Source organism: Podarcis pityusensis (genome assembly GCF_964106645.2).
Source record: "Podarcis pityusensis genome assembly, chromosome: W".
NCBI classification, from domain to species: Eukaryota; Metazoa; Chordata; class Lepidosauria; order Squamata; family Lacertidae; genus Podarcis; species Podarcis pityusensis.
The window spans coordinates 9465660-9537748 of NC_138045.1; the positions used below are offsets into that span (position 1 = coordinate 9465660).

Here is a 72089-nt window from a genome sequence, read left to right on the forward strand (position 1 = left end):
GGGCAAGCACACCATGTAACTAGGACTTTCTCCACAGAGATGTGGAGGTGAGCTTTTCTCCTGCCCCCTCATCAGCATTGTGATCTTGTCACCTAAATGACTTGCAAACAGGAACAGGTATTGGATCTTAAACTGCCCAGAGTACCCTAATCACTAGTCAGTGTAAACTGCAATCCTAACCATGTCTACTCAGAAGTCCTCTTGAATTCAGTGGGGTTTGTTCCTAGCTAAGTGGAATTAAACTGCTTTGAAGCTTTTTTTACAATCAAGTGGTGTATAAATTTTATGAAATAAATAATAAATGAAGATGGCAGCTTTAGGCCACATTCATACAATACATTTAAAGCACTATGATGCCATGCTAAACAGTTATGGATTCCACCAAATAATTAGGGGAGCTGTAGTTTTCAAATGGTGCAGAGATTACAGGGTTACAATTAATTCCCAGAGTTCCCTGTGAAGAGGGATTGATTGTTAAGCCACTCTGGGAATTGTAGGTCTGTGAAGGGAACAAGGGCCTCCTAATAGTACTTAGCACCCTTAACTACAGCTCCCAGAATTCTTCAGGAGAAGCCATAATTGTTTAAAGTGGTATCGGATGCATGGGAGAAGCATGTGGTAGTCAAACAACAACATCTGAAGGGCTGCAGTTGAGAAGATATGGAACTTTGGGGTTTAGGATGCAATCATATGCACCCTTAGCTGAAAGGGATCACAACTGAATAGAGTGGGGCTTGGGTCACGGTCCGGTTCACGGGCGATCAAAGACCCGGCTGGGGACGTCGGGACCGGGGGCAAGATAGCGGGGTGGGAGCAGGAATAGGAGTCCAGAAGCCAGGGGTCAGAAAGCCAAGAGTCCAAGGGTCAGAGAGCCGGGAGTCAAGAAGCCAAGGGTCCGAGGGTCAGGAAGCAAGAAGTCAGGGGTCCAAGGATCAAGAAGCAAGGAGTCAAACGCAGCAAGGCAAGGAACGTGTTGCTGTGGCAAAGAGCCGAAGGGAAAATGCTGACCTTATATCCCTTCCCGGCTCTTGCCACCAGGTGCTGTGAGTTACCAATTGGCCTCACCTGTCTGGCCATGCCTTGCCTCTTCAGAACAAACTTAGGAAGGCCCCAGTCCTGCAGAGACCTATTGGTCACAGGGCCTGGCTCCTGCACGCACACCTGACAGCTTGCTTCTGAGTAAAGATACATAGGATTGGACATAATAAGCATTTTTTCTTCTGTCTGTAATGACTGGACCATGAGTTTCCAGTTTCGGAACGTTAAGATGCATCAAAACAAAGCAATATTTTAAGGAGTCTTTTGTTATGCCATTATATTATATTATAGTATTATATTATTATTATTATTATTTTATTATTATTATTATACACACACATATATCCCATTAAAAATATTTGCTGCAAGCTTTATTGTAAATAAAACAGCAGTGTGTATGGGGAAATATAATTGTCATTTCAGCTGATAACTACATTTTTTTTAAGCAAACCCACAGCTTGTTTTTGAAAACCTTCCCACCGCTTATCTTATGCAAAGCTTGTTCCTCTCCTTCCAAAAGTCTTCCACTGCTTTATTTTCTTTTGCACCTCTTGTTTGCTTCAGAGCAGGATTTCCACAAGCAAGAAGGACCAAGATAAATGGTTACACACTTGCAGCATCTTTTTTTTTTTTAAAGGGGGGGGGGAGTATGGCTCAGTGGCGGAGCATCTTCTTTGCATGCAGAAGGCCCCAGGTTCAGTCCCCGACATCTCTAGGCAGGGCTATCAGAGACTCCCTATCTAAAATGCTGGAAGTAAGAGTACACAATACTGGGATCAATGAACCAGTGTTGTGACTTGGGATGAGGTAGCTTCCTATGTTGCCTTTCAGTATCATGAGGACTGAAGTGTTGCTTTACTTTTAGGTGAAGAACAATAGCTCAGTGGCAGAGCACATCCTTTGTATGAGGATGGTTCTGGGTTCAATCCTTGGTATTTCCAGTGTGGGCTGGGAAAGACTCCCTTTCCCCAAAACCTTGGAGGGGATGCGGTATAACCTGATTACTAGCTGTTGTTACCAGTAAGGTGAGTGCTGTCTCCCCAGCTTTGTTGCATTTTGACAGTTGAACATTCCGGTGGTTGCACCAAGACAACATTTTCCTGCCCCCCCCCCCCCGGCCCTCTTTGTAGTGATCCGGTGGGATTGATATGAGGAATTATAACAAATATAGAGTAAACCATCTGTATCAGCAATGAAAGCATTGCGTTGACTGGGTTTAAACTATTTTGATATGATTCTTGATCAATCCACACCTCTGCATCCCTGTTTCATTTCTCTTTCTTGACCAGTCACGTACACTGCCAGTTGCTTCGACAGGCAGGCGTCCTGGGCCATAAAGATAGTGGGCAAGCTTCTTTGAAGTAGCCTTTCCAATATGTTAATCTCAGGATGTTGATCTTAGGGCCAGGAAATAGTTTCACAGGAAGGTGATAAAGATGCCTATCTCCTTGCCATCCTTCCATCCTCTCTTGTTTACTCCTGTTTGTGATCTCCGGAGTTTCTCTAGTCCTCTTTTATTTACTCTCAGATTATGTATGCATGCTCAGAGTAGTAGTCTTTGTAGTTAAAAGAATTTCTTTTGATTTAACTTTGTTCTCACATGGGTTTGTTGAAATGCTCAGAAGAAATCTGATTGGTTCTTTTGAACACTCTGTAAAAGTTCTTTTGTGAATAAAACGACCTGGGCCAAGGGGTGGAGGCACACAGAGAGAGATTATTATACGCACCCTTCCCAGAGTCTTGCTGGTTCAAGCCTCTGTGTGTATTCTTATTAATCAGAGTTCAATCCTTCCTTTACTTTGGGAACGCCTCACCTCTTCTCTTGCAGCAGGCCTCAGCTGTATTTGCAAGAAGCCACATTTCTCTAGGCACCACCTCACAGGGTAGCCAACCCAGTGCCCAGTGCAGTCAAGATGGGAAGTTTGCTTCTCTTGTGGCTGTGTCTTTGGCGTGCAGGCATTCTTTTAGTGTTCCCTACCTACGAGTGAAATGTAGATCCCTTGGGAACTGTGCTCTCTTAGATGGAATTTCTTGTGGGGAAAAGTTAGGCTGTTGCTTATAGTCTGACATTTTAGTATCTGAATAGGAATTTTAGAGCAGGAGCTGCCTTCAAGGCAGCCCAAGATGGCAGAAATTTAAGCCATTGAAATTATTGCCACTGGATACAAAATTATAAGAAGAGTGTCTTTGTCCACATGGTCGGTTTCTCTTGAAGGTGCAGAAGCTGTAAACAAAATGAAAAAAACTTGGTGGCCCTAGTACTAAATTAAGAACAACTATTAAAAAGTAATAATATTACGTTTTCAGTACTGTATTTTCTCCGTATCAGTTGTGTAAGCTAAGACTCACATCCCTATCCTGCAAATACCTACTCTATTGAGTAGCTTCAGGGAGCAGTGTTCAAAGGTTGTTTTCGACTAAAGGAACAGGCCTTAGTCCTTTTCCCATACTCCAGTTGCTAGAGTATTTGGCTTTTTCCCTTCCGATCAGCTGTATAAGGAATTAAAGCCCTATCATGTAACTACTTACTGTATAAGCTGATGCCTCTTTCTACCACACCCTTCTCTGCAAACCATCTGCTCACACTTTGGTAAAAGTCTGGATGTGGACCTTAGCGTACATGTACAGTCATACCTCAGGTTGAAGTTGCTTCAGGTTGAGCGTTTTCGGGTTGCGCTCTGCCGCGACCCGGAAGTAACAGAACGGGTTACTTCCGGGCTTCATCACATGCGCAGATGCTCAAAATGACGTCATGCGCATGTTCAGACGCGGCAAATCGCAACCTGCAGAACAGATCCCATTCACATCCAGAGGTACCACTGTATTTGAAAACAGGACTGGGCCATCTAAAACATTGCAAAACTACTGACAAAACTACTGCCAACATTTCTTTTCTTTCTTAAAATTTATTTAATCATTTTTTCAATACAAACAACAACCGCAAAAGACACTGACAGGGAACTGCCATCAGCTCAGAGACGAGAGGTGGAAAGGCAGTTGTCTTACAGGGAGCCTCCGAAGATCGTGCAAAGCAGCTCTTCCTCCAGTGGGGAAGGGATGCAGGGCTCGGAAGATGCAAGAGAGAGCCGCAACACCGAGCCTGAGCAAAGCGGGGGAGAGGCAGGTCCCCCTTTGCCCACGCCCTCTCTGCGCAGTCAGTTTACGCGCAGATAGGGGAGGCGTAGGATGGGGGTCAAAAGACTGCTATGCTGGGGAAAGTTTAAGGACCGCCCACTCCCAGATTCTGCTAGCGACTGAGCAGACATGGACTTGAGACGCTCTGCACTGTAAATGAGTTTGTACAGATAATAAAGCCTGGAAAAGACCGGTGGGAGTCTTGCCTGTTCGCTCTCGAGCAACCATGCCAGCACATAACAGACACATACAACGAAAACCATAGTAACACTAATAACACAATTTGACAAGTCAGATTTGAATACTGATATGACTACACCTTTTTAACAATATTTCCCCACCTCTCTCTCCTCCCCCTACTTCCCACCACTGTCCGCCTTATCACTTAAATACTCCTTCCAGATTTCTTCATATTTATCCATTCTTAATTTGCGTCGACATGCAATTTGTTCATATGTAGCTAGTCTGTCCATATTATCAATCCATGTGCTCAATGGAATCTTTTTGCGGCTCTTCCAATTCATCAAAACAAGTTTTTTTGTTTCTAATATGGCACGGTACATCCATTTTTTTTGACCCCTTGTAATCTCCCACGTTTCCGGAATATAATTTAGAATTAAATTCAATTCCCCTAAATAACAATTTCTTTTTATTACTCTTGCTATAGATATCCTCACCTCACACCAAAATGATCTTATCATCGGGCAGTTAATCATCATATGTACTAAGTTCGCATTTTTACTCCCACATCTCCAGCAGTTGTCTGCACTTGTCATTTTCTTCTGGTATAGTTTTGCTGGAGACCAGTGGACTCTGAATATCTTTTTCTGTTGAATAAAACTTAGTCTTAGATCCATAGAGGCTATTTCTGTTGATTTTATACTTGACTCCCATATATCATTTGTACCCCTAACTCTTCACTCCATTTTTGTCTATCATATTCTAAATCATATTTCTTCCTGTTGAGTAGGGTTTTATATAGTGCAAGTGTAGAGTTTTTTGTTTTTGTTGCAGAAATTAAATCTTATAGCAGCATGGGTGTTTCCGATGCTGCTATAGCATCAGAGCCAAACTGCCTTTCCAACATATGTTTCAATTGGATGTATTGCCATTGTGTTTCACTGGTTAATCCATACTTTACTTGCAAAGTCTTATATTCCACAAATTTGTAATTTTCATTAATTAATTGATTCAATGTCAAAATACCATTTTTCATCCAATTTTGCCAAATTATTACTTGATTTTCAATTTTTAATTTTGGGTTGGCCCATATTGTTAATTTCTCATGCTGATAGGGGTCATCCTTATTATTTTTATTTATATTCATCCAAATTTTTATAGGTGCTTTAATAGTCTCCAGGATAATAGGATATTTCATAAAATTGGAGCCAGGTTTAGTCCACCCTACAAGAGGTTCAAATAAACTATATTCGAGAGTAGCCCAATTGGGATTACTGCTAGCTCTCCAATCATTAGTCTTACTCAGTTTACACACTTTTGTCTACTTGAAGAAGCCATGGTCCGATCTGCAAAATACAAATATTTAGGTTACAAAACTGTAAAAATAAAGAAAAATTAAGTTTGCAAAATAATAATTACCATGTGGTTAGGGTAGATCAACATGTCAGTGTCCACTTATCCCCAGTGTAAATATGACATATCGGCAAAAGTCGGAAATTGAAAGATAACTATAGCATGTACACGGAAATCGATTTCAGATTTGAAATCAGCATTGAAAGAACATATAAAAACAGTTGAAAAATCTCATGCAAAAGAAAATGAAAACATTTTTGATCCCCAGTATACTGTGTATCCCAAGGGAATACATTTTTTTGCATACCTCCAACTGTACATAGATATACATGTCATTTTCAATGCTATACATGTCACGTTCAATGCTATATAAGTCACTTACATTTATACTCATATTGTAGTACTTTGGCTATGTGTTTAATAAAATATTGAATTTTTGCATTGTGAAAAACAAAGATTATGGTGAAAAGTGAAAAACATGAATTGCAAAAAAACTAGAGCTTACAGAACAAAACTAACTTCAGATATGAAATCAGCATGTCAGAATTAGGTTAGAACAACTGCAGGTGTCAATGCAACAAAAATTTTGTTCCGCAGTGTTATCAGTTAAATGATAATTGCTGAAAATATGAGTGTGCCTTTCCCATTTTGTAGACAATAAAAATGAAACGGTTGTTGATGGGATGCAACACAGATACTAGAGGCATGTGAAAGAGCAGAGGAGTGATTCAATTTCTGATATACAAGCAGGAACCATATTAGGTGTGTGATTCAATTGACGTGTGATGCATGGGCCCTTTTGAACCGGAAGAAGGCAGAACGGGCAGGTGCATATATAGAATAAATATTCATAACTGTTCATAAATGCACAAGGTAAACACACATACATAAGCATATAAACCACATGTCTAAAATAGTACAAGAGAGTAATCCTGTAGCCATTTTGACTCCCCCCAAAGGACCTCAAATATTTCTCGGCAGCATGAGGCTGGGAGAAACTTTCCAATTGTCTTTTCATTTGCAAATCCTCCCTGCAAATCCAGTCTGGCAAGTTTCTGCTAAGCTGAGCAGACTATCAATAAAGTGTAAATTTGTAAAAAGGAGATTCAGGAACTTAAGTATTTACCATTTCAAAGGAATGGCCAGGCTACCCAGAAAATGCAATCAGTAAGGCATTATCAGGTATTCTAGCAGACAGAAGAGAAGCAACACACTCAAATTTCTGCTGAAGACCACCTTCTGTGATGTATGTATGATGTTTCTGGGGTGGTCTTAGGCTACAGGGTGGGCAGTTTTCAAAGTCTTGTGCACCATTGTTCTAAGTCTCTCTTGCCTCCTTGCAAGGAGGGGAGGGAACTCTGTTGCAACAGAAAAATAAAGATCTGCCTTGCTTTCAGTGCATCCTACCGCCATTCCTTTCTGACCAATCATGGACTTAGTGGACTCCGTCCCTTGGGGAGTTGGGCAGCAAAAGCCAACCTCCTTATTTTCTATAACATTTAGTTCCTCTAACTCAGTACAGACCCTCCAAGTGTCCCTATTTTCCAGGGTTGTCCTTGATTTAGAAAAGCCTTCCCAGTTTTTGATTTGATCCCAGAATGTCCCACTTTTCATTAAAGGTAAAGGGACCCCTGACCATTAGGTCCAGTCGTGACCGACTCTGGGGTTGTGACGCTCATCTCGCTTTATTGACCGAGGGAGCCGGTGTACAGCTTCCGGGTCATGTGGCCAGCATGACTAAGCCGCTTCTGGCGAACCAGAGCAGCACATGGAAACGCCGTTTACCTTCCCACTGGAGCGGCACCTATTTATCTACTTGCACTTTGACGTGCTTTCGAACTGCTAGGTTGGCAGGAGCAGGGACCGAGCAACGGGAGCTCAAGTCCTAGGCTCTGTGGTTTAACTCACAGCGCCACCCGCGTCCCTCCACTTTCATTAGGTTGTCCCTATTTTCATTGGAGAAAAGTTGGAGGGTGTGGAGTTATCCCACCCCGAGTCATCTGAAGGCAGTTTTTCAATGTTTACTGTTTTATTATGTTTTTATAAATGTTGGAAGCTGCCCATAGTGGCTGGGGCAACCCAGTAAGATGTATCGGGTATAAATAATAAAATTATAATTATGGAATGGGATGTCCCTATTTTCATCAGAGAAATGTTGGAGGGTATGCTGTCAGTATTGTATATACTGTCTGACATCAGCTCTCCATGAATGGAGACAGGGAATCTCCCAGCCCTACTTGGAAATGTCAGGGATTTAATCTGGGACCTTAAAGCCCTCCCTTAGAAAGAGCGTTCCATAAATGTGGGAAGTGAACCCTACGCTGACTGGGGAATTCCTCATGCCTGCTTTCGTGCGCAGGTGTGGTTTGCAGCCGCATGCTCGCTTTGATACTGTCATCGGCCATAAACCGATTACGCTCTAGTCACGGACCAGGATTCTCTATGGATGAGGAGCGGCCTTCTGTAGCTTTGCATCTCTACGGTGAAAAGCCACAACGACCATAGACGTATAACTATAGAGTTTACTTCCGCTCCGCGGATTTCTAAAGCCCGCTCAGCGGCTCTTAAATATATTACCCCGAGCTTCCTGCCCTTTCCTTTTCGAAGCTGAAGCCAAAATGGTGAGTTGTTGTGGCTGTTGTTGTAGCGGCGGACTCTCAATCCGCCGCCATCGGTCCTCTAAACGGGCTAATGGTTGGGCTTCTTCTGGCAGGGGAGGCACGGGACACCCGGGAGAATCCTTGGCTCCTTGTATTGGGGAGAGCGGATGAAATGGGGAACCGGCTTGGGGGCCCGGGCCTGGTGCAGGCCTCCGATGTGTGTGCGGCTCGCCCGCTTTTGGTAGGGAATTCACTGAATCGTTCTTTGAACTTACGCAGCCCAAGGGGAAGAAGGCCAAGGGGAAGAAGGTGGCTCCGGCCCCTGCTGTGGTCAAGAAACAGGAGGCCAAGAAGGTTGCCAATCCTCTCTTTGAGAAAAGGCCCAAGAATTTCGGCATCGGTGAGTTGGAAAAAGGAATTGGGGATTGGAATGATGGGTCTCTGCAGCCCTGTTGATCCATCAAGGAGCCTATACTGAATAGGCGTTTCACAGGAAGTGGGAAATACACGCCTGTCTCTAAAATACATGTGCATGGGGAATACTGCTGGTTTTGTTGCATTTTGACCAGTGACTATTTATTTGTCTATTTATGACAAGTATTTATATGCTTCTGTATCCTAGAAATATATCGCTGAGGTTTTGCAACATTATTAAACCATACAGTAAAATCATTTTTGAAAAGCAAGTTAAAAACAAAATAATTTAAAGCAAGCATCAGTTGATCATTGAGGAGGGATCTACTCTTAAATGCCTGCATAGGCCTTAGGGAGTAGCAATTTTTAATTGATATTTCATTGGAAGAATTTCATTTTTAAAAAAAGTGATTAGAAAAGGAAAATATGAACAAGAATTAAAATAAAAAATACTCAATTAGGTTTCCGTACATATTAAGACTAATGTATAGCCTTAATATTCTGTTACAAATATGTTTATCAATAACCTAGTATTTTCTGTATAAACTCGTCCCAAATATCCAAAGAAAGTGCATCTATAAGTGGTTGTTCATATTTTGCTAATATTGCCATGTTATCAAGCTATTGATTATGGAGAATTATAACTATTCTTCTAGTTAATTGGTCCCTTAGCCACCATTAGGGCATGTAGAATCTATTTTTGCTGTCCCATTGTCACTTTCCATACAATAGGTACAGGGGTACTGTATATCGTTCAAAAGAATATGCCCGTCTGAAAATCTTAAATTCCTCAGTGACATATTTATATAATCAATCGCAAAAAAGTGTGAGACATTGTAAAAGTATGTGTATCAAAAAAGCATTATCCATATTACAACTCTAGCAAAAGGCTACATTAGATAGCACTTTCTTATACAAGCGTAAGGGAGTCCAATAGATTGTGAATAATATTTTCTGCTCCTTAAGTCTTAATTTAAGATTCATCGATGCATTTGATATCGAAGCTTAAACATTTCCCCAAGGTCTGCATGATAGTGGACATACCAATTCCTTATTCCAATCATTTTTTAAACTCTGCATATCAAATTTATTTATTGATACTAAATATCTAAAAAGTAATCACTGGCTTCTTAGTTTCAAATGAATTATCCAATTGCCCCAGTATTTTAGGTGTCTCAAGCTGAGAAGACCACTGGACCGAACAGAATTATTAAAAGATGCTGTAACTACAGGTATTGTCATTGGGCTGCAACTGGTAGATGGTATTTCTCTCTTAATGCATTATATGTATAAAATTAATTTTCCTCATCTATCAGTTGGTTTGTCCAAGGTCAATACCCTTATCCCATGCAGCTTTTCTATATTACCACGTTTTTTCCAGAGAGTGTTTTGCATGTGAAAATGGGTCAAATTTATTTTTATTGGCTAATACATTCCATATCTTTCTAGCTGACTTAATTGTTTCAAGAGTCATTTGAACTTCCAAATATTTTGATCCTGATACTGCCCAGCCCATTAAGATCATCAACAGGTTTCCAATAATACTTGTCAGTAAATATGCCTGGTGGTATAATTCAGAATTCCAAATCCACTTTCTTTAATTAGTAATTGCATTTTCTGCAAAGGTATTATTTGTATTTTTGAGCCCCAAAGGCATTTCCTAAACAAAGAGTTTATCTTTTGGAAATATGACCCAGATATAAAAAACTGGAAGTCCTCTCAGAATATAGATAAATCTGGGAATAATATTCATTTTTAGGGCATTCATTCTTCTCTAAAGGGTAAGGCTTAATAACCCTAACTATTGATGTCTAGATGTTATTTATATTAATTGTTACTAGTTATGTTATATCTCTTGGTATTAACATGCCCAAATTAAATAGATTCGGTAGAAATTTGATTTTGCTTAATTAGGTGTGTGATTAAATTTTCACCTACTGGCATCTCAGTTCCTATTTGGAATAATTAATAGTGTGTCTTGATACCTTGCCAAAATATCATCTGCAAATAACACTAATTTGTATTTAACTGAGTTGAGAACTACGTAAATCTCAAAATGTTGCCAGGGGTTCTAAACCTATTAAAAAGCAAACATGAAAGTGGACACCCTTCTCTGGTTCCTTGGGCCAATTGAAACAGAGCAGATATAATGCCATTTACTTTAACTCCAGATGTGGTTGAAACGTACAGTATTTTAATCCATTCCAGCAGAAATCCAAATTTATTAAAGCTGCTTCTGTGTAGTCTATAAATTTTGTTCAAAGCCTTCTCAGTTTCTAATGATATAATTAAAAATGGATTCTTATTTTTATTAAATGTATCAAGTCCACCACTAGTCTAATACTATCTGCGGCTTGTCTTGTTTTTATGAAACCAGTCTGGTCACTCATATTTCCTGAGCTACTATATTATTTAATTCATTTTTTGGTATTTCCTTGTACAATATAGTGGTTGGACTTCCAATCATTTGTGTTCAAAGGTCCTTAAGTTCCTCTTTTAACATTTTCCCCTTGTTATTCTTTAATTTGTTTTTATCAGAGGAATATGCAATAATTCAGCCACACATATACATTTTATATGCTTCCCATTCAAATGGTCTTGCAGAAGCTGTTGCAGAATTAGAATCAAAATATTACATAGTTTCTGTTCACATATGTTGTATAAATCATTCATCGTTAAGAAGGGAAACATTTAAATACCCCATTTTTTTACCTTGGCTGTTTTACTAAATTCACATTTCAAGATTACTGCGCTGTGATCTGATACACATTGTGGATTTGATTATTGAGGATGATGCTAAAAATTGGTCTTATTGAAAGAAATTCTGATGGTCTGGTGATAAGAAAGTGAATTCTCCTTTGGTAGGGTGCATTAGTTTCCACAGATCTTTTAAATTTATATCTATCATATATTTCTTAATTGCTTGTCTCGCTAAATATGTTTTCTTTATCAGTGTATTTCTATCTAAATTAGGATTTATGTAATAGCAAACTTTTTGGCAGGCATTTAGAAGGGCCTGGTGTTTCCACTATGTTTTGGAAGACCAAGCTTCTCTGGGCTGTGAGCAAATGATGCAAAAGAATATTTGCTATCAGAGTGATGCTGCTGACAATCTTCTCCACCAAGATCGCTGATGCTCCTGCCACCTTTGCTCTGGGCTGAAAACCAGGAATACAAAAGGATAACCAGTAATTGCTAAGGAAGCAATTATTTTGAGTTGTCATTTTGCCTTTCAGGGCAGGACATTCAGCCCAAACGGGACCTGACTCGCTTTGTGAAATGGCCTCGTTATATCCGACTTCAGCGCCAAAGAGCCATCCTCTACAAAAGGTTGAAGGTGCCTCCAGCAGTTAACCAGTTCACTCAAGCATTGGACTGTCAGACAGGTGAAGGCCGGCTCCTTTCCTTGGCTCTAAGGTGGAGTTGCAGAAGGAGGTGGGGTAGCTGCTCAGATTCCTTGAATTGAATGTGCACCCCATGTTTTGGGAGTTTGCTGGAAAGAGGCAAGTGTGAGAGAACTAGTTTTACACAGTGCTATAGTAAGAAAGGTAGGGACGCGGGTGGCGCTGTGGGTTAAACCACAGAGCCTTGGGCTTGCCAATCAGAAGGTCGGCGGTTCAAATCCCCACGATGGGGTGAGCTCCCGTTGCTCAGTCCCTGCTCCTGCCAACCTAGCAGTTCGAAAGCACGAAATGCAAGTAGATACTGCTCCAGCGGGAAGGTAAACAGTGTTTCCATGTACTGCTCTGGTTCGCCAGAAGCGGCTTAGTCATGATGGTCACATGACCTGGAAGCTGTACGCCGGCTCCCTCGGCCAATAAAGCGAGATGAGCACCGCAACCCCAGAGTCTTCCACGACTGGACCTAATAGTCAGGGGTCCCTTTACCTTTTTGTAGTAAGGAAGGGTTTTCCTTTGTGTGCAGATGATGCTAGCAAAATATTTGCTATCTGAACTTCCTTGATGACTCCCAACCACCAAGATCACTGATGCACAAAAGTCATGTCCTTTAGGGGAGGGGGATAACTGGAACATGGTGTTTAAGAGAGAGGCTTTCCTCTGAACGGTTCCAATTGTCTTCCACAGCTACTCAGCTTCTGAAATTGGCCCACAAATACAGGCCTGAGACGAAGCAAGAGAAGGAGCAGAGGCTACGGGCCCGTGCAGAGCAAAAGGCTGCAGGCAAAGGCGACATCCCTACCAAGAGGCCTCCTGTGCTCAGAGCAGGTAACCTTCCTACTTTATATTTATACATTTAAACCTGGTTGAATGAAAGCTTGGACAACTAGCCGTATTTATTTATTGTGTTTATATCCAAAAAGTTCAAGATGGCGTAGATGGTTCTCCCCCTCCTCATTTTACCCTCGCAAACAACCCTGTAGGGTAGGCTGGGTTGAAATACAGTGACTGGCCCAAGGTTGCCCAGTGAGCTCCATGGTTGAGTTGCGGTTTGAACCCTGGTTTCGCCCAGGTAACCACTGCATCACACTGGCTACCGCGATGATGTATGAATTTCTTCATCTGAACTGCAGACTGAAGAGCATAACAGAACTTTTTAACCCTGAGCAGTAGCAGGCCCTTCCTCTGCTAGTCCTTGACATGGCTAGGAAAAGCTGGCAGCTTGGTGCTTTGTTAACACCACTTGAGCCACTGTGCTTTTCCACAGACAGGGAGCTTTGGATTTCTTTATTTTTGCCTGGGAAAACAAACTTTTGTAGCACACTCAAGTTAACTGGCTTTTTCTGCAGGTGTCAACACCGTTACAACTCTGGTGGAGAACAAGAAGGCGCAGCTGGTGGTGATCGCACACGATGTAGACCCTGTTGAGGTAAGGAGGTGCAAGAGTCGGGGTCTTGTACCCAAAAGCTCAGATTTATGCTGCTAAGTGGTTTTTTAAATGAATAGCAGCCACTGCATTCTTGTATGGGTGTTTTCTGCTGTTTCTTTCCTTAGCTTGAACAAAATGGTCACCCACTCCTGCTCTAGATAATTCTTAACGTTGCCAGGTCACTATGGTTACTGTTGAAATGTGCTTGGCTGTACAACTTACTTTGGAAAACATCAGAGTCCTGTTAACAAATTTTCAAACTTGGCTCTTTTAAAAAATAAATAAATTATTAACAATTTCAACATAACAAATTATCAAAACATATATTCATTATTTCCCCCCTTCCCCCCCCCCCCCGAGACTTCCCTCAGCTCCTCTCTCTGATGTCTCAGCACATATTATTCTCTGCATGTTATGAAATTATACATATCCTTACATTATCTACCCTGTTATCAACCAATAAATTTGTGTATGTTTATTGAAAACCTGCCAAGGAGTCCAGTTCATTTTGTTGTCTTTAGATAATTTGTAAAAAGCTCCCATTCTTCCTTAAAGTCACAGTTGTCTTTGTCCCGCAATTTGTATGTCAATTTAGCCAGCTCTGCGTAACTCATCAATTTTTCTTGCCACTGTTCTTTCGTTGGGATTTCCTCGTTCTTCCATCCTTGTTCTATCAAGACTCTTGCTGCTGTTGTAGCATACATAAATAGGTTCTTTGTTTTTCTTGGCAGGTCTTGTCCTACAGTCCCCAACAGAAATGCTTCTGGTTTTTTTTACAAATGTCGTTTTAAACATTTTTTTCAATTCATTGTTTATCATTTCCCAAAAAAATTTAACTTCTCTACAATATCTGTACTGGTGTAATATACCATCTATACATCATTTTCATATAATTTTCTTTCAAAAGAGAACAATCTGTAAATTTCAAATTTACTTTCCACAATTTTTCCCAGTCCTCAAATTGTATCTTATGTCCTATATCTTGTGCCCATTTGATCATGACCAAATTGACCTCCTCATCTTTTGTTTCCCATTCTAGCAAAATACTATACGTTTTCTTCAACAGCTTCACTTCTTCTATAACGTTCTTTTGAAATCTAGAAGTTGTATACTAAACCCTTTCTTGCTGTCTTCTTTGTACATCTCATGTAATTGTCTGTAGTGTAACCAACTCTGAAAATGATCTTTTATTTCCTCATAATCTTTTAATTTCCATTTTCCTTCTTGATCCTCAACAAATCTCTGTATGTAGGCCACTTCCCCTTTTTGCCAAGCGGTTTGAGCAACGAAGCTTCTATTGGTGATGACCACCAGGGTGTTTTTTGTTCTAATAGGTCTTTTTTATCTCTCCCACACCCTCATTAATGATCTCCTGATTATATGATTATAAAATCCTTTGTGGACTTTCCGTTTCCCATACCATAAATATGCATGCCATCCAAATCTGTTATCATGGCCTTCCAAATGTAGTACTTCTTCCTTTTCCAGTTTTATCCAGTCCCTAATCCACACCAAACACGCAGCATCATAGTACAGTTTAAAGTCTGGCAGGGCAAACCCAGCTCTTTCTTTTATATCTGTAAGTGTCTTATGTTTAATCCTTGGCCTTTTGCGCCCTGCCCCCCAGACAAACTTGGAAATATCCTTCTGCCATTTGACTCTTTATAGAGCAGGGTATGGCTTTTGCAATGGTGCTTGAATTTCTTCATCTGACTGTTGGCTATTTGCAGATTAGTTGCGCTGCAGAAGGCGTGCTGGGGAGACCACACATTACAAGGAATGCAAAATAACTTTTGCTAGGTTATAATAACAAAATCAAAAACTCCTTTTACATTAATTATAATATATCAGTAAGCATGAACCAGCCAACAACCCACCCACCAGGGTACTGAGAGAGCTAGGTGCTGCTCTTTATATACTATACCCAACAGCTTAATTAACATAACTTAACAGCACCTGCTATACTGCTTCACAGCTGTAAAACTAGGTCACATTATTTGCGCTGGCCCTTAAAGAAATATACATCTTGTGGAACAATAATGAACCTTCAAATTTAAAGAGACCATTCAACACTGTGAAGAGCAAAATCATACGAGCTTTTTAACCCTGAGCAATTGCCAGAGCCCTTGTTGTGAAGTAGGGTTGGGGACAGCCCTGTTGTTAGACTCCTGCTCCCATCATCCCTAACCACTGGGGCTGATGGGAGTTAGGAGTCCAGTAAAGTCTGGAGGGCCACAGTTCCTAATTCCTACTGTATTAAAAACTGAACGACCGCCAGCTTTAAAGCATTTCTTCTCCCCTCTCTGATCCAGCTGGTAGTTTTCTTGCCTGCATTGTGCAGAAAAATGGGAGTGCCCTATTGCATCATCAAAGGCAAGGCAAGGCTGGGCTGCCTTGTCCACCGAAAGACCTGTACCTGTGTTGCCTTCACTCAGGTTAATCCGTAAGTAGCCCTGAAAACATTTTTCACCTATTTTCTAATTCAAATGAAGAAACCGAAGAGGCTGGTATGGTTTGGGGCAGTTACACCTTTAACCGCAAGCTAAACAGCTGTTAAAGCTGCAGCCTTTCCTCCTTCCGCGTCTGGAAATGCTAAGTTCACGTGCCAGCTGAGCAGTTGGTTCCCATATTGGTAACTACTGCATGACCCCAGGCCTGCAGGGCATTGACTGCATGTAAAGCTTAAAAGTTGGCATTATTGTTGCTAGCTTAGTGTGGCATCAAACTGTGTTTTTACTTAAAGGTTCACCCTAAAGTGGACCATAATGGGTGTTACGTTCAAACTATTGGATTGAGTCTTACTCAGAGCCGACCCATTGAAAATAATGGACATGCCTAACTTAGAATCATAGAATCATAGAGTTGGAAGAGACCACAAGGGCCATCGAGTCCAACCCCCTGCCAAGCAGGAAACACCATCAGAGCACTCCTGACATATGGTTGTCAAGCCTCTGCTTAAAGACCTCCAAAGAAGGAGACTCCACCACACTCCTTGGCAGCAAATTCCACTGTTGAACAGCTCTTACTGTCAGGAAGTTCTTCCTAATGTTTAGGTGGAATCTTCTTTCTTGTAGTTTGGATCCATTGCTCCGTGTCCGCTTCTCTGGAGCAGCAGAAAACAACCTTTCTCCCTCCTCTATGTGACATCCTTTTATATATTTGAACATGGCTATCATATCCCCCCTTAACCTCCTCTTCTCCAGGCTAAACATGCCCAGCTCCCTTAGCCGTTCCTCATAAGGCATCGTTTCCAGGCCTTTGACCATTTTGGTTGCCCTCCTCTGGACACGTTCCAGTTTGTCAGTGTCCTTCTTGAACTGTGGTGCCCAGAACTGGACACAGTACTCCAGGTGAGGTCTGACCAGAGCAGAATACAGTGGCACTATTACTTCCCTTGATCTAGATGCTATACTCCTATTGATGCAGCCCAGAATTGCATTGGCTTTTTTAGCTGCCGCGTCACACTGTTGGCTCATGTCAAGTTTGTGGTCAACCAAGACTCCTAGATCCTTTTCACATGTACTGCTCTCAAGCCAGGTGTCCCCCATCTTGTATTTGTGCCTCTCATTTTTTTTGCCCAAGTGCAATACTTTACATTTCTCCCTGTTAAAATTCATCTTGTTTGTTTTGGCCCAGTTCTCTAATCTGTCAAGGTCGTTTTGAAGTGTGATCCTGTCCTCTGGGGTGTTAGCCACCCCTCCCAATTTGGTGTCATCTGCAAATTTGATCAGGATGCCCTTGAGTCCATCATCCAAGTCGTTGATAAAGCCACTAATTTCAGTGTGTCTACTCTGAGTAGGACTAAATTGGATGCAACCCTTAGAAATTAAGGGACTTGTTAGTCATTTGTAGGGGTCTGCTTTGTGTCTAATGTCATTGAATGAACACAACTGCTGAAGCTAAATGAACTTTTAAGAGAACTTTGCCCTGAAAAGTGGCACTTAAAGCAGTATTTCAAATTGTAATCTACTTGGAGAACTCAAACTCAATTGCTGGCTTGTTGAATCTGTCTTCTCCTTTGCAGCGAGGACAAGGGAGCTCTAGCTAAACTCGTGGAAGCTGTCAAGACCAACTACAATGAGAGATACGATGAGGTAAGATTGTGCCTATAGGATCTGTGGGTATATTGACTAATTTGTCAGCTTTTGGAAAGTGCCCCCCCCTCCCTTGCAGTGGCATGACCACTGTCCAGCTTGCTGAAATCAGGAATGGCTTGCTAGCAGCCTCCAATATGAAAATTCATTCCAGCCCTGTGTAGAGAATTCCCTCATGTAGCAGAAATAATGTGAGTGAACAGCAGTATCATGTTGACCCACTGAGCTGGTAGCTTCTAAAAATATTTTGGACAAGATAACAGGATTGAGAATCTAAAAATGCCCACAGGAGAAAAGAAAAGGACTTGAGCCACCATTGAGTTACACAGCCTGTTAGCAATATTCCAGAGTCTGTGTCTATAGTACTACAATGTTTGGAACTGTTACTACTTGTTAGAGCACAGCTGTAATGTATGAAGTGGAGTTGATTTGAGTCTCTGTTCCAGTAGTAGTTTTTGCATCTAATTTGTACTTAAAAGCCGACACTCAGGTTATTGCTGTGAATGTTAAATCCTCAAAAAAATTATACCATTTAATCTAAATTTTAATTGTAAGTTTTGTAAGTCACTTTGACATGTGAGCAATCTTTTTTCCTTCCAGATTCGTCGTCACTGGGGCGGCAATCTTCTGGGGCCGAAGTCAGTTGCTCGCATTGCTAAGCTTGAAAAAGCCAAGGCTAAAGAACTGGCCACTAAACTTGGATAGATGTATCCGATTTGCCTCAAGAAGTTATTCCCATAAAAATAAAATACTGCAAACAAAATGTGTTCCAGTTGTTTTCTGTAAGTTTTTAGTGATTAGAGTGTGGTGTTCTGTCAGTTATGTCTTATGGTAGCCTTGTCTAGTAAAGGGGGATTCCATAGCACCTAAGAAGAAATTATTCAAGCGTTCCTTTCTCCATTTTCCGTCCCAAGGGGAGAGTATTTAAGATTTGCGCCAGTAATGAGCACCCTGGAAGCTTACCTCTGCAGGTGTGAAAGCTCAAACAATACCTCCATGGAGCTTTGGCCAATGTTAGCTGCAAGTATATTGGGTTCTAGAACATTTCATAAGCTGCCTTGACAAGACAACAGAAATCAATCAGCTCACAGGGGAAGAGTGCAATTGAAATACCCCGCAACTATGAACTTCAGAAGTTTACAATACTTCTTTTTGATAGGGACTTGGTGTCATTATTGTTGCCAAGAAGAAACAAAGCTGTATATGCGACATGATTTATTTACTACTTCATTACATGGAACTTTGCATCATATTGTATCAGCAACATGCTGATTTGCACACTAATACTCTTTAATCCTGATTTCCTAACACTAATACTCTTTAATCCTGATTTCCTTCATGTCATAGCATTAAACAACCCAAGATAAGCACTACAATTTGAAAGGCTTTCACCTTCCCTGTTAAGGCCCCCATCATCCCAATTCCTCCCTTAACCATGCCTACCCAGAAGTGAGTCCTACTGAATTCAGTGGGGCTTACTCCCAGGTCAGTCGGGTAACACTGCAGCTCTAATATATTGCAGCCAACTTTCAGCAGAACACAAGAGTCTTCCTTGCTTGGGTCTGCTTGCTCTGGTCACTGAAGTGCTGCAATCAAGTCAGAAGGCCTGTTCCTCTGTATAAAGTAGTGACCTCTGAGACTGGCTGCAGCTCCTGTGAGCATTTTGAGGCCAAGCTTGCACCAAGGAGTTGTAAGTCTTCGAGGTGAACCTTCTGAATGAATTTCTTGTACCACATGTAGGAGGTGGCTGCACACAAACCATACCTGCAAAGAAGGGAGAAAGCTAGTGTTAAGACACAAGGTTAACCTGCGAAGGGCACACAATTTTAGGGTCAGTAATGTATGCAAAGGGTTGCCATATATTGAGTACAAAAAGGACAGCGACCTGGGGAAAGGGGCGTGCGGGGCCACAGCCACAAAGTTCAGGCTGGCGGCAGCCAGGGAATGCAGAGTGCCTGTACGCTTCTCCTGGCTCAGGCTGGCAGCGGCCACTGTGTGCAGAGCAGCCCAAGTCAGGCAAAATACCGTATTTTTCGTTCTATAAGACGCACCTAGTTTTTAGAGGAGGAAAACAAGAAAAAAAATATTCTGAATCAAATGTTGTTGAAGAGGCTTTGCGCGGCTATCCCTGAAGCCAGAAGAGCAAGAGGGATTCCTGTGCAGCAATCCTGCTTGCTGTTCTGGCTTCCGGGATAGCTTCGCAGCCTGCATTCGCTCCATAAGACGCACATACATTTCCTCTTTTTAGGAGGGATAAAGTGCATCTTATAGAGGGAAAAATACAGTAAATACTGTCCCCCCCAACACAGACATTTCCTTTAAAATTTATAAGTACCCCTGGATGGGCCTGTTGGGCCCCAAAAGAACATGTCTGGGACTTATCAGACATGGCAACCCTACCCAAGGGTCATCCAGTGTAACCCCTGCAATGCATCATTGCTTTTATTTGGCACATTGATTTGGCCATTTAATAACCAATCATTTCCCAAAAATTCAAAAGTGAGAACCAGAGTCATGGAAACTGCAAAATATACATCAGTGCATTTAACTTATTTTGATGGTGGCCTTGATGAAAATCAGGTTATTTATTTATTTATTTAGATTTTCCATCATAAATTTAATTTAAAATAGAGAAATAATACATAACAGAAAAGAAACATTAAATCATTACACTGGTCAACAACAAATTTGTTGTCTGCGTTTTTTCAGCTGATTTAGGACGAATCTGATGCGCTGAATCCAAAAATCACATTGGTTTTGCTCAATCAGGTCAAGTTTTTGAGTTATGGCTACATGTCTTTTTTTACATTTTTGTTCACATGTACGCTTGTGTGGAGCATTTTAGAAGAAGTTGGTGCGGGTAAAATGCCATGTCGAATAATTGTTTTGATTGGAAATGATTATTTCAATGACAAGAAGTATTCAGGTCCGATAGTTCTGGGTGATTATGTTGAAAAGGGATCAGTTTGAAGTCATAAAACCTCGAAATCTTCCATAAATTGGTGTGGCAAAGCATAAAGTTGGGGGATCAAAACCCATGGCTCACTCGAGTACACTGAAGGAGAACTATGAAGAGGTGAAGTATGTGCTGGAGAAAATTGGTTATGATCAGCATAAGTGGTTTATTTGTGTTGACCTGAAGATGGTGAACTTTTTGTTGGGACAACAGTCTGGCTTCACCAAGTACCCATGTTTTCTGTGCATGTGGGATAGTAGGGACCGTGCTCAGCATTACACGAAGAAGGACTGGCCTGTGCCGGAGGAATTGGTGCCTTGCAGAAAAAGGAACGTCATCAACGACCCTCTGGTGGACAGAGACAGAATACTCTTCCCACCGCTGCTCATCAAGCTCGGCTTAATCAAGCAAAAAATTCTTTCCTGTAGCACCTTAAAGACCAACTAAGTTAGTTCTTGGTATAAGCTTTCGTGTGCATGCACACTTCTTCAGATACACGTGTGTATTCTTCAGATACAAGTGTGCATGCACACGAAAGCTTATACCAAGAACTAACTTAGTTGGTCTTTAAGGTGCTACAGGAAAGAATTTTTTACTTCGACTATGGCAGACCAACACGGCTACCCATCTGTAACTTAATCAAGCAGTTCACCAAGGCTCTGGACAAGGATGGTGACTGCTTCACTTACTTGTGCCAGGCTTTTCCAGGATTGACCATGGAGAAGTTGAAAGCTGGCATCTTTGACAGTCCTCAGATCCGTCAGCTCATCAGAGATCCAGAGTTCGGAAACTCAATGAACGAAGTGGAACTGGAAGCATGGAAGGCATTTGTTCTGGTAGTGAAGAACTTTACTGGCAACAATAAGGCCAGAAACTACGCAGAACTTGTCAACAACATGCTGACTGCTTCACATATGGACCGGTTTCCTGAGAACCTGGGTTCAATGAGTGACGAGCAGGGGAAGAGATTCCATCAGGACATGAAAGATATGGAGACCAGGTATCAGGGTCGCTGGGACGCAGTCATCATGGCTGACTACTGTTGGACTCTGAAGAGAGAACTCCCTGCCACTGAGCATTCCAGGAGTTCCAAGAAACGGAAGTTCAAGCCCTGAAGTTTGAAAAATGATGAAGCAACATGCAATTTACGTGTTCTTACCTTTATCAATGCCCACCATTCAGTTTACAGTAATCAATGTTTCTATCAGGTAATCAATATATGTTGTTTTAAAAACATTTTTTTCTCTTAAAAACATATTTAGGATGATATGTGTTGACAAAAATCAGCTGATAATGCCACAAAAATGTAATCGATTTTGTCACAAGATCTGATTTTTTTCAAATCAACAGAGCACAAAAACCTGACCTGATGGATAGAAACTGATGCCATTTCCTGATTCAGCAGTGCAAAAATACCCTGAATCAGTTGTAGAAATCTAGACAACATTCAAAAAGTAAAAAATTGTTGCCCAGTGTTATACATTAAATCATTATACAATACCCAAAAAAAGAAAAAGAAAAAACACACACACAAAAAATAAACCCACCCCCCTGTTTAACTTCCCTCCACCGCTACTCGTCTTCTCTAGAATCAATTTTACCCTTGTCATTGCATTCTGATTGTTTTTATTTTCTCTCTATACATACGGTGGACGCTCGGGTTGCGAACGTGATCCATGCGGGAGGCACGTTCGCAACCCACAGCGCTGTGTGTGCAGGTTGCGTTTTGGCACTTCTGCGCACGTGCGATTTAGCGCGAGCGCCGAAACCTGGAAGTAACCCATTCTGGTACTTCTGGGTTTCGGCGCATCTGTAACCTGAAAACCCGTAACCTGAAGCGTCTGTAACCCAAGGTACCACTGTACATATGTCATAGTTTTGATGCATTTACATTCTTAATCTAAGCATATTAAGCATGTCTTTTTTGGAGCAATATTTTGTCATATAATCATCAAAGCATTGCCATTCGTTTTTTAGTTTTTGATTTGACTGCTGTCGTATGGATACTGTTAATTTAGCCAATTTTAAATATTTAATTTGAGAATCCATTCCTCCTTGGTAGGTAGTTCTTTAGCTTTCCATTTAGATGCTATTACTATCCTGGCTGCGGTGGTTGCATATAAGAAAAATTCTTTTTTTCGATTTCTGATTTTCTTTTCCTAAAGACCCAGTAGGTAAGCCTCTGGGGTTTTTTTTTTTTTTTTTTTTTGTTAATGGGATTTTAAGCATTTTTTTCAACTCCTCATGTATTTCTCCCCAGAAGTACTTAATTGGGGTGCAACTCCACCACATATGCATTGTTGTACCAGCTTCCTTGTTGCATTTCCAACAGAGGTTGGATTTCAGTTTATAGATTTTTGCTAATTTGACTGGTGTTAAATACCACCTGTAGAACATTTTGATGAAATTTTCTTTTATTGTACTACAGGCGGTAAACCTTATATCTTCCTGCCAAAGTTTCTCCCATTGCTCTAAATATATTGTGTGGCCGAAGTCTCGCGCCCATTTAATCATTGTCTCTTTCACTTTCTTGTCAATCATGTCCAAATCTAGCAAAAGGTTATACATTTTAGATAGTAATTTTTTGTTTTGTTTTTTTTTGCAGAAAGGCCCAAGATAGGTTATCAAAGGCCTTTTCGGTGTCTTTTAGCATAAATGCTACTTTTTTGCTAGGTCTTAATTCCAAATATTCAATTAAATTGATAACCACTCCAGTGTTTGTTTTCATATGTCTGTTTGGTAGAAAGCCCAATTGATCATAATTATTAGTATATTTTAGTATTAATTTGAGTCTGCTTGCCAGGATGCCCGCAAATAATTTATAATCGTTTAATAGCGAGATGAGTCTGTAGTTACTTACTGGCTCTCTAGGTTTTCCTTGCTTATGAATTAATACAATATTTGCTTCTTGCCATGACATTGGAATTTTACCTTCTTCCAATATTTTATTCCTTAGGTTTTTTAAAGGCAGGACTATGTTATCTTCCAATTTTTTATAGTGGATCAACGTTAGTCCATCTGGACCAGGTGCTTTACCAATTTTCAAACTAGAAATTGCTTGGTGTAATTCCATTACCGTAACTGGGGCATTTAACTGTTCCACTTTCTCTTTGCTTATTTTAGGTATTTCCCTCTTTGAGAGGTAATCTGCAATTTCTTGTTCTGTTTCTGACCCTCTTTTATATAGTTTTCTGAAGTATTTTACAAAACATTTATTGATTTCGTCTTCCGTTTCATAAACCTTCCCTTTGTGCTCTACTTTATTTATCTGACTTTCTTTTTGTTTTTTTTTATTTGCCATGTCCTGGTCTATTCCCTACTTCAAAGAACCTTTGTTTCATCCATTTGCTGTTGTTTTCAATCTCATTATTTAGCAATGCTGAAAGTTGTATTTGCAATAATTTTATATTTTGACTCAATGTTTTATCTTTAGGGGATTTTGCTAGTAATTTTTCTTGATTTTCTATATCCTGCTTTATTTTATTTAATTTAGATTCCCTAATCCTTTTCTGTATTATATTTTGTTGAATATAGAATCCTCTTATATAGGCCTTACTTGTGTCCCATATTACTCTGGGATCTGTGTCTTGCACCATGTTTATTTCAAAGAAGTCTTTTAATGTTTGTTGAGCTTTTCGTAAAATCTTATCATTTATTAGTCTATCATTCATTTTCCACCTTGTGTTTCTTTTTGTGTTTTGCCTCATTTCCATAATTATTGGATTGTGGTCCAATATCATTTTAGGTGAAATTTCTATTTTTTTAATTGAAGGTATGAGATTATGTGAAATCCATATTGCATCAATTCGACTTGCCGATTTATTAGCATCAGAATAATATGTATACTGTTTGTCATTTGCGTGCTTATCTTTCCATATATCTTTTAGATTTAAATCATTTACCATCTGGCAGGATGTTGTTGGAAGTTTCCCAGTTTTAACTGGGGAATCTTTCTCAGTCCTATCCAAGTTTGACGAAATAACCCCATTTAGGCCTCCCATGATTACCATATTCTCATTATTGTATTGTTTCAGTTTCTCCTGTAGTTTCTTAAAATACTTTGATTGTCTCCTATTCGGTGAATACACTCCTCCTACTATTAATAACTTCTCTTTACCTTTAATTAATCAAATTCCTAATGTTCTGTCCTCTTTATCTTTGAAGACTAATTCTGCTTCGTGTTTTGGATTCGTATAAATAACTATGCCTCTTTTTTTTGAGGGGTCTGATGATATGAATTCATTTCCCATTCTTTTATTAACACTCTTTTGTGTTTCTGGACAATACGTGTTTCTTGGAGACATATAATGTCCCATGCTTTCTTTTTTTAAAATATGTTCAGTTTTATTCCTTTTAATTTTGTTATTTAGACCACTGATGTTCCAAGAGATTATTTTCAAGTTCATCCTATTTTATTAATTTCACAGATAGATTTTTTTATTGTCCAGAATAAAAACAGATTGTGAAAAATAATTGAAATAGTATCAGGTTTATGTTGAGTTTAACACTTAGTAGTGTTACTACGTTCTTAGCAGGTTGGCAGTTTCGCCCCCTGCCGCTGTCTCTGGTACTGACTCTCTGTCTTGGGTTCCCTCACCTCCCAAGTCCCTTCTGTATTTCAACTTAAATTTCTCTAGTTCACCTGTGGATCTTATGGTTCACCGTATACCTTTAAAGGTGAAAGATAAACCTTCTGGAAATTCCCATTTGAACATGATTCCTTTAGCCTTTAACACATCTGTCAGAATCTTATAACTTTCTTTTTTTCAAATGTCTTTTAGGAATTTCTTTATATATTATTATGTCTTTTCCATCAATTGTTAGTTTCCTTTTTTGTAAGATATTATCTTTAAGTAATCTTGAGTTGAGGAACACCGTACAATCTCCTGGTCCACTGAAATTCCTTTGGATATCTGGCTTTATCCTATAAATCTTGTCAATGTCCAAAAACAGCTCTTCCTCCTTCACTCCGAGCCATTCTGCCAGTTATTTTATTAATTTGGTTACAATGTCCTCCCATTGCGTCTCTGGGATCCCTCTAAAATGGAGTATAAGCTCTTTCTGATGCATTTCCAAGATTGCAATCTGATTGAGCATTTTTTCGTGAATCTTTTTAAAATCTGTTAATTTAGCTTGCATTAGATCATGTCCTTTTTTCAATTCTTTATTTTCATTCTGTAGTTTTTTCATAGTTTCTTTCATGAGATCCTCTTGTTTGTTTGTTTTGATTTTTAGGTCATTCACTGATTTTTCAATCTCCAGCTTTTTAATTGTTAGGTCCTTTAATTGGCCTGACAAGTCTAAAATTAACTTAGAGTTCTGTTCAATTTTCGTTCCCATGATATCCAACTTATCATTGAAAGACTTATTCATATTTTTATTAGTGTCTTTATATCATCACCTTTGTCTAGTTCTATGAGTATAAAGAAAAGCTGAATCATCTATCATCCTGCCTGTTTAAAATGGAACCATAGAAAAAATAATAGAAGGTCCTGCAGCTCTGACTGCAGCGACACCTAGTGGCGGAGGAGGTAAATGCTTTAAATACTACATCAAAATAACCCAGCCTAGCCACAAAATAACAAAGACTGTCTTCTTTTTTTGGTTGAATATATAATAAGAGATTTTGGAACTTTCAATTTAAGGTTTAAGGTAATACATTTGAATCCACTTAATAGGTTGATTGTAATTCTATAGTGTACTACCCACCAAGCAAAAGATTTAAGGAAATGCATTTGAAACGATCAACTTAGATTGCTAATGAAATCATATTTGATTATTACTAGATTGTTTAAAGCATTTAAATGAATTGTAAAGAGTCGTTTGATGTCAAGAAGTTTATAAAGTTGTCTGTTATGAAGAATTAAGCTGAAAGAGACAAATCTACAGGTATGCTTTACACTCTGAAATAGAATATTATATAGTATTTGTACATAGTACTTGTTCAAACTCTCAGAATTATTGAACTCTAATGAAATGAACTACTGAATGAAAATGAACTGAACCCCCAGCAAATCCCTCCCCACAAGATTCCGATATTTGTTGACTTATATAGAAGTGTTGGTGTTTTGCAACTTTGACCTGTTGCAGGACCTTAGCCAGACCTTAGCAGAGCATACGCAGAGTTCCAGAAAACAATCAGTTGCAGGCAGGATGGACGAAGCAGGAACAAAACATTGCTACTAGTAACTTGGTTACTTAGATGCGTTTATTATTTACAGCAGTCTCTACAAGTTACTGCTGAGATAAGATGGCGCCCGGCACGCTTCCCCTGTGCCGATGGACGCTTGTGCCGATAGGAAAAACTTGAGCTCTTAGCAGAGTTCTTAGCAGAGTTCTGCAGCGGTAGAAAGTGTTGCCTTGTGTGTGGATAATAAATCAGACTGAACGCAGGCTTCTTGCTAATCTCCAACAGCCTTTAATGAGAAGAAAAACATCATAAATCAGCCAGGCGAGAGAGCGGACATTCTTTCGTCTCTCAGCCAAAAACGAAAGGAAACTCACACACAAAGAAAGATTCCCATATGTGAACCAAACCACGCCTCAGAATGTGAGACGTCACACAGAACTGTTTAACCCTGTAAGTTCTGATTCTCCTTACCCCCCCTCTCGTCTCGCATCCTGAGGGAAAACTGTGAGTATAACTCACCCCAAACACAACCCTTCACAGAACTCCCCATGTCGCTGGAAGGTCAAGGGTTTGGTAAACCCATCAGCTAGGTTCTCCCGGCTCAAACAATACTTGAGCCGTATCCAACCTGCTTGGACACTCTGACATACATTCTGGAAACGTATGTCCAAATGCTTGGTTCTGGACTTGAACTGTCCAGATTCTGCCAACCTAAGACAAGGTTGATTGTATCCCCAAACAGTTATGGGCAAGTAACAATCCCCACAGATCTCTTGGATCAAGCACCGGTAGAAGTCCAACTCCCTGCACAAATCCGACAACGCGCTGAACTCAGCCTCAGTGGAAGAAAGTACAATAAGACTTTGCTTCCGGGACTTCCACCCAACCAGGGATTCCCTGAACTTTACCACCAGCCCAGACACAGACTTCCTGTTCCCAAGAGATGCCCAATCGCTGTCACTCCAGCACGTAAGCCGTGCGTCACCTTCAGCTGACAACGTGAGGCAAAAATCTTTGGTATCCTGCAAATACCTCAACACTCTCTTGATGCCTTGCCAGGCATTCACAATGGGCTTTGTAGCCTCCCTGCTGAGCAGATTCACAGCAAACGCTATGTCTGGTCTGCTCCATTGAGAGAGATACAACAGACTCCCTAGCGCTGACTGAAAAACCTCAGGGTTTTGGAACTCAGAACACTCCCCAAGCTGACTGTCCTTCACGAAGTTGGTCTCCATGGGCGTTCTGACCCCTGCACAGTCAGACATCCGGAACTTCTCAAGCAACTGCTCAATCTTGCTTTTCTGACTGAGCAAGAAACTCCCGTTCTCAGACCTGTCTATCCTAACGCCTAGATAAACCTGAACGAGACCAAGGTTTTTGAGCTTAAACTTCTTACCAAGCTCTTTGGCAAAACCTTGCACCTGTCTACTTGTCTGTGCCATGTACAGAATATCATCTACGAACACCAGAATTGCCTCCTGTGTCTCTCCTGACCCCTTCAGGTACAGGCAACTGTCTACAAGACTCTTCTGGAAACCCAAACTTTCCAGAGCCTCATTCAGGCACATGTTCCAATTTCTGGCTGACTGTTTCAAACCATAAATTGACTTGCGCAGCTTCCACACAACACCTGGCTCATTGCCCTCAAACCCTGGAGGAGGTAACATGTACAGATCCTCCTTCAGATCCGAGTTCAAATAAGCCACATCAACATCAAAGTGGTGCACTTGGTGCCCTCTTTGAGCAGCTACTGCTAAAAGCACGCGCAGAGTCTCACTCCGGGAAGTAGGAGCATACACTTCGGTGTAATGCAGCCCCCTTCTCTGCGTGAACCCTCTGGCTACAAGCCTCGCCTTATACTGTGGTTCTCCAGACGCTGTGGGCTTAATCCTGTAAACCCAACGACAGCTCATGGCCTGCTTGCCCTCTGGCAGCTTCGTGGTGGAGAACACACCTAAGGACCTCATTGAGTTCAACTCCTTTCCCATTGCCTCTTGCCACTTCCTGGCTTCTTCTTCAGGCAACTGTTGAACCTCCTCAAAACTCTCTGGTTCGCACTGTGCTAAACCAACCCACACGCTGGTGACCTCAAACCTCTCAGGTGGTACCCCCTTTGTAGCGCGTGTGGAACGTCTGAGCACTGTCTCAGGTGCTCCCTCTGACCCACTGGGGCCAGCTAGTGTGTCCTTGTTATCAGAAGACTCCCCCTCTGACTTACTGCATCTTCTGGCCTTCTGCACTTTACTAACGGGAGACGAAGGCTCACTTTTGGGCTCTCTTTTAACAACCTGTGGAGATGCCCCTCCCTGTTCTTGACTCTGGTCAGAGACCTGGTCCTCATCAACAGGTTCAACTTCTAACTCTCCCTCCTCAGCAGAATCAGACAGACACTCTGAGAGAACGTCAGGATTCTCATGGATCCTTGACCACCCACTCTGCTCACAGAACTCAGCACTCCTGCTGACTAGAATCCTGGACTGATCGCCTTCTGGATAGGCAAACCTCCACCCTTTTGTCCCAGGCTCGTACCTACAAAAGATCATTTTCCGGGACCTCGGGTCACCTTTCTTGCGTTGAGCCTTTGGCACAAGCACCCAAGCTTCGCAACCAAACACATGGAAGAAATGCACCTTGGGCTTCTTCCGGTGCAGCAGAAAATAGGGTGTGTCTCCTACAACAGAGCTATAGGACCTGTTCAAAGTGAAGCTGGCAGCTTTCCAAGCTTCGGCCCAAAAGCTCTGAGGCAAACCAGAATCAAACAGTAGAGCGTCAGCTGCCTCAGCTAGCGTTTTGTTCCTGCGCTCCGCTATGCCATCCTCCTGAGGAGAAAAAGCAACCGTCAACCTGTGACTTATCCCCTTCTGGCGGAAAAAACTCTGCAGAGCAGACCCGGTGAACTCTCCGCCTCGGTCGCTTTGAAAGCTCTGCACCTTGGTGGAAAACTGTAGTTCCACCGCCGCAACCCAGTCTTTGATCAGTTGCGCCGCCTCGCTTTTCTGTTTCAGTGAGAAGATCCAGCCGTTCCTCGAAAAATCATCTGTCAGTGTGAGTGCATACCTGGCTCCGCCCAGACTCGGCACTGGCATGGGTCCACAAAGGTGTGTATGCACTAGCTCAAAAGGCCTTGTGGTTACCCTCTCCGATCTGGGATAACTGCACCTTTTTATCTTTGCTCTTTTGCATGCCCTACAATCCAAGAATTTATCACATGCTTTCATCTTACAACCCTCAGTGCATTCTGGCAACTTCTGGATATATTTCCAACAGCTGTGCGACATTCTCCTGTGCCACAAGTGAGCACACGAATCATGTGTGGGAATGTTAGCACACCGCGCCTGTGCTGTCTCAGCATTCCCCTTACCCTCCAGAGGTGTCTCCAGAACAAAGAGGTTGTTCTGACATGCAACATTGACCAGTTGTTTCCCACCCCTGGAAATAGAACAGACATCATTTTCAAAGCAAACCTTATAACCCTCCTTTACAAGAGCAGATACAGATAAAAGACAACACTTCATTCCTGGCACAACGTAGACTTCCAGCTCTGCCTGTAAAAAAGAAACAAACACATTGCCAACAGTGGTTAATTGTCTCTGTGAGCCATCAGCAAGAGAGACTGTTTTCCCAGTTGAAACAGCCCTGCAGTTCCACATTTCGCCACTAGATGGCGATGGCATCAGGTGATGGCTGGCTCCTGAGTCGATGACCCAACGCAGCATGCTGCCCTCGCCGGAGTTGTCCTTCAGCGTTGCCATGGAGGCAGCTAGGTGATAAGAAGAACCGTCCTTCTCACTTCCTCTGTCACGTCCTCCCTTTGCATTCCCACGCTGGCCTCCTCTCCTAGACTGGCTGCCATGGAAACCTGGCTGGCTGCCACGAGGACTTGGCTGACTGCCATGGGAAGCGAACTTGGAGACATCCTGCCCGGCCTCTCTAGCTCTCCTCGGACAGGACCGACGCAGATGGTCAACAGACCCGCAGACAAAACAACGACGAGTGGAAAAAGCCTGAACTGTGCCATCTGGCTTGGCCCCCCCTCTGTTACCGGCAGGGCACCCTGCGCCAGCTCGGCCCTCTCTGAGACGCCGTTCCTCCTCGTCACACAAACGCCCAGTCACATACTGCAGCATAAGATCTGCTGGATTCATCGATTCCAAAGTTAGACACAAATTGTCATAACTTTTGTCCAAAGAGCTGAGCAAAATATAAACTTTCAGTTCCTCAGTAAAGTTGACTTGCGACAGTCTCAGCTTGTTGAAAACAGAGAGCATCTTAGTCACATGCTGTCTGATGCTATCACCAGGACGCAGCTTCAGCTCAAACAAGCTTCTGGTGGTGTGGATCTTTGCCCCAGCTGTGGTCCTGTGATGCACTCTCTCTAGTGCCTGGTAGACCTCCTGGGCAGTCTCAAGACCCTCCACCAAAGGTAGCTGTGAGCTCTCCAAACTGAGCACTATAGCTCCTAGGGCTTTCTGGTCTTTCCTCTGTGAGGCTTGGGCAGCTGCAACAACCGCTGCTGCAGCTCCGGCTGCACCTTGCTGTGGGGGCCCTTGGGTCGCCTCCCACAGACCCTTGGCTACCAGCCAGGCCTTCAGCTTCCTTGACCACTCCTCCCAGTTGCTCCCATTTAATTTTTCAAAGGGGACTGAGAATGACTCCTGTCCATCTGCCATCTTCTCCCCCGGGGCTGAGCCTACTCACGTAACCAGCAGCTCCTCTTGGCACCCGGTCCTGAAGATGAGATCCTCCCCAGCAAGCTTCCCTGCCTCAAACATTAGGCAGGGGCTCCAGCTGGCTCCAACACACACAGGCACGACGTGGCAACAGCTTCCAAAGCTTGGCTAGCTCCCATAACCTGCTGAGATAAGATGGCGCCCGGCACACTTCCCCTGTGCCGATGGACGCTTGTGCCAATAGGAAAAACTTGAGCTCTTAGCAGAGTTCTGCAGTGGTAGAAAGTGTTGTCTTGTGTGTGGATAATAAATCAGACTGAACGCAGGCTTCTTGCTAATCTCTAACAGCCTTTAATGAGAAGAAAAACATCATAAATCAGCCAGGCGAGAGAGTGGACATTCTTTCGTCTCTCAGCCAAAAACGAAAGGAAACTCACACACAAAGAAAGATTCCCGTATGTGAACCAAACCATGCCTCAGAATGTGAGACGTCACACAGAACTGTTTAACCCTGTAAGTTCTGATTCTCCTCACAGTTACTATATACATGAACAGATATATGGATCTTAACTAGCTCTCTCTTAACAAACTCCAAACGACTCTCAGAACACCACACTGACCAACAAACACATTCCAGTAAGTAAGGTCATAAATCATGATGCCTGTGTGAGACTTTAACCAATGGTAAAGCTGTAACCAGGATCCCATATCTCCAAGCAGATGACTCCTCTCTGCTCAGTCACCCTTGGCTGTTGGCCAATTCTTAATTGACACTGTGTGAAGCTGCACAGAATGGCACGTAGGCAAAAAACATCCCCTCATAGCTCACACAGTTCAATTAACTTCTGAGCACATACAAAGTATTTCAACCAACTTTATTCTGCAAACCCAAGCATTCACACATTTGCTTGTTTTTTTACAAACGACAACGGTTTCGTCAAGATGTCAGCAACATTTTGGGCACTCTGAACATATTCACATGCAATGACATTTCTCTGTACATTACACAAAACATTGTGGTATTTTACAGCTACATGTTTGGATTTAGACTTAAACTGTGTTGGGGTCACAGAATTCTGTGTGAGATAGTAAGTCTGCAGTCTTGAGGTTGTTAGCTGATGCAACTGGCTGATGCAATACTTTCTATGGAAGTGCTGGGTCAGAATGACTCAGCAGTAAGGTGCTGACAGTTGATTGGCTGTCATCGGTTTAAAAGGGAAACCTGTCCAGCAGTAAAGGTGGTGGTGGTGGTGGTGGTGGTGGTGGTGGTGGTGGTGGTGTAGGTGTAGTAGAGGTGTAGTAGAGTGTGGTCAGAGAGAGTCTTCCTATTTGCCTTAAGGTGCAGCCAGGTACTCTGTTTGACTGTATGAACTGCTCGCGTATTATAGCCTGTAGATATTTGTATATATAGCTCACAATAAATATACTGCACTGAAGAACCTGGAACTCTGAGCATTTCTGCTAAAGCGCCGTGAAGAATTCGCGACAGGGTTACAGGCCCAGCATGCTTCTGCTGTGCAAGAGTACAGGTATCAGTTATCTAGCCATGGGTGCTGGAGGTCAGCTGCAGGGATGGAGCAGTCCAGAGCTGGCATGTTGCTGGAGAAGCTGACGGCCACGAACTACAGCATCTGGTCGGTCCGCATGCAACACTTCCTCAAGCTTGAGGGCCTGTGGAAAGTGGTGGAAGATCCACCGCAGCCCCCTGAGGAGGATGAGGATGATGACGAAAAGCTGGCACAAGCAGAGGCCCAGCTAGAAAAGGATAAGAAAGCCTTGGCTACGATCATCCTTGGAGTGGATGACAGCCAGCTAGTCTACGTAGCAGATAAGGTGACGGCAAGTGAGGCGAGGAATGCGCTCAGGGCTGTCCATGTGCGAGAGACAGCTGGCTCGCTGATAACACTGACCAGGAGACTGTACCGGTGTCTGATAAAACCGGGTGACTCCCTGGTAAACCACCTAAAGTTCCTAACAGGCTGTTTCCAGGAGCTAGCCTTACGAGGGAGGCCTGTGGGGGAAGAGGAAAAAGTCTTTATAGTCCTGAGTTCCCTTGATGACAGCTATGATATGATGGTCAATTCCCTCGAGTCGGTAGAGACTGATAAGCTGACTCTGGAATAAGTTACCGGACGGTTGTATGCAGAGGAGGACAGGCGTGCAGAGCGAAAGATGACCTCAGCCCAGCTGTTGGAGCATCCCAGAGGGAACAACAGCCGGGAAGAGCAGAGGTGTTGGGAGCCGGAGAAACAGCCAGGAGGAGCTGCTGCAGACCAGCCGGTGGTCAACAAAGTAAAAAGGTGTTTTTGCTGCAAGTCCAGTGGACATCTGCTTTGGGACTGCCCAAGAAAACAACAAAAACAGCAGAAGCGCAGGAGGCAGCAGAGAGAGTCTACCACTTGGGTGTCTGCAGATGGCCAAGAAAATGAAGAGCTGTGGGTTCTGAACAGCGGAGCTTCTCAAGCTTTTTGTAAAAGAAAAGCATTGCTGACTGATGCTAGGGCTTCAAACAAAAAGCATGTAAGTTTTGCTACAGGCCAGAAAGCTAATGTGATCTGTGAGGGGCAGATTGTGTTCCCACAGCTGGGACACACATTCAGGAATGTGTTGTGTGTGCCTAGTTTGCAAAACAATCTCCTGAGTATTCCTGACTTGGCAAAAGCAGGCTTTGAAGTAAACTTCGTGGGAGATCAGTGCCAGATAAAGCAAAATGGGGCAGTGTTGGCAAATGCTAACCTTAGAACTAATATGTATGTACTACAGTGCGAGTCTAAGGTTGTGAATGTGGAAAATGTCCCAATCCACGATATGTGTATTCATCTCCTGCACAGGCATCTGGCTCATGCTAGCTTTAAGGTGCTGAACAAAACTTGGTGGGGGGGGGGATGAAAAACATTAAAAGTTGTGATAATTCCTTAGACTGCAATATTTGCAAGGAGGTTAAAAGTAGGGCTTGCCCAGTAGCAAGAGCAAGCCAGGGAGAAACCAAAAAACCACTGGAGTTGATTCATGCTGATGTAACTGGTCCTTTTCCACCAAGCGTCTCCCGTAACAAGTATTGTTTAATCCTAGTGAATGACTATTCTAGATTTGGCTGGGTCTACCCACTAAAGCAAAATCTGACGTTGCCCAAGCTTTGAAGTTCTGGGTAAGAAGGGTAGAAAGGCAGCTTGGCCAAAAGGTGTGCTCTATTCAGACAGACAGGGGAGGAGAGTTTATGGCAAGCTCCCTAAGAAACTGGTTGTGATTCCAAGGGTTTAAACATAGGCTTACCAACATGGCAACTCCTCAGGAGAACGGAGTAGCAGAGTGTAGGGGAGATGTCTTGTAAACACAAATGAAAGCATTGTTAGCAGATGCAAATCTTCCAATTAACTATTGGGCTGAGAGTATTAAGACAGCGAATTATATTGGAAATTGTTTGTGGTCAAGGGTATTAGATGACATACCCTACAAGATTCTCTATAGCAAAAGTCCCAGTTTGCAACATTTGAGAATCTTTGGGACAAAGGCATGGGTTGACATACCTGTAAAGAACCGAAGAAAGGGCGGGAAAAGGGCACAGCAGTTGCTATTTCTTGGGTATGAAAGTGGAACGAAAGCCTACAGGTTTGAAGATGATAAAAATCTTTTGAGTTATAGTCGGTCAGCCAACTTTAATGAGCAAAGAAATTGGCCCAAGATACATGCAAACCTGCTGCCAGAAAAAGTTTTACTGCCAAGCGTACCTGATAAGGCAGTTGAAACAAAGCTAAGAATTGGCAGCACTCCCAGGGAAATTGAAAGGGAGGGGGTAAAGACTGAGCAATTTTCTCCAGCTGCTTGCATGGAGCAGGGGGAAAAAGAAAGTGCAACCGGGACAGGAGGAGGTAAATCTCCAGAGTCAATCCACCCCAAAAGCAGTCCTGAAGGTAGCCCAGGGGGTGAGATTAATGAACCAAGGAGGCCTGCAAGAAGTAATAAAGGTCAACTTCCAGTCCGTTTTGGGTTCCCAGTCACCATAGACCAGGTTTGTGTAAGTGAGCCAGAAAACTTTGAAGAGGTGCAAGAGTTACCTACTCTAGAGAAAGAGGCGTGGTTAAAGGTAATGCAGGCAGAGTATAACTCTCTGCTAAACAACAATGTGTTTGTACCTACAGAATTCCTGAAGGTAAAAAGCCAATTAGCTATAAGTGGGTTTTTTAAGTGAAAAAGCTGGCTGATGGTAGTTGTCAAAGGAAAGCCAGGTTGGTTGCAAGGGGCTTTACACAAAGGAAAATGATACATTATGATGAAGTGTTTGCCCCAACAGCAAAGGCTGAAACAGTAAAATCAGTTTTAGCAAAGGCAAGTCTGAGGGGATTAAAAGTTAATAATTTTGATGTTGCCTCAGCGTATTTAAATGCTCCTATTGATGTATTTACAGCAGGTGTATTTACAGCAAATACCAGGTTACGAGCTGGAAAAAGACAGCATGGTGTTAAAGCTGCAAAGGGCACTATATGGTTTACACCAAAGTGCACATCTGTGGCATGAATGCATAGACACAACTTTGAAAAAGATGGGATTCAAACAAAGCCTGGCTGATTCCTGTTTATATTCAGCAATGGTGCAAGGAAGCGTTTGTTATTTACTTTTATATGTTGATGACATCTGTCTAATAACAACTGCACAAAAGCAAGTGTCTTGGTTTATAAACAACCTAGGTAACAAATACAAGCTGAAGTATTTGGGAAAGATTCAAAATTACTTAGGAGTAGAGATTCAGAGAAATGAAGAGGGCCTCCACTCTCTAAGTCAGAAGGAAAAGATTGAAAAGTTACTGAAGACATATGGAATGGAGAGGGCAAGTGAGGTTGACACTCCCATAACGAAACAGTACAAAAATGAACCAGAAGGACAAAAATGTGAGAATGCAACAGTGTTTCATTCTTTGTTAGGTTCTCTGTTATATTTAAGTTGCTGGACAAGACCCAACATAACATTGGCAGTGGACATGTTAAGCCAAAGAAGTGCAGACCCAGCTTGGAGAGATTGGGTAGCATTTAAAAGAATCCTAAGGTATCTGAAAGGCACAAAAGATTACAAACTGGTGCTGAATACAGGATATAATCAGCAAGTGTATGCATACGCTGATGCCAGCTGGGGAGACAGAGAAAATGGAAAGCCTACCACTGGCTATGCCATATATATTGGAAATACCCTGGTTCAGTGGAAATCCCAGAAACAAACATTTGTTGCCACAAGTACTTGTGAAGCAGAGTACTTGGCCATAAGTGAATGTGTGTCACAAATAGAGTGGTTCGCTTGCCTAACAAAAGAACTAGGAATACCTTCTGAAATGCCAATCACTGTGCTCAGTGACAATATGGCAGCACATCTTGCCAACCAACAGGGAAACCTGTCCAGCAGTAAAGGTGGTGGTGTAGTAGAGTGTGGTCAGAGAGAGTCTTCCTATTTGCCTTAAGGTGCAACCAGGTACTCTGTTTGAATGTATGAACTGCTTGTGTATTATAGCCTGTAGATATTTGTATATATAGCTCACAATATACTGCACTGAAGAACCTGGAACTCTGAGCATTTCTGCTAAAGTACCGTGAAGAATTTGCGACAAACTGTTCAGTTTTACTGAGTGTAATACAAGCTTGATTGTCAACATATACATAAACTGGAGAATTGCTTTGTATGCCCAAATCTCTCAGCAACTGCTTGTAATACACTAACTCACTGCAGAGCTCACTAAGTGCAGCATATTCAGCTTCAGTGGATGATATGCTGACTATACTTTGCTTCCTGGACTTCCATCCAATTAGTGACCCACCAAACAAAACCACTAGCCCAGTCACTGATTTTCGGTCAGCTAAATTTGCCCAGTCTCTGTCTGAGTAGCACTTTAGCATTTCATCACCTGCTGAGCTTAATTTTAAAACACTATCAGCAATTTGCTTCAGGTACCTCAGAACACGTTTTACTGCCTTCCAGGGTTTAGACACTTGCCTGCTCAAAATCCCTACTGCGTAGCTGATATCAGGCCTACTCCACTGCGATATGTACAGAAGACTCCCAATAGCTGATTGATATAAATCAGGTCGCTCAAACACCGAGCTTTCATCAGCTTGCAAAGACTTAACAAAACCTAAATCCATGGGAGTATTTGCCCCTTTGCAGTCCTGCATTGTGTATGCTGTTAGCAGTTGTTTAATTTTCTTTTCCTGGCTAAGCAACAAACTGCCATCATCTGCCCAGCACACTTCCAGACCCAGATAATTTTTCGCACAACCAAGGTCTTTTACTTTAAATCTTTTGGCTAACTGCGTGGAAAGCGCTTTGATTTGTTTATCAGCTTTAGCAACATGGAGCAAATCGTCCACAAAAACCAAACAGAACTCTCTTTTCCTCCAAATTTTTTTTATTAGTTTTCCACAAATTTTAAACACACACACACACACACACACACACACACACAAACAAACAAACATAAATCCTAACCTTATTAAAACCAATCTTATCAACATTGTTAAGCGACTTCCTCGTATCCCCTTGGTTGAATTTCAGTGTATATCATTTTACCGGTTTTCCAAATCCTATATTCTCATAAAATTAACTTGGTCACATAACATCTTTCTTTCTTTCCTAATCTCAATTTCATCATATAATTTATCACATTACATATTTAAATCCTAAACCTATCTGATATTTGCAAGCTTTTCCAATTAATTTATCTTAACATATTTAACTAAATAATCATTAAATTTCGTCCATTCTTCCTGGTAGTCCTCCTCCTTCTGATCACGGACTCTTCCAGTCAGGTCGGCTAGCTCCGAAAAGTCCATCATCTTCATCTGCCAGACTTCCACTGTTGGTATTTCTTGTGTTTTCCAATTCTTAGCTAGTAAAATTCGAGCAGCAGTTGTGGCATACAAAAATAATTTAACATCTTTCTTGGGCAGTTCTAAACCTGTTATTCCAAGAAGAAAGGCCTCTGGTTTCTTAATAAATGTATATTTCAACATTTTTTTCAATTCATTATAAATCTTCTCCCAAAAGTCTTTCACCTTGGGGCATGTCCACCACATATGATAAAAGGTACCTTCTTTTTCTTTACATTTCCTACATAGATTATCACCAGTATGATAAATGTTAGCTAATTTAACAGGGGTCAGGTACCATCTATACATCATTTTCATTATATTTTCCTTTCACATTGTACATGCCATGAACTTGACCCCTTTCTTCCACAATCTTTCCCAATCCTCAAACATTATGTTATGTCCTATATCTCTTGCCCAATCTATCATCACTGATTTAACTTGTTCATCCTTTGTATGCCACTCCAACAATAAATTATACATTTTAGACAAAAACCAAACAGAACTCTTGTTTGTCATTAGCACATACAGACACCTGTCTGCAACACTGTGTTGGAAACCTAGAGAAACCAGAGTTTCATCTAAACACTTGTTCCAATTTCTCGCAGATTGCCATAAACCATACAGTGCCTTGTGTAGCTTGTACACATTGCCCGACCCAGACTCAAAACCAGAGGGTTCTGCTAAATAGAGTTCCTCACTCAAACTAGCATGTAAATAGGCTGTCTGGATCTCAAAATGATTTACTTTCAGCTTGCGTTTTGCTGCAATTGCCAGCAGCAGACATAGACTCTCACTTCTAGCTGTAGAAGCGAACACTTCATCAAAATCAAGCCCCGGTCTCTGGGAAAAACCCTGCACCACTAAGCGTGCCTTGTACTTAAAATCACCAGTGGCAAAAGGCTTGAGCTTGTAAACCCATCTGCTGTGAGATTTTGACCAGCTTCGGCCCATCTGAAGCTGATACAGGCTCGTCTTATCTTGAGCCCAAGCAGAGCGTTGTCACACAGCAGAAGGATAATCAGGTAATGTGCCACATGCTGACTTTATTTACAAGCTATGCTGAGAGCATACAAACATGCATCCTGCCTCTGTAAGAGCAGAGAAGCAACAACTCCCTCTCGACACAAAGAAAGCCGAGAGAACAGTGAAAAACAGGAAACCAGTGTACGTCACATCCAGTCTCCCATTCCCGTGGGAACCCAACAGTAACTTGGACTGTGGAGTGCAAAACAATGTCTTGTGACATGCATTCGCTGCTCAGTGAGGAAGCAGAAACCAACATGCTCCCCCTTTCTGTGAACATCACTGGGCAGCGTGTTCGTACAGTATCAGTACAAACCCAACTTCTGCACATAGGTACAGTGTTGATCCCTTGGTACAACCTTGGACAATACATCAGCAGGAATTTCATTACCTGCCATATAGGACACCGTTACGAGTCCCTTCTGAATACATTCCCTAGCATGTTGCAGTTTCAATTGCAAATGCTTCGTGCTTTGCTTACAACCTTCAGAATTCAGCAAAGCCAAACATGCTTTGTTGTCTTGATAAACCTGGATTGGACATTTGACAGGAATTTTCATGTCTTTGCACAATTGTAACAACCATTCACAATCTTGAAGTGAATAAGACAGTGCATTCAGTTCAGCTTCACAAGTACTTAAGCTAACTGTTGTTTGCTTCTTGCATGACCAATCAAATAGACCCTGATTGTACATGTAGCAAACTCCAGACGTGCTTTTCCTGTCTGTAGTGTCACTTCCAAAACTCGCATCTGCAAATATCTCAAGACCACCAGACTTCTGATTGTTAAATCTCAGTCTGTAATGCATAGTGCCTTTCAAATAGTGAGCTATGCGTTTCAGAGCTTTCCAATCCTTAACAGTAGGGTTGTTGACTTGTCTGCTTAGCAAATTACAGCTAACAGCAATGTCAGGTCTTGAACATCTGGCAATGAAGTTTAGTTTGCCTATCACACTTCTGTATAGTGTAGTGTCAGAAAATGCTTCTTCAATGTCATCTACCTGATAACCTGTTGTCATCGGTGTGTCTACAGGGTTAGCATCCATCAGGTTTAGTTTGCTTAACACATCAGCAATTTTCCGTGACTGGTGTACTAGAATGTTACCATCTTGATCTCTCTCTATTTCCAGAGATAGGTAGTTGTTTACCTCACCAAGATCTTTCATGTCAAAGTGCTCTTTCAGTTGAGCTAGGGCGTTATTGTACATTGTGACATCTTTCCAAAAGAACAAAATATCATCAACATAAAACAAGCAATACAGCTTCTTTTGCCCCTCCTCTTTGACAAATACACATGGATCAGCTTTCCCTTGCTGAAAACCTAGAGAAAACAATACTTCAGTGAGTTTTGTGTGCCAGCACCGTGCACTCTGTTTGAGACTATAAAGGGACTTCTTCAGAGCACAAACAAATCCCTGTTTTACCTGTACGCCATCAGGTGGAAGCATATAAAGAGATTCACCTAGAGATCCGTACAAAAACGCTGTATTCACATCGTGGTGACTAACATGAAGATTCACTTCTGCAGGAAGCTTGAGCATAAGCCTAATGTTCTCATACCTCACGGTGGGTGAGTAGGTCTCGTGATAGTCTTCACCTGGTACCTGTGAAAAACCTCTGGCTACCAATCTGGCTTTGTGTCTGACTATCTTGCCATTTTGATCTGTCTTCGCTTTGAAGACCCATTTGCTTCCAAGCAGTTTCATTCCTGGAACTACTGGAACTAGCTCCCATGTTTTGTTCCTCTCTAAGGAATCAAGCTCAGCCTTCATGGCATTTAACCATGGCTCAGCATTCTTTGAATCCAAATCCTGGATTTCTTGGAAACTTGAAGGATCGAATACCTTCTTGGAGCTTTTAACAGCTGCTACTGCTGTCTTAGCAAATTCATCAGCAAATCTCTTTGGAGGTCTACCCTTTGTGGCTCTCTGAGACCTGCAAATTAGTCGTAAGTCTTCAACACTCTCCTCTTCCTTCTTAGGAGAAAAGTGACCTATTGTGAACAAAGGTTCCTCCAATTCTTGATCAGAGCATTCAGAGGGTCGCATAGAGGCTTTCGCACTCTTGAAATCCTCTGAATCATCTGATTCAGTCTCTGATTCAGAATCAGGACCTTCATCAGTGGGTGTGGGTTGTTGCGGCAGCTGTGGCTGTTGCTGCTGCTTTTGCTGTGGCTGTTGCCTATCCTCAGTTTCATCACTGTCATCAGGATAACATTGGAAAATTCCCACATTCTCCCCCCACTTGGCATTGTACTCAACACTTCAAGTGAGCCTAATTGTCTTAGAGTCAGTCATCATTACTCTGTAAGAACCTTTCTGATACCCTAGTAAGATATCATGCAAACCACGCTTGCCTAACTTGGAGCTTTGCGGTGTGTGAACCCACATGTCAGAACCAAAAATTCTCATGTGTTTGATGTATGGCTTCTTGCCAAACATCTTTTCATAGGGGGTAGAACCAATCGATGAAGATAACCTGCGATTATAACTGTAAACAAAACAGGCCAAAGATTCTGCCCAATAACTCTCTGGAAGATTGGCATCATGCAGCAAGGTTTTTAACCCTTGAAGCAATGTTTGATTTGCTCTCTCGCAAACTCCGTTCTGCCATGGCGAATGAGGACTAGACAAATCGTGCTGAATTCCTTTCTCAGTCAGAAAAGCTTCAAACTGCTGAGAAGTGAATTCCCCCCCCCCCCGCGATCAGTGAAAAGAGTCTTTATCTTCTTACCATGCACATTTTCCAACCAAGCACAGAATTCCTTGAACCTTTGAAATGCCTCTGATTTCTGCTTGAGATTGTACACATAAATATACCTGGAAAATGCATCAATTAGGACCATGAAGTACCTGTTTTCACCCAAAGAGGGCGATAGTGGACCAACCAAATCAGCATGCACTATCTGGTATGGTTCTGTAGCTTGTCTGCTAGACACCTTACCTTTCGCAGCCATTTTCTTTTTTTCCCTTTTTTTAAATGATATTTATTAAGAATTACAGAAGAAAAAAGAAATAACAATAAAGTAGCAAAAAAAAAATAACAAAACACATAAAACATATAAAAACCATACAATAGTACAGCAGAAAAAAACAGACAAAAAAAGAAACTAAAAAACACATCCAATATTCCATATCTTTACCTTTCCTTAACTTATTTCATCGACCTCCTCACACCTCCCTTTTTTTGTATTCTAGTTCAATTCACTATTTCAGCAAGTTCTTCCCATCTTTCTCAATTTTGATTCTATAGTTTTAATGAATTAACCTTAAATTTTTTCAATTTAACCCAATGTCAATCAACTTTTACATAATTCTTTGTTGCATTTCTACTAAAACCATGTTAATTCATTCCCGCATCCTTCTAACACTCATTAATTTTACAATGTTTCTGTAAATATACTTTAAATTTTTTCCAATCTTCTTCCACCGACTCTTCTCCCTGGTCTCGAATTCTGCCAGTCATTTCCGCCAGTTCCATATAGTCCATCAACTTCATCTGCCATTCTTCCCTGGTAGGTAGATCTTGTGTCTTCCAATACTTTGCGATAAGTATTCTTGCTGCTGTTGTGGCGTACATAAAAAAAATCCTATCTTTCCTTGGCACCAATTGGCCGACCATGCCCAGGAGAAAGGCCTCTGGTTTCTTCAAGAAGGTATATTTATATACCTTTTTCATTTCGTTATAGATCATCTCCCAGAATGCCTTAATCTTTGGGCATGTCCACCAAAGGTGAAAGAATGTACCTTCAGTTTCATTGCATTTCCAACATTTATTATCGGGCAAATGATAGATTTTTTGCAAGCTTGACTGGTGTTATGTACCACCTGTAAATCATTTTCATTAAATTCTCTTTTAAGGCATTGCATGCCGTAAACTTCATACCTGTGGTCCATAACTGTTCCAAGTCAGCCATCATAATATTATGTCCAACATCTTGTGCCCATTTAGTCATAGCAGATTTCACCATTTCATCTTGAGTATTCCATTTCAACAGCAAGTTATACATTCTTGACAAATTCTTAACTTTAGGGTCTAACAATTCTGTTTCCAACTTTGATTTTTCCATCTGGAAGCCAATTTTTTTATCCAAATTGCACACCTCCATTATTTGATAATAATGGAGCCAATCTCGTACTCTGTTTTTTAATTTTTCAAAACTCTGCAGTTTTAATCTGTCACCCTCTTGTTCCAAAATTTCCCAATACTTCGGCCATTTGGCCTCCATATTGAGTTTTTTCTGAGCCTTTGCTTCCATTGGTGACAACCATCTTGGGGTTTTATTTTCTAGCAAATCCTTATATCTTATCCAAACATTAAACAGTGCTTTTCTTACTATATGGTTTTTAAACGCTTTGTGTGCTTTAACCTTATCATAACACAAATATGCATGCCAACCAAATACATTATTGAAACCTTCCAAATCCAAAACGTCCGTGTTTTCAAGAAGCATCCATTCTCTCAGCCCCTTTCGCAGCCATTTTCACCTTGTTTGCTGCGCATGCCTTGCACTTCATGTGGTACCTGCAGGGTTTAATAGTCATACATGCAACCAAGGCAGGCATTTTAGATACTGCCGAGCGCGCAGCTTCGGGAGGGACGCACATGGAGCGGTGAGGGAGGAAGGGGACACCCGCCTAGCCAGCCAGATCAGCCGAATCAACCCTGGCGATCAATGGGGTGACAGATGTCGCAGCCAGATCGCCCTCACATGCGATCGACAGGGACAGCTATCGAACAGCATCGAGATGACTAGGGGGGTGAGACAGGGTTGTATTTTGGCCCCCACATTGTTTTGTCTATTCTTAAATGACCTAGAAGAGAACTTAATGGACCCAGATGGACACATTCCAAAAATAGGAATGAGAAGGACCCCTTTGTTGTTGTATGCTGATGATGCGGCCATCATCTTGCGTTCCAGACCGGGCTTGAATTATCTGTTGAGGAAATTTTCTGATTACTGTTCTGGAAATGGTTTATCCATTAATTATGAAAAATCTAAAATTTTAGTCTTCGAAAGAAGATTCTCCCAGTCTAAATGGGTGTTGGATGGCCATAACCTTGAACAGGTAAAATACTTCAGTTACCTAGGGCTCACATTCCATCATACAGGATCTTGGAAGCACCATTGGCAAACCTCCCTTCAAAAGGCGGAGATTACAAAGCTAGCCGTACATAGATTCTTCTTCACAAAGGGTGGCAAATATGTTCCAGCAGCCTTAAGGGTTTTCAGCGCAAAGCCCGTTTCCCAACTCCTGTATGCAGCAAATGTCTGGCAAAGTGGGGACCTGCCAAAGCTACCATCTCTGCTGCAGGTACCTAACTGCGTCCCTAACTCCGTACTTCTGTTGGAAGCTGGTGAATGCCCAATTTCAGCTAGAGCGTGGTGGGCTGCCCTAAAACATTGGCTCAGGATTTCAGTGTTTAATCTAGGGAAGGGTCTGTACCAACATTTGACCAATGAGGAATTTGTCAGCAAATGGCAGAAAACCATGGCTAAAAAAGCCACCTCTTTTGGTCTGTCTCCCTCCCAACTGTATTACCTGGGCTATGAAGGCGCCCAAAAGGTTTTAAAGCAAAGATTATGGGACAATGCACACAGTGACTTGCGATCTCGGTCACACGCAGTCTGTAGTCCGCTGGCAGCAGGAGTTCAATATGGGTATGTCTTTGAGTTAACATCTTACATCAAAAACCTAACAGTACCTAACTATCGAAGGCTTTTCACCAAAGCCAGACTGAATGTCTTCCCCTCTGCAGTGCTGGATGGTAGGTTAAGAGGAGTTCCCTACCAGGACAGACTTTGCTCGTGTGCTCAAGACATCGATTCCATAGATCATATTTTGTTACATTGTGCGAAGTATGAGCAGGCCAGGGCTGAACTGATACTACCCTTGCTGGTGCCTTTCCCGGGAAAGTCAGAGGCTCACTATGTCAGGTTCCTACTGGAAGACCGGACAAAAGCTAGAACGTTGGCAGTGGCAAAGTTTTTATCGGTGGTTGCAAGAACAAACGAGCCCTATATTCCAAACAAAGTGCTTGATTAACCTGGAGGTAGACTGTATGAACTCTGTATTAATTTGTAATGTTTTGTTGGGTCTCTGGACCGTAATAAAGATTGATGATGATGAGATACTGCCTCAAAATGTAAATGACCAAATTTCCTGTGAAAATCATGAATACATCCTGCATGCAAAACCTTGTTAGAACCTGGAATGCAACAAGTTTCATCCTGCACAACATCATCAAAATACAAAACAAACAAACGATCAACATATTCAGCATGCAATACATAATCGTTTTTCTTTGTGATGGTGCACTTCCTGTTCTTGAAGGAAACGTCAATGTTGTCAGATAATATTGATTTATTGCTCAGATAAGCGTGAGGTCCGGCACACTTCCCTGCGTAGGCCTCTGCATTCCAATGTCCACATATCTGAGCATAGCAGAGTTTCGACAGCGGCAAGAGGAAACTGCAAAAAAAACCTCCAGTGCATTCTTCAGTGTGCTTAAATAAAGTCCACTCAGGATCTTAGCAGCTAAAAGCAGCTTTATTTACAGCAGGCTATCCATTATCTATCACAGCGAACAGCATTGCGAAAACACGTCCTCTCTCCTCAAAAGCGAAAGTAGAGAGAAAGAACAAAGACTTGAGTCTCTCGGAACTGACGTAGAAGTTCCCCCCTCCCACCCGTAGGCAGAGCATACACTCTGAGCTGTTTAACCCTGTAAGCTCAGGTTCTCCTCACACCCCCTCTCGCTCTGCGCTACTGTGGGGAAAGTAAGTACAGAACTTACCCCCAACTCCAAACCACCACAAAACTCCCCATGACGCTGGAAGCTTAAAGGTTTGGTAAATCCATCGGCCAGGTTACTGTGACTGGCACAGTACTTCAGTCGTATCAAACCTAACTGAACACTCTGACACACATTTTGGAAACGTATGTCCAAATGCTTGGTTCTGGCCTTAAATTGCGCAGATTCAGCCAATTTCAAACAGGGCTGATTGTCTTCCCAAACCGTGATGGGCAAGCTACAATCCCCATAGATCTCTTGCACCAAGCATCTATAGAACTCTAGTTCCCGGCACAAATCTGACAGCGCACTGAATTCAGCCTCAGTAGAAGACAGCGCAATGAGACTTTGCTTCCGGGACTTCCACCCAACCAGTGACTTCCCAAACTTAATCACCAACCCAGACACAGACTTGCGGTCCTGCGAATTCGCCCAGTCACTGTCCGCATAGCATGTGAGCTTCGCCTCACCTTCAGCTGGCAGCTTAAGACAGAAGTCTTTGGTATGCTGCAGGTAGCGCAGTACCCGCTTGATACCGTGCCAAGCACTCACACTGGGCTTTGACGCTTCCCTACTTAGCAGGTTGGTAGCAAAGGCAATGTCTGGTCTGCTCCATTGGGACAGATACAACAGACTACCTAGAGCTGACTGAAAGAGCTCAGCATTCTCAAACTCAGCACTTTCTGCTTGCTGGCTATCTTTCACGAAGTTCGTCTCCATGGGTGTCCGAACTCCTGCACAATCGGACATTCTGAACTTCTCAAGCAACTGCTCAATCTTGCCTTTCTGACTGAGCAAGAAGCTACCATCCTCAGTTCTCGCTATCTGGACGCCTAGGTAGATCTTTACTGCACCCAGGTTCTTGAGCTGAAACCGTTTCCCAAGCTCTTTGGCAAACTTCTGCACCTGTTTGTCTGCCTTTCCAACATGGATGATGTCATCAACGTAAAACAACACCAGTTCCTGTGAGTCTCCTGATCCTCTAAGGAACAGGCAACTGTCAGCAAGACTCTTCCTGAAACCTAGCTTCTCCAAAGCTTCATTCAGGCACAAGTTCCAATTCCTGGCCGACTGCTTCAGGCTGTAAATTGACTTGTGAAGTTTCCACACAGTACCTCGCTCATTGCCCTCAAACCCTGGAGGAGGAAGCATGTACAGATCCTCCTGGAGGTCTGAGTTCAAGTAAGCAACATCCACATCAAAGTGATGCACCAGCAAACCTCTTTGTGCAGCGATGGCCAAGACCAAGCGTAGAGACTCACTCCTACACGTGGGCGCATAAATCTCTGTATAATGCAACCCCCTGTGCTGCGTGAATCCTCTCACCACTAATCTGGCCTTATACTGCGGTTCTCCTGCCGCTGTGGGCTTAAGACGGTAAACCCAGCGGCTACCCACTGCCTCTTCACCCACCGGCAACTTCGTGAGGGAGAACACACCTAGAGACTCCATTGAGCTCATCTCCTTCTGCATCGCCTCATGCCATTTCCTGGCTTCTTCCTGAGGCAGTTTCTGAACATCCTCAAAACTCTCAGGTTCACACTGTGCCATTCCGACCCACACACTAGTGATGGCAAACCTTTCAGGAGGTTTCCCCTTGGTCGTCCGAGTTGAACGGCGCAGCACTACTTCAGGAACCCCCTCTGACACACTAGGGCCAGCCAGAACGTCCTTGGCATCAGAGAGCTCCCCCTCTGACTTACTGCGCCTTCTGGACTTCTCAGCCGAACCTGTGGGGGAAGATGGAGCACTGCGTTGCTCAATCTTCACAGCCTTGGGAGAAGTTCTCTCCTCTGCCTGCACTGGGTCTGGACTCTGAGCCTCAGTAGCAGGTTCAACCTCTTCCTCTCCTTCATCAGCAGAGTCTAGCAGACTCTCTGACAGGATGTCAGGGTTCCCATGTATCCTTGCCCAGCCACTCTGCTCACAGAATTCAGCACTGTTGCTGAGCAGAATCCTGGACTGATTCCCTGATGGATATGCAAACCTCCACCCCTTGGTCCCTGGCTCATACCCACAAAAAATCATCTTTTGGGACTTGGGTTCACCTTTCTTGCGTTTGGCCTTTGGTATGGGGACCCAAGCCTCACAGCCAAAAACGCGGAAGTAGTGCACCTTCGGTTTCTTGCCATGGAGCAAGAAGTACGGTGTGTCACCTACCACTGAATTGAAAGACCTGTTCAGAATAAAGTTGGCCGTTCGCCAAGCCTCCCCCCAAAAACGCTGTGGGAGCCCGGCATCAAACAAAAGAGCTGCGGACATCTCCCCTAGAGTCCTGTTCCTGCGTTTCGCGATCCCATTCTGTTGGGGACTGTGTGGAGAAGTCAACCTGTGTTGAATCCCCTTTTTGCTGAAGAAACTTTGCAGTGCAGACCCGGTGAACTCCCCACCGCGATCGCTCTGAAAGTTTTGCACCCGTGTGGAAAACTGCAGTTCCACAGCCGCAATCCAGTCTTTGATTAGCGGCGCAGCTTCATCTTTGCGTTGAAGCAAGAAACACCAAGAGTTCTGCGTATGGTCATCAATCAGAACCAGCGCAAATTTGGCTCCGCCCAAACTGCTCACAGAAAACGGACCAGACAAATCTGCATGAATTAACTGAAAAGCCCTAGTGGTCACCCTCTCAGACCTAGGGTATGTGCACGTTTTCACCTTTGCGGACTTGCACGCTCTGCAATCTAGAAACTTAGCACATGATTTCATTTTGCACCCTTGCGTATACTCTGGGATCCTTTTCACTGACCCCCACGACACGTGTGCCATGCGTCGGTGCCAGAGATGTGCACACGCATCATGAACTGGAACATTGGCACACTGCGCTTGAGCCTCCTCCATGTCATCTGTGTCATCTGGACCTGCAAAAGAAGCATTTATCACAAACAACCTGTCTTTACATTCAACACTGACTAGGTGCTGTCCATTCTTGGAAATAGAACACTTATTGTTCTCAAAACACACTCTGTAGTTCTCAGCAAGAAGTGCACTGACAGACAGCAACGCGCAGGACAGTCCTGGAACAACAAAAGCCTGGATTGAGTCCTGCAAGAAAGAACAAAACAGTGAGCCAGTCTGCGTGAGTGGGTGTTGAGTCCCATCTGCTAAACAGACAGTCTTCCCAGATTTTACAGAGGTGCAGTTCTCCAGGAATCCAGCAGATGGCACTAGATTATGGGAGGCGCCTGAGTCGATGACAAAAGCCAGCACAGCATCCTGTTGACAACTCTTGACTACAGCCATAGAGGCAGCCAAATGTTTACGTTCAGTGTCTCTGCCAGCTGCCTTCGGCTTGCCTTTCCCACGCTTTGAAGAAGAGCCCTTTATCTGGTTGCTACGGGAGACGGCCTTGGGCTGTTCCTCCACTGGACATTCTCTCACCAGATGGGAGGGGGAGCCACAGCAATAACAGCAGCGACGCGTAGCAACAGCTCTCACAGCTCCCTCTTCAGCCATTCCTTTGTTCCCAGCACCCCCACCTTTGGGTGCACAGCCTGGGCCTGCATGCTCCCCAGCACTCTGGTTGTAGGCCTCAACATCACACGGCCCCTCGGAGACAAAGCAGCAACTCCCAGCTGTAACTTCAGGAACATGGCCAGCAGCCCCCTCTGGGCTCTCGGCTTCCTGCCTGCTCTCGGCTTTCTCCCGGCCCTGGGCTCCTGCTGAGTTCTCACACAGACTCCTCAGCACCTGCCAGGCGGCCTGAGCCGACTCAACGCCCTCCAGGTGGGGCAACAGGATAGCGTCCACGCTTGCTCTCAACATGCAGAGCTCCCTTTGCATTCTCAGCTCTCTATCTTCCAGGAGAGCAGCCTCCCGTTCTGCTCCTCCTTCTTCAGCAACAACTGGCATGGGTGGGGCCGGCTCCTTCTGGGCTATACTCCAGAACCCTGTGGCCAAAAACCACCCCCTGACTCTTCTAACCCAGATATCCCAGGACTGGGTTGTGAGCTTTTCAAACGGGACATCATAAAAGTTCTGGAGCTCAGCCATCTCCTCCCCCAGTGCTCCCATTGGGGCTTTGAAGTACTCACGCGTACCAGCCAGCTTCAAAGGAGAGGCCTCCAGTGGCTCTTTGCAGCACACAGCATTGCAGCCAGCTTCCCTGCTTTTCTCCCAGGCGAAGCCTCAAAACAGGACTTTTGCCTTCCGGCAGCAAAACAACAGCTTCTCAGGTTTCTCAGCCTTCTTAAGAACACAGCACATCAAAGGCAGGCTTCCTCTAATTGCAATTACTGCCCATAAACTGTCAGATAATATTGATTTACTGCTCAGATAAGCGTGAGGTCCGGCACACTTCCCTGCGTAGGCCTCTGCATTCCAATGTCCACATATCTGAGCATAGCAGAGTTTCGACAGCGGCAAGAGGAAACTGCAAAAAAAACCTCCAGTGCATTCTTCAGTGTGCTTAAATAAAGTCCACTCAGGATCTTAGCAGCTAAAAGCAGCTTTATTTACAGCAGGCTATCCATTATCTATCACAGCGAACAGCATTGCGAAAACACGTCCTCTCTCCTCAAAAGCGAAAGTAGAGAGAAAGAACAAAGACTTGAGTCTCTCGGAACTGACGTAGAAGTTCCCCCCTCCCACCAGTAGGCAGAGCGTACACTCTGAGCTGTTTAACCCTGTAAGCTCAGGTTCTCCTCACAAATGTTCCGTTCATTCAGCTGCGCGATGCTGAGTAGATTGTGTGCAGCATCTGGAACGTCGAGAACATTGTGTATCAACAAGTCCAAACTGTGAAGAACAACAGTTCCGTAGCCTTGACTGGGGATCGTGTGGTCATCCGCCTGGTGAATCGCACCTTCCTGCGGTGTAAAAGACATGAACAGTCGCTTGTCGTTGCATATGTGGCGCGTTGTGCCCGAATCCACCACAAAGAAAGCTCTAGACGTCTTCTGGACCTTTGCAACCTTTGGAGTGAAGCGTGAGACCATTGCCTTGTGCTGCGTTGTCCTGGACACCGGACCTTTGCCTTTGCCACGTGATGAGCCTTCGCTGCGTTGCTCTGTCTTGGCCCTGGGATATCTGCATTCCCTCTTCATATGGCCTAGATGTCCACACGAGTAGCATTTCACTGCCTTCAAAGCTTTGGTGCCATCCAGTGGTTCCACTGCATTCTGGGATGACGTCTGTGAAGACTCCCCCTTACCCATGCAGCTAGCACCTTGCCTGTCCGCTTCATTCAGAACAATGGCAGTAACATGGGCTACTGTGAGCTGAGCAGTTGGCTGAACAGCAATCTGAGTCGCAACAGACTCCCAACTTGAACCCAAAGAATGTAGTATCATGAAGGAATACACAGCCTCTGGAAAGGTGAGTCCTCTCTGTTGCAGCTCATGTCTCAGATTCTGCATCTCCATCAGATGAGCATACACACCTGCACCTTCAGCAAGTGCCATATCATGCAGCTTGGCATAGTAGAACAAAGAAGCACCAGCCTCTGTTCTCAAATGAGCGTCTCTTAAAGTGTCCCAAATCTCTCTGGCTGAGGTCTTATCACGCAATAGGCATAACTCTTCTGGGGATAGTATCAACGTAAGAGTTCCCCTTGCTTTGGAATCCTTAGCTGCCCATTCATCTGTCATCGGAGCTGGGGGGGTGCCTGTTATGACTTCAAACAGACCCTCTTTTCGTAACAAAGCTTCTGCATACAACACCCACTCCACATAATTCTTTTTATCGAGCTTTGGAATCCCAAAAGCATCAGCCAGCCTTGCATTAGCCATCTCTGCTGCATTAATCAAGCTGCGTCTGTGTACAGCTGCTTCCGAAAGCACTTGTAAAAGCACTTTCAGTTTTCAAGCCTCTGCATAGCAGGCTTAAAAGTTCAAAGTCCAGCCTTGAAGCCAGCAATTAGGAACTGGCAGGCTGCCCGTTGCAAGAGCACATACCTCTCATCAATCATCTTGACGCGCAGAGCAGATAACGTCCGATCCGTCCCTCTGTTCCTCTGCCAGCAACCATTAGTTCAGTCTGATTCCGTTTTTCTGGGCCCGGAAGTAGAAACCAACATCTGCACCCCACTATTTTAGCTCCTTTCGGTGGTGGTGTGGGTGTAAACACCTCATGCTCACGCAGAGAATCCATTTCCTCCTGCATAGCATTTTTCCAGAGCAAAAATTGGTCCTCTGTTAACGCCAGCACCTCCTTGTAGCTTTGAGGTTCAGCTGCTACATGGAAAACATTCGCAGTACCAGGTTTAAAACGATCTGGGGGTACACCTTTAGTCTTCCTCTGAGACCTTCTGGGAGTGAAACCGGCTTCGCTTTTACTGTTTCCCCCCTCAGATTCTCGCCCCCCCTTGAGGAGAGTGGAATTCCTCCTGTGGTGAAAACTGACTACCATTCTCTTTAGCCTCAACAGAAGAATCCTCTTCTATGTCTGTGTCTGGTTTTCTTTTAGCATTCAAAGATCTCCCCTTTGATATTTGAAACCAAACTTCAGAGTTGGCATGCAGCTTCTCCCAGCCGCTGTGCTCACAGAACGTAACATTCCTTGAAACAACCAGCCCATTTTTACCAACCGCAAACCTGTAACCTTTGCCCAAATCTTGGTAACCTACAAAAATAAGCTGTTGTGCTTTGGGATCACCCTTTCTACGCTGTGCTCGAGGCACATGAACCCATGCCTTCACACCAAATGTACGCACATGATCAACTTTGGGCTTCTTGTTGAACAATTTGAAATAGGGTGTTGTTCCAATTGATCTATGAAATAAATGATTCTGCAAATAGCATGTGGACAGAAAAGCTTCTGCCCAAAACACCTTTGATAGACCAGCATCCTCAAGCATTGAGTACAACATCTCCTGTAGAGACCTGTTTTTCCTCTCTGCCAACCCGTTTTCTTCCAGACTATGGGGGCATGTTTTTCTATGACCTGTGTGTTGAGTGGTCACTTTAAAATGTGAAGGTTCATTATTGTTTCACAAGTTGTGTATGTCTTTAAGGGACAGGGCCAGGGCAAATAACGAGACCCAGTCTTACAGCTGTGAAACATAGCAGTTGCTGCTGAGTTGTGTTAATCAAGCTGTGTCAGCAATTGAGTATAGTATATAAGGGGCAGCACCTAGCTCTCTCATTACCCTGGGGGATGGGTTGGTGGTTGGGTCTGGTTTGTTGTTGATGTATTTAGAGTATAAGGAGTTTTTGTTTTTGTTATTAAAACCTTGTTTAAGTTATTTTTGAGTCCCTTTTTAATGCATGGTCTCCCCAGCAAGCTCTCTGCAGCACTACTAAACTGCAAATAGCCAACACTGTGCCCTTTGTCTGTAACCAAAACTGAAAAGGTCCAGACATAAATTTGCCTCCACGATCAACGTGGAGGCAGTCCGTAGTAGCTGAAGCTGGGTGCAGGGCAGGAAGTCGGGTGAAGTCAGGAACAGGCTTGCAAGCAGGGAGCCAGGGTGGGTCAAGGGCTCGGGCAGGAAAGCTGGACAGGGTTCAGGCAGGAACTAACAATGTTGCTCCCACAACTTGGGACTGGGGCTAGCCGGCTTTTATCTGCCCCGAGGCATAGGGCGGCCCCGATCCTCTGGTGACTCGCCTCTCCTGGCCTGGAGGTGAGCACTCCTCCTGCGGCAACTTAGTTCCCTCCGCCTCTCTGCCCTGAGCCTCTGCAGCTCAGGAGAGGCTGGAGGGTTACTGGACCCAGAGGCAACCTCGGCTTCCCCTGACGGGGCTGAGAGTGGAGCACCTGCAGGCAATGTGTCCTCCATCACCTCAGGAGCCAGAGCAGACTCATCTGATGCCTGCACCTGAGAATCCAGCACAGGTGAGGACCCTTCAGGCTCATGCCACAGCCCCGGCTCAGCTGGTTCTGGAAGCGGGGAATCCTGTGCAGGCTGGGATCCCTCAGGTTCAGCATCCGAGTCCGAATCCCAGGCCATCACACTCCACCTTTCTGGATCTCACAGTAACTGTCCCGGAAATGCACTACAAACCCAGCTTTCAGCAGACAGGAGGCAGACATCAGGTTGCTCCTCAGCGAAGGAACACACAGAACATTGTCCAGATGCGTGCGTAGACAGGAGACAAAAACAGAACCACCCAACTCCACGTCAGATTTCCTCCCGTCAGCCAATGCCACCTGGCTCCGTGGTGTAGAAACCTTCTTGGCAAAAACCGCCTCTGAAACAACGTGCCAGGAACTCCCTGAATCGATAATCCAGGTGTTTCACCGCTCATCAGGACACTCGACCACGGCCGTCACAAGTTGCGCCATCTGCTTCTTCTTTCCAAACTTCGTTTGCTGTTTCCGCTGCTTTTGACCCTCAGATATGGCCTCCTCCGGACACTGCTTCCTCAGATGCCGAGTAGAACCGCACCTGTAACAACGACAAACAGCAAACACAGATTCCTCACCAGCCGTAGCTCGGGTATGTTGTTTTGGCTGGTTCTCCTCAGAAATGCTGCCTGCATTCTTCAAAAGCCGATCGCTTGTCGAAGCACTTGGAGCAGACGACTGCTTGCCGTCACACCTCTGCCATTCCTCCAGCAGCCGGCCAGTAACATAATCCAGAGTCAGATCTTCTTCATGCATAGCTTCCAGCGTGAGAACGAGATTGTCCCAGCTATTGTGTGTATATAGGGAAATAGACATAATGGCTAACAAAAAGGACCAACAGCTGATTACAGTGGTATCTCTGGTTACAGACGCTTCAGGTTACAGACTCTGCTAACCCAGAAATAGTATCTCGGGTTAAGAACTTTGTTTCAGGATGAGAACAGAATTCGCGCGGCGGCAGCAGGAGGCACCATTAGCTAAAGTGGTACCTCAGGTTAAGAACAGTTTCAGGTTAAGAACGGACCTCCGGAACAAATTAAGTTCTTAACCAGAGGTACCACTGTACAACCTCAATAGCGTCAGCAAGATGCCAGTCTATAGTAGAAGTAGATACCAAAAGACGCCAATCTGTACAAGAATCAGGTTTTTTAAAATCATTGTTGGCAAAAACACTTGCAGAATATTTACTACTTAGCATCATTAAAAAATTTTCTGTGCCACACAATACCACTCAAAAATGGTATATAGATAAAATCAACAGGAATATCCCAAAGGTTGGGAACATGGATGAAAGTAGGGCTGGGTGATACCTGATTTCAACATTGCAATATTGTCACCAGCTAAACATCACAATATACGGATATATCACTATGTCTGAAATAAGGATGGAGCTATAAAGAAGCATTAGCTGGCTTCACAGCTTTTCCTGCATCATGATTTTCAAATATCGCCCCGCTCTAGATAAAACCCCAAATGTTTTGTCACTTACCAGGTAATGATGTATTGCATGGGCTCGTTGCGTAACGTCACCCTCGTCTGGCCTCCAAAGGGCCCCCCCTGGAACTGTGCTTTCTGTGGTTGCAAGAGAGAAACAGCAGGGAGTCAGAACCATATGCAATATGAGCCTTTAGAAAAGAAATTCAGACACCAGGGGCAGTTTACTTTTATGTAAAAAGTGAAAACCTATGTAGGTAGTCCTATGTAGGTAAACTTATGTAATCTCTACTCCCACTCCTATCTCACTCTCCCTGCCAATGATACAGCTCTCCCATGCTCATATTTTCTGTGTAACTCCCTGTCCTACTTCACCCCCTGTATAGCATAGCAAACCAACCAAATGGCTGCTCTACCCAATCCACACCTGGCTCTGACATAAAGGTAAAGGTAAAGGGACCCCTGACCATTAGGTCCAGTTGCGGACGACTCTGGGGTTGTGGCTCTCATCTCGCTTTATTGGCCGAGGGAGCCGGCGTACAGTGTCCGGGTCATATGGCCAGCATGACTAAGCCGCTTTCTGGCGAACCAGAGCAGCGCACGGAAATGCCGTTTACCTTCCCGCCAGAGTGGTACCTATTTATCTACTTGCACTTTGTCGTGCTTTCGAACTGCTAGGTGGGCAGGAGCAGGGACCGAGTTCCCCCCTCCGCAGGGATTCGAACTGCCGACCTTCTGATTGGCAAGCCCTAGGCTCTGTGGTTTAGGCTCTGTGGTTTCTGACATAAGTGGTATTAAACTAAGTGGAACTCCATTCATTCGGATCCTGCCCCCTCCAGAGCAGGAAAAAACATGCTGCTTCCATCTTCCATGTGACACCCCATAAGATACTTGAAGGTGGCTACCCTATCTCCTCTCAGTCTTCTCTTCCAGGCTAAACATACCCAGCTCCCTCAACCGTTCCTCATAAGGCTAGGTTTCCAGATCCTTGGTCATCTTGGTTGCCCTCCTTTCCACATGTTCCAGCTTGTTAATATTCTTAAATTGTGGCACCCAGAACTGAACACAGTACTCCAGGTGTGGTCTGACAAAGGCAGAAGAGAGCGGGACTATGACACTATATTTCTGTTGATGCAGCCTAGAATAGCTTTAGCTTTTTTGCTGCTGCATCACACAGTTGACTCTGTCTGGCAACTTCTGTTTCAGTGTATCTGAAGAAGTGTGCTTGCACACGAAAGCTCATACCAAGAACTAACTTAGTTGGTCTTTAAGGTGCTACCGGAAGGAATTTTTTTGTTTTGACTATGGCAGACCAACACGGCTACCTATCTGTAACTGGAACTATGGAAGGCACCACATTGAGCCGCATGAAATGGAAGTCCATCAACCTCACCAAGAAACTTGCACAGGTACAGACTGATATCTTCTTTCTTACTAAATGCAAGAACCTGGACATTATACCCAAGGGTCTTAGAATTAAGAACCCTCTACTATCCACGTATCCCACTGAATATGCAAGAAAACTATGCAACACTTTCTCTAAGAAGCTGCTCAAACATCTGATCAGCGTTCTTTACTCTAAACAGAAGCTAATAAAGGAGGAACTCCTTGTACTAGACAACTCTATCAGGAACCAACTGACCGACAAACATATCTACATGCCTCTAGCTACCATCCCAAACATACCAAACAGTCCATTGTATATAGCCAGGCACTACGTTACAGCCGTATCTGTTCCAATTCTACAGACAGAGACTCTCACCTAAGAGATCTACAGCAAACCTTTTTAGAACTAAAATACCCAGCAGATGAAGTTAGACAACAGATCAACAGAGCCAGACTTATACCCAGAGAGAACTTGCTGCAAGACAGACCCAAAAAAGAAAATAACAGAACACCTCTAGTCATCACATACAGCTCCCAAGTTAAAACAGTACAACGCATCATCAGAGATCTACAACCTCTCCTGGACAATGACAGTTCTCTTTCTCAAGCTCTGGGAGGAAGACCTTTCATTGCCTACAGACAGCCACCCAATCTTAAACAACTCCTAACCCACAATAATACTACAACCAGACCTAACACGGACACTGGCACCAGAGCCTGCAATAAACCCAGATGCCAACTTTGCTGTCACATACACCCGGACAACACCATTACTGGCCCCAACAACATCACACATACCATCTCGGGACTGTTTAATTGCTCATCGTCTAACATTGTGTATGCCATCAAATGCCAACAGTGTCCTTCAGCTCTCTATATTGGACAAACAGGCCAAACCTTACGCCAAAGAATAAACGGACACAAATCTGACATCAAGAATCACAAGACAGAGAAACCAGTAGGAGAACACTTCAATCTCCCAGGACATTCTATACAAGATCTCAAAGTAGCTGTTTTACTACAAAGGAATTTCAGAAATAGACTGGAAAGAGAAGCTGCTGAATTACAACTCATTACCAAACTTAAAACCATGGAGAGACCTGGCCTGAACAAAGACATTGGATTCTTATCTCATTATACATGACAAAGCCATTTCTCACCTTCTCACCCCTTGCTTTTTCCTGTAAGACCTATTGCAGTCGTTAAGAGTCGTCAACAGGCTCATCTCAGCTATCTGCCAATCACCCATTCCCACCACCCTTCTGAGTAATACCCCTCCCCACCTTCTCACTATATAGAAGGGTCTGGCAACTTCTGTTTCAGTGTATCTGAAGAAGTGTGCTTGCACACGAAAGCTCATACCAAGAACTAACTTAGTTGGTCTTTAAGGTGCTACCGGAAGGAATTTTTTTGTTTTGACAGTTGACTCATGTTGAGGTTGTGGTCTAATAAGACTCCTAGATCCTTTTCACATATACTGCTGGCAAGCCAGGTGTCCCCCATCTTTTATTTGTGCAGCTGGTTTTTCCTGCCTAACTGTAGAACCTCACATTTGTCCCCACTGAAATTCATTCTTGCATGTATGTAGCTCTGCATGTGTGTAGCTCTACTCAGTACTACTCTATAATTTAGTGTAGATATATTTCTTATATATTTTAAATGTGTAAAAAAAATCCTACGGTTAAAAATATTCTTAATATTGAACCAAACCAATAAAAGAGATGTCAAATTATGTGTTACTTACTAAATCTGTAGTGTTTATCCTCCAAAATAACTCAAAATAACGTACATGGATTCCACCCCACTGCCTCTCATATTATTCTATTTATTTATTATGTAATATATTTATATCCTGCCAAGTTGGAATTCAAGGTGGCTTACAACATTTAAAAACATCAGTCATAGAATAAAGAATAATAAAAACAAACTGGTTAAAAACAATACTTAAAATACATCACAATATATCTAAAACCAGCAATTAAAATTTGAACTGACAGCAGCCCAGTCATCAGCATTGTCTGGACCTTAGTTTCCAAATGCATAAAGCCCTTTACTGCAAAAGTAAATTGATGCCTCCTTGCCTGAACAGAAGCAGGAGCCAAGTCACAAAGAAGAAACTTTGTTTGCTGATTGGAATCTCCTTCCCACAGCACTGCTGAGAAACGAAGTTTCCAATAAGCAAACAAATTTTCTTTTTCTCCCAATAAGATCCATGGGGCTTTAAGGCACACACCATGCCTCTTGTTAGGCAGAGTAGAGACCCCAAGACCGTGCTAAGCTTGATACCGTGCTGGGTTTCTATTCTGCCTAGCAAGAGGCACGCAAGTGGATCTTATGGGGGGAAACAGATTGGGCAGGCAGGAAATGGCCATTTACTTTGCAGTAAACTTGGCTTTACCTTGCAGTAAAGTTCTGCTTCCTGCCTGATGTTGGTTTCTATTTCCCTCACTGAACAGCAAATGCATGTCACAAGACATTGTTTACATTCCACAGTCCAAGTTACTGTTGGATTCCCACGGGAATGGGAGACTGGATGTGACGTACACTGGTTTCCTGTTTTTCAGTGTTCTGTCGTTTCTTTGTTGGAGAGGGAGTTGCTCTGTGCTCTCAGAGAGGCAAGATGTACGTTTGTGTGTTCTCGATGTAGATGAGAAATAAAATTAGCATGTAGCACGATACCTGCTTATCCTTTCGTCTGCGAGATTACACTCTGCTGTATCAGCTCCAGATGGGCAAGAGCTGATCGAAATCTCACATTTTAGGTTCCGGGCCCAGAAGTCAGAATCAGAATGACGAATGGCGGCCAGGAGAGGAACGTAACAGAGTTATCTGCTCTGCGTGTCAAGAGCATTGATGAGAGGTATGTGCTGTTGCTACGGGAAGCCTGCTAGTTACTAATTAATGGCTTTAAGGCTGGACTTTGAACTTTTAAGCCAAAGCAGCCGTTTGCTGCGGCAGAGGTTCGAGAGGCTTGAAATCGAAAGTGCCTTTGGAATGCAGCTGCTGTAAACAGACGCAGCTTGCTTTAAAGCAGCAGAGATGGCTAATGCAAGGCTATCTGATGCTTTTGGGATTCCTAAGCTCAATAAAAAGAATTATGCGGAATGGGTGTTGTATGCAGAAGCACTGCTACGAAAAGAGGGTCTGTTCAATGTCATTACAGACACACCCCCCCAGCTCCGGTGACGGATGAATGGAAGGCTAGGGATTCCAAAGCAAGGGGAACTCTTACGCTGATTGTATCCCCAGAAGAGCTATGTCTGTTGCGTGATAAGACCTCAGCCAAAGAAATCTGGGACACTTTAAGAGACACTCATTTGAGAACAGAGGCTGGTGCTTCTTTGTTCTACTATGCCAAGTTGCATGATATGTCACTTGTTCGAGGTGCAGATGTGCGTCCTCATCTGATGGAGATGCAGAATCTCAGGCATGAGCTGCAACAGAGAGGAATCACCTTTCCAGAGGCTGTGTATTCCTTCATGATACTACATTCTTTGGGTTCAAGTTGGGAATCCATTGCCACTCAGATTGCTGTTCTGCCAACTGCTCAGCTCACGGTAGTGCATGTTACTGCTGTGATTCAGAATGAAGCTGACAGGCGGAGTGCTAGCTGCATCGGTAAGGGGGAGTCTTCACAGACGTCATCCCAGAATGCAGTGGAACCACTGGATGGCGCCAAAGCTTTGAAAGCAGTGAAATGCTACTCGTGTGGACGTCTAGTCCACATGAAGAGGGAATGCAGATATCCCAAGGCCAAGACAGAGCAGCGCAGCGAAAGCTCAACGCGTGTAAAAGGCAAAGGCAAAGGTCCGGTGTCCAGGACAACGCAGCACAAGGTGATGGTCTCACGCTTCACTCCAAAGGTTGCAAAGGTCCAGAAGACGTCTAGATCGTTCTTTGTGGTTGATTCAGGAGCGACGAGACACATTTGCAACGAGAAAGGACTGTTCGTGTCTTTTACACTGCAGGAAGGTGCGATTCACCAGGCGGATGACCACACGATCTCCAGTCAAGGCTACGGAACTGTTGTTCTTCACAGTTTGGACTTGTCGATACACGACGTTCTCGACGTTCCAGATGCTGCACACAATCTACTCAGCGTCGCGCAGCTGAATGAATGGAACATTGACGTTTCCTTCAAGAACAAGAAGTGCACCATCACAAAGAAGAACGATTATGTATTGCATGCTGAATATGTTGATCGTTTGTTTGTTTTCTATTATGATGATGTTGTGCAGGATGAAACTTGTTGCATTGCAGGTTCTAACAAGGTTTTGCATGCAGGATGTATTCATGATTTTCACAGAAAATTTGGTCATTTACACTTTGAGGCAGTATCCAAAATGCCTGCCTTGGTTGAAGGTATGCGCAGCAAACAAGGTGAAAATGGCTGTTTAAGGTAAGGTGTCTAGTAGACAAGCTACAGAACCATACCAGGTAATGCATGCTGATTTAGTTGGTCCACTATCGCCCTCTTTGGGTGGAAACAGGAACTTCATGGTCCTCATTCATTCATTTTCCAGGTATATTTATGTGTTCAATCTCAAGCAGAAATCAGAGGCATTTCAAAGGTTCAAGTAATTCTGTGCTTGGTTGGAAAATGTGCATGGTAAGAAGGTAAAGACTCTTTTCACTGATCGCGGGGGGGAATTCACTTCTCAGCAGTTTGAAGCTTTTCTGACTGAGAAAGGAGTTCAGCACGATTTGTCTAGTTCTCGTTTGCCATGGCAGAACGGACTTTGTGAGAGAGCAAATCAGACATTGCTTCAAGGGTTGAAAACCTTGCTGCATGATGCCAATCTTCCAGAGAGTTATTGGGCAGAATCTTTGAGCTGTTTTGTTTACACTTATAATTGGAGATTATCATCATCGATTGGTTGTACCCCCATGAAAAGATGTTTGGCAAGAAACCATACATCAAACACATGAGAATTTTTGGTTCTGACATGTGGGTTCACACACCGCAAAGCTCCAAGCTAGGCAAGCATGGTTTGCATGATATCTTTCTAGGGTATCAGAAAGGTTCTTACAGAGTAATGATGACTGACTCTAAGACAATTAGGCTCACTTGAAGTGTTGAGTACAATGCCAAGTGGGGGGAGAATGTGGGAATTTTCCAATGTTATCCTGATGACAGTGATGAGACTGAGGATAAGCAACAGCCACAGCAACAACCACACCCTACACCCACAGATAAAGGTCCTGATTCTGAATCTGAGACTGAATCAGATGATTCAGAGGATTTCAAGAGTGCAAAAGCCTCTATGCGACCCTCTGAAGGCTCTGATCGAGAATTGGAGGAAGCATTGTTCACTATAGGCCACTATTCTCCTAAGAAGGAAGAGGACAGTGTTGAAGACTTACGGCTAATTCGCAGGTCTGAAAGAGCCACTAAGGTAGACCTCCAAAGAGATTTGCTGATGAATTTGCTAAAACAGCAGTCTGTTAAAAGCTCCAAGAAGGTATTTGAACCTTCAAGCTTCCAAGAAATCCAGGATTTGGATTCAAAGGATGCTGACCCATGCTTAAATGCCATGAAGGCTGAGCTTGATTTCTTAGAGAGGAACAAAACATGGGGGCTAGTTCCAGTAGTTCCAGGAATGAAACTGCTTGGAAGCAAATGGGTCTTCAAAGCGAAGACAGATCAAAATGGCAAGATAGTCAGACACAAAGCCAGATTGGTAGCCAGAGGTTTTTCACAGGTACCAGGTGAAGACTATCACGAGACCTACTCACCCACCGTGAGGTATGAGAGCATTAGGCTTATGCTCAAGCTTGCTGCAGAGGAGAATCTTCACGTTTCTCACCACGACGTGAATACAGCATTTTTGTACGGATCTCTAGGTGAATCACTTTATATGCTTCCACCTGATGGCATACAGGTAAAACAGGGATTTGTTTGTTCTCTGAAGAAATCCCTTTATGGTCTCAAACAGAGTGCACGATGTTGGCACACTAAACTCACTGAGGTATTGTTTTCTCTAGGTTTTCAGCAAGGGAAAGCTGATCCATGTGTATTTGTCAAAGAGGAAGGGCAAAAGAAGCTGTATTGCTTGTTTTATGTTGATGATATACTTTTCTTTTGGAAAGATGTCAAAATTTACAATAACGCCCTAGCTCAACTGAAAGAGCACTTTGACATGAAAGATCTTGGTGAGGTAACCAACTACCTATCTCTGGAAATAGAGAGAGATCTAGATGGTAACATTCTACTACACCAGTCACGGAAAATTGCTGATGTGTTAAGCAAACTAAACCTGATGGATGCTAACCCTGTAGACACACCGATGACAACAGGTTATCAGGTAGATGACACTGAAGGAGCATTTTCTGACACTACACTGTACAGAAGTGTGCTAGGCAAACTAAACTTCATTGCCAGATGTTCAAGACCTGACATTGCTGTTAGCTGTAATTTGCTAAGCAGACAAGTCAACAATCCTACTGTTAAGGATTGGAAAGTTCTGAAATGCATAGCACGCTATTCGAAAGGCACTATGCATGAGGGGCCACTAGGGGCGCATCAGAAGATGGCTGACAATAACATATCTCCGACCCACACGAGGTAATTTGGAGGCTGTGATGGGAGTAAATAGCCTCCCTACCCCCCCCAGGATTGTGGGGGGAGCTGCCCTTGCCTGCTGTGCCCTATACCACCCCCGAATTTGTGGGGATGGGGGCACTAGGCAGAATGCCCTTCTGTGGATATCGACGCTCCTGGACGCTGCCTCTGATCCGCGCCTCTAGCTGCAAGAACTTCAAAAGAAACGATTAGGATGAAGCAAATGCACATATTTCAAGGAAGGAGGGGGAGTAAAGACTGCTAACAGAAGAGATCTCTGATAAACAAGACGAGTCGGAGGAACAAGAATTAACCAGATGAAGATACACCAAGACTCGGTATGGCAAAAGGACTGGATGGGGGAGGGAAAAAAAACTTTCCTTTCTTTCCTCTATGTGATTAAACAAGAATCCCCCCCCCTCACAAGTCAGAAATGTCGTTTGAAGGACTTAAGCTGTGGATTTATGTCTGTGTGGAGATAAACTTTCTAACCAAAGCATGTTTTAAGAAGAGCGTGGAATGTATAAGGGCTTTGGAATGACGCAGTTAAAAATACCGTCGCCATATTGGGAAGTTCTGTCGGAGGACTTAAGTCTGGGAGGAGAAATAGAGAAATAGAGCTGTTTTTATATTGTGGGTGAAACTCCTCAGAGGGACTTAAGAACGACAGTTCTGTGATTAATGATGGAAAGAGCGATGTTATCTATGAATGCGATGATATATGGAAACCATCTCGATTTGAGGATTGGATGAACGGAAAAATTCACACAGGATTATTATTGGTGTTTATCGGCTTAAGGAGATCATCAGAAGAGATCATAAAGAAAAAAGAGAAAATATACGAACAAGATGAGATGTGGAAACAGCAAGATAAGACTGGATAGAATTATGAACTTTGTTTGGACTGATTTGGACATTAACGCAGTAGCAAGAAGATGATCAGAATCCCCCTTCGGATTTTGAAATATGGGTCCCCTCAACAAAATTTAAAATTCGGCTTTGTAAATCGGAATTTATGTGATGTGATTTGATTTGATTGGTCGGTTAATAAAAATTATTTTTTTAAAAAATGAAAGGCACTATGCATTACAGACTGAGATATAACAATCAGAAGTCTGGTGGTCTTGAAATATTTGCAGATGCAAGTTTTGGTGGTGACACTACAGACAGGAAAAGCACGTCTGGAGTTTGCTACATGTACAATCAGGGTCTTTTTGATTGGTCATGCAAGAAGCAAACAACAGTTAGCTTAAGTACTTGTGAAGCTGAACTGAATGCACTGTCTTATTCACTTAAAGACTGTGAATGGTTGTTGTTGTTTAGTCGTTTAGTCGTGTCTGACTCTTCGTGACCCCATGGACCAGAGCACGCCAGGCACTCCTGTCTTCCACTGCCTCCCGCAGTTTGGTCAGACTCATGTTTGTAGCTTCGAGAACACTGTCCAACCATCTCGTCCTCTGTCGTCCCCTTCTCCTTGTGCCCAGCATCAGGGTCTTTTCCTGGGAGTCTTCTCTTCTCATGAGGTGGCCAAAGTATTGGAGCCTCCAGCTTCACGATCTGTCCTTCCAGTGAGCACTCAGGGCTGATTTCCTTAAGAATGGATACGTTTGATCTTCTTGCAGTCCATGGGACTCTCAAGAGTCTCCTCCAGCACCATAATTCAAAAGCATCAATTCTTCGGCGATCAGCCTTCTTTATAGTCCAGCTCTCACTTCCATACATCACTACTGGGAAAACCATGGTTTTAACTATGCGGACCTTTGTTGGTAAGGTGATGCCTCTGCTTTTTAAGATGCTGTGAATGGTTGTTACAATTGTGCAAAGACATGAAAATTCCTGTCAAATGTCCAATCCAGGTTTATCAGGACAACAAAGCATGTTTGGCTTTGCTGAATTATGAAGGTTGTAAGCAAAGCACGAAGCACTTGCAATTGAAACTGCAACATGCTAGGGAATGTGTTCAGAAGGGAGTCGTAACGGTGTCCTATATGCCAGGTAATGAAATTCCTGCTGATGTATTGTCCAAGATTGTATCAAGGGATCAACACTGTACCTATGTACGAAATTCAACCAAAGGTACTTTCGGATCATAATGCATTAAAGTTTGTAATGAAAGGATTTGAGGAAAAATCTTTTAGGTGGAGATTAAATGAATATCTTCTTGATGACCAAAAGATTGTGGAGAAAGCCCCCCAAAAATTAACAGACTATTTTGTAAATAATTGTAACAAAGGTACAAAAATGAGTACTGTATGGGATGCAAGTAAAGCTGTAATGAGGGGCTTCTTTATTCAACAGAATTCGATTAAGAATAAATACAGAGAAAAAGGAAAGAAAGAGATTTTAAAACAGATAATGGAAAATGAGAAAAAATTAATTAAAAGGCCAAACAATGTGAAAATAAAACAAAACATAAAGATTCTACAATCACAATTTGCAATGATAATTAATAAAGAAGTAGAATGGAATATAAAGAGGATGAAACAAAAAAATTTTGAATTTGCAAACAAATCAGGGAAATTGTTGGCCTGGCAGATTAAGAAAAGGAAGGAACAAAACACAATCAATAGGATCATCGTAGAAGGAAAGGAAATGGAGAATCCGAAAGATATCAGAAGAGGATTTGTGGACTTTTACAGGAATTTATACAAAAAAAAGGAGAAGAGCAACAATAAAAAAATTGAAGAATTTTTAAGGATGAAAGGGGTGCAGAAGATCCCAACTGATAATGAGATTGATAAATAAATTAAAGAGTTGAAAAAAGGAAAAACTCCAGGACCAGGTGGACTTACGGCAAGATATTATAAGGAAATGAGACACATCTTACTTGGGCCATTAAGAGAAGTTATGGACAACATTTTGAAGGAAAGAGAAATCCCTGACACTTGGAAAGATGCTTTTATTACATTCATTCCTAAACAAGACTCAGATTTGACACAAGTTAAAAATTATAGGCCAATATCTTTATTAAACAATGATTATAAAATATTTGCAAGCATATTAGCGAAAAGGTTGGAAAAAATATTGCAAGATTATTTTCATAAAGATCAAGCGGGTTTTCTACCTGGCAGACAGATGAAAGATAATATAAGAAATATAATAGACATTGTGGAATATCTGACTGCCAGGAATGATAAACAAGCTATGCTAATATTTGTGGATGCTGAAAAGGCCTTTGACAATATATCTTGGGAATTTATGTTGAAGAATTTAGAGATGATGGATTTAGGTCAAGGGATTTTCAATGGTATCAAAGCAATATATACAGAACAAACAGCAAAGCTGATAGTAAACAATGTGCTAACGGAAAAGATTAAAATAGCTAAAGGCACAAGACAGGATTGTCCTTTGTCACCGTTAATTTTCATCATGGTACTGGAGATTCTCCTAAGATCAGTAAGGAAAAATGAAAAAATTAAGGGAGTAACAGTTGGTCGAAATGAATATAAAGTTAAAGCATTTGCTGATGATTTGGTTCTAACAGTGGAGGAACCGTTAAAAAGTGCTAAAGAAGTACTAGAGGAAATAGAACAATTTGGTAAAATGGCAGGTTTTATTTTGAATAGAAAAAAAACTAAAATGATTGTTAAAAATATGGATCAAGATATGATAGAAATAATGCAACAACAGACTGAGATTGAAGTGGTGAAAAAAGTTAAATACTTGGGAATTTGGGTGACCCCCCAAAGTATTGATTTATTTCAAAATAATTATATACCAATGTGGAATGGAATTAAAAGAGATCTAGAGGTGTGGGGAAGGATGAAATTATCATTCTGGGGAAGAATGTCAACAATAAAAATGAGTGTTTTGCCGAAAATGATATTTTTATTCCAGACAATTCCGGTTATAAAAGGGGCAACTATATTTAAGGATTGGCAAAAAATAATTTCAAGGTATATCTGGCAGGGTAAGAAGCCGAGAATACAATTTAAACTGTTGACAGATGTGAAAGAAAGAGGAGGCTTTGCCCTGCCGGACTTGAAATTATATTATGAAGCATCTTGCCTCTGTTGGTTAAAGGAGTGGGTGAAATTAGAAAATACGGAACTGTTGGACCTGGAAGGATTTGATAATAGATTTGGATGGCACGCTTATTTATGGTATGATAAGAAAAAAGTACATAAAGGTTTTGTAAGCCACATATTTTGAAGATCTTTGATAGAAGTATGGGATAGGTATAAAAACCTATTAGAAGCAAAAATACCCCATTGGTTATCACTTTTAGAAGTTATGAGTGTGAAAAAAATTAACATGAAAGGGGGGTGAATAACTTACAGTGATTTGATTATTAAAGAGGGAAAATGGAAGTTAAAACCATATGAGGAAGTCAAGGAATATGTTCATGATTGGTTGCATTACTATCAGATTAATGAAACGTTTAAAAAAGAGCTAAAAGAGAGAGGTTTTTCGGAAAAAGAGTCAAAGTTTCAAAAATAAATATTGAGTAATGAAATTAAAAACCTGTAAAAAATGTTCAAATTGTTGCTAGAATGGCATACTAAAGATGAAGAGGTAAAATCAGTAATGATTCAATGGGCCAGGGATTTTGGGTACAATATACAATTTGACGAGTGGAATAAATTATGGAACAAAAGGATAAAATTTACAGCCTGTACTGCATTGAAAGAAAATGTGATGAAGATGGTTTATAGATGGTATATCACTCCAGTAAAATTAGCAAAAATGTATAAAGTAAGTAACAAATGTTGGAAATGTAAAGAAAAAGAAGGAATATTTTGCCATATGTGGTGGGAGTGTAATAAGGTTAAAGTATTCTGGGAACAGATATATAATGAGTGGAAAAAGATGTTGAAATATACATTTGTTAAAAAACCAGAGGCTTTTTTGTTAGGAATGGTTGGAAATAAAATAAATAGAAAAGATCAGAAATTATTTTTATATGCAGTGACGGCAGCAAGGATACTACTGGCCCAAAAATGGAAGCAGGAGGAATTACCATCTATAGAAGAGTGGAGAATGAAATTAACAGACTACGCAGAACTAGATAAATTAACAGGGAAAGTCCGAAACCAACGAGATCACAAGTTCACCGAGGACTGGAGTAAATTTGTGGATTATATGAAAAGCATATGTGATGAACAGATAACGTTTGTGGGTTTACAGGAAGCTTTGTGAAGAAATATGTAAAGAAACATTGTAAAAAAGGGAAGAGAGGGAGTAGGTAGATTTTAAGATAAAAGGCAATGATAAATTTCGAGCTTGCAGAATAAAGACGAGAACACGGAGGATTCACGGATGAACTGATGGAGGTCAAAAATATGTATTTGTGATTGTATTGAAAATGTATGACTAAATTTTCTATTGGAAATTAATAAAAAATATTTTTTTTGAAAAACCACTGTACCTATGTACGGAAGTTGGGTTTGTACTGATATTCAGTACAATATTAATGTTCGCAGAAAGGGGGAGGATTTTGGTTTCTATTTCCCTCACTGAGCAGCAAATGCATGTCACAAGACATTGTTTGCATCCCACAGTCCAAGTTACTGTTGGGTTCCCACGGGAAAGGGAGACTGGATGTGACGTACACTGGTTCCCTGTTTTCCAGTGTTCAGTCGTTTTCTTTGTTAGAGAGTTGAGAGGGTTGCTCTCTGCTCTCACAGAGGCAAGATGTATGCTTGTGTTTTCTCGGTATAGATGAGAAATAAAATTAGCATGTAGCACAATACCTGCTTATCCTTTCGTCTGCGAACTATACTCTGCTGTACCAGCTCCAGATGGCCGGAGTTGGACAAACTAACAATTTTCAACACCTCCCTTTCCATGGAGGCGCAGATTGCAGCTATAACAAAGGCGGCATTTTTTCATCTCCGCCAAGCTAAGCAGTTGGCTCCTTACCTCTCTCGCCCTTACCTCGCCACTGTGATCCACGCGACAGTCACCTCCAGACTGGATTATTGTACAGTGGTGCCTCGCAAGACGAAAATAATCCATTCCGCGAGTCTCTTTGTCTAGCGGTTTTTTCGTCTTGCGAAGCAACCCTATTAGCGGCTTAGCGGCTTAGCGGTTTAGCGGCTATTAAAGGCTTAGCGGCTTAGAAAAAGGGGGGGAGCGAAAAAAATCACAAGACTCGCAAGACGTTTTCGTCTTGCGAAGCAAGCCCATAGGGAAATTCATCTTGCGAAGCGCATCGAAAAACGGAAAACCCTTTCGTCTAGCGGGTTTTTCGTCTTGCGAGGCATTCGTCTTGCGGGGCACCACTGTAACTCGCTCTATGTGGGGCTGCCCTTGAGACTGACCCAGAAACTCCAGCGGGTCCAGAATGCCACGGCGAGACTCCTTACAGGGTCCTCCCTGCGAGATCACATTCACCCGGTGCTATACCAGCTGCACTGGCTCCCGGTGGGGTACAGGATCAGGTTTAAGGTGCTGGTTTTAACCTTTAAAGCACTATACGGCCTAGGACCCTTGTACCTACGGGACCGCCTCTCCTGGTATGTCCCACAGAGGACCTTACGGTCTTCAAACAAAAACATCTTGGAGGTCCCAGGCCACAGAGAGGTTAGGTTGGTCTCAACCAGAGCCAGGGCTTTTTCGGCTGTGGTTCCGATCTGGTGGAACGCTCTGTTACAAGCGACTAGGGACTTGACATCTTTCCGCAGGGCCTGCAAGACAGAGCTGTTCCACCAGGCCTTTGGCCAAGGCACAGCCTGACCCCCTCCTTTGGCAATTCTCACAGAACTCTAGCCCAATGGTTGCCATTAATCTGATTTGAATTGATTTTATAATGAAATGATTTTAGAATGTTGTATCATTTTAATGTTGTTAGCCACACTGAGCCCAGCTTCGGCTGGGGGGGGGGGCGGGATATAAATAAAATTTATTATTATATTATTATTATTATTAAGAGCCAGGAAGAGAGCTTGAGGCTCAGATCGGCACAGGGAAGCGTGCCGGGCTCCATTACATTCCAGCATTAGCTACCCTTCCCAAGTTGGTGTCATGGTGAAATGTGACTTCGAGGGATGTGCAGGCTTTGCTGATGCTTGGTCATTTGTGATATACAGATAGCACATGTGAGGGGTCTTTTGAGACACCTGTGGAGGAGATGCGGATGTGGCGCTGCAGTTATTTCAAGCACCTTGGCTTGGTTGGCATCTTCTACACTTGAGGGAATCGCCTTAAGCCTTGTGTGCCTACTCAACCAATTCAACCTGCCCAACTGGGAGCTGCCACGTAAGACACATTCCACACTTGCAAGAAATCTATATTTTAGTGCAACAGCACTAACACTTTGGAACTCCCTGCCTAGGGACCCCAGGCAGCTGCCTTCACTGTACTCTTCCCCACACCTCCGTAAAACATTATGGTTTAGGGGCCTTTGGAAAACATGTGGAAGGCTGCACGGTGTGGAAAGCCTTTTGCTTACTGCTGATTTTAATTGTCATGGCAATATTTTGAAAAGTGTGCCTGTATTTCACTGTATCATTAAACATTTTCATGAGGTGCTTTTGTAAATTTGCTTTAAGTTTTTTTGACAATCAAGTGGGGTATAAATGATATAGGATGAATTAAGTTATATTAAATTAAAATGAACTCTATTGAAATTGAATCCAAAGTGGTGAAGGTCTAAGTATCTGCTTGCTATTCCTGTACAACATCTTTCTTGTGCTTCTGCCTGATTTTGTTGTGTCTGGACACTCTTGATAGATTTATTGCTTTATTGTTTGGCGCCCAGCCACGCTTCTCTTGCGGACCTCTGCAGCTTCTGTTTACGCAGTGTAGCTTCGGAGCGTCGTAAAGCAATTAGCAGTATTGCACAGCGTCTTTGTGTAGAAAGGGCAGTAAATAAGTCCAGACGTTACTTCTATCCTATTATCTCTTCATTGAAAACAAATAGCGTATTTACAATCCATAACAGCCATCAGAGTGTAGCTGCATTTTCTCTGCGTCCTTCTCTCTCAGTGCAGCGACTGATCTGAAATCGAAAGCACTCTGTTCACAGCATAACAAGCTGTTTACGTCACGTCCTGGCTTACTTCCCTTGTAAGCCCGTCCCCTCAAGCTCGAGACACAGAAGGTTAACCCTTCACTACACCCAACACCCCCTCTTGTCTCGCGCCTGAGGGGGACATTGACCCTTGGTTCCCCCAAACCCAGACCTTTGCAAAACTCCCCATGTCTTTGGAAGGAGAGTGGCTTCGTGAGCCCATCAGCTAGGTTCTTGGCAGAGGGACAGTACTTCAGCGCAACTAACCCCTCCTGAACACTCTGACACACATTCTGAAAGCGAATGTCTAGGTGTTTAGTTCTGGCCTTGAATTGACCCGACTCGGCCAAACGAAGGCATGGTTGATTGTCTTCGAAAACACGTATCGGCAGACAATCCACTCCGCAGAGTTCCTGGACCAAACAAGCATAGAACTCTACTTCTCTGCACACCTCTGAAAGAGCACTGAACTCAGCCTCAGTGGATGAGAGCGCTATAAGACTCTGCTTCTTGGACCTCCACCCGACTACTGAGTTCCCAAATTTCACCACTAGACCAGACACGGACTTGCGGTCTTCCAGATTAGCCCAGTCCGAGTCCACAAAACAAGTCAGTTTGACTTCACCTTGCGCTGGCAACCTAAGACAAAAGTCTTTGGTTTCCTGCAAATACCTCAGAACTCTCTTGATGCCATTCCAGGCTTGCACACTAGGGTTTGAAGCTTCCCTGCTGAGCAGATTGACAGCAAACGCTATATCAGGTCTGCTCCACTGGGACAAGTACAGCAAACTCCCTAGGGCTGACTGAAACACCTCAGCATTTTCGAACACGGCGCGTTCTACTTGCTGGCTGTCCTTCACAAAACTAGTCTCCACAGGACTTCTCACTCCTGCACAATCACTCAT

At 43.0% G+C, this 72089-nt stretch overlaps 1 protein-coding gene and 1 long non-coding RNA gene across 2 annotated transcripts; one reads left to right on the top strand and one right to left on the bottom strand.

The window, feature by feature from the left end:
- Positions 1–2073: 2073 nt before the first annotated feature.
- LOC308467796 lies at positions 2074–3932 on the bottom strand. The gene is made up of 3 exons (XR_013981290.1): positions 3872–3932; positions 2837–3672; positions 2074–2138 (listed from the first exon to the last, which is right to left on the bottom strand). It is a non-coding gene; the product is annotated as an uncharacterized lncRNA (long non-coding RNA).
- A 4283-nt stretch (positions 3933–8215) lies between these two features.
- LOC308467759 (large ribosomal subunit protein eL8-like) lies at positions 8216–18404 on the top strand. Its single transcript, XM_080989469.1, has 8 exons — positions 8216–8327; positions 8586–8706; positions 11957–12106; positions 12806–12946; positions 13468–13547; positions 15860–15990; positions 17572–17641; positions 18242–18404. Exons 1-8 carry the CDS (start codon positions 8325–8327, stop codon positions 18344–18346), a joined length of 801 nt encoding a protein of 266 aa, XP_080845595.1. The 5' UTR covers positions 8216–8324; the 3' UTR covers positions 18347–18404.
- Positions 18405–72089: the final 53685 nt, after the last annotated feature.

Bases quoted from the DNA above. Each gene is read 5' to 3' on its own strand.
- LOC308467759 (XM_080989469.1), top strand. The intron at 15,991-17,571 runs GTAAGTAGCCCT...TCTCCTTTGCAG, and splicing joins GCCTTCACTCAGGTTAATCC to CGAGGACAAGGGAGCTCTAG. The intron at 17,642-18,241 runs GTAAGATTGTGC...TTTTCCTTCCAG, and splicing joins ACAATGAGAGATACGATGAG to ATTCGTCGTCACTGGGGCGG.